Source organism: Coffea arabica, chromosome 8e (genome assembly GCF_036785885.1).
Source record: "Coffea arabica cultivar ET-39 chromosome 8e, Coffea Arabica ET-39 HiFi, whole genome shotgun sequence".
Classification (NCBI taxonomy): Eukaryota; Viridiplantae; Streptophyta; class Magnoliopsida; order Gentianales; family Rubiaceae; genus Coffea; species Coffea arabica.
Genome location: NC_092324.1, coordinates 39,321,988 through 39,393,089, shown reverse-complemented (window position 1 = coordinate 39,393,089; position 71,102 = coordinate 39,321,988). Strand labels below are relative to the sequence as shown.

Sequence of the window (71,102 nt, the reverse complement as noted above, 5' to 3'; positions counted from 1 at the left end):
AAGTTATTCTAGATTTAATAGCCAACAATTTCTTTGACTCACGTATCCTTTTTCCTACTATGATTGATTGCATATTATTAATCTAGCAAATTCATATGATCAAGTTTGAGCATGCCTTTCAAGAGACAAATAGAGTTGTGACTGTTTGGTAGGATGGGAGCATTACAATCGAAAGTTTTGGGTTGCATCCTCAACCTCTCTCTAACCTCTAAGATTTTTTTTTGTTTATATGATCTGAGAGGAGTTAGATTTCTCTTTTTTTTTGGGCAAAATGGCAATTGTTTACAATGACTCATTTACTAGGGAGAAGGAGCTAGACATACCCAACTAGATCATTGGGAATCTAAAACGGAGTAAGCGACCTCCAAATTATATCAGTGCACCATTGTATGAGAGAATAGTTGTTAGAAGTCTTGCATTGTAATACACCCCATCCTACACTAAACTTCCCTACCTATACTGAAGGAAGAAGGAACTTGAAGTCCCAACCTACACTAAACTCCCCAACCTATATTGCATTGTATGAAAGTCCCTTCTTTGTAGTCACTGGACCAAAGGCTTGTGGTTGGAAGGAGTAAGTTTTCTCAGCGGAATGCAAAAGATATTTTTGACTAATTATTAATACCAAAAAAAAGAACTTGATGAATTACCAAAACTTCAAATCAGTATTAGTGGCAAATGAGATTAGCACTCTAGAAAAAAAAACTCTACGCACTCTGCTTTTTTTCGCTTAATGAATTGACACAAAAACCTACAAAATATTTTAGGAGATGAATATACCCCTCTATATACTTATTTAGTAAATTTGGCTACTTTATCTCCTGAATTTACTTAGTTTTTCCTACTCCTAAATTAGTCTTAAATTGTTATATAAATAATGATGTAGGAAATTCCTAACGGCAATGATCAATTGTTTAATAGTCCTTGAGTAAAAGACTATAATTTTTGTGTTGGAGTGGCTTACTGCTTTTGGGTTTGTTTAGTATCTTTTAGGTGGATTTTTACAACATTAAACTTGTTGGAGGGTTTTTTTTAATTAAGACTTTGCAGTCGATAATGTGGTCATCTCCATAAAGACAATGCAAAAAGGTCATTAAGCTAGGCTTATTCTCAGTTAATTATTTTAGCAGACTATAGATTCTAATTTTGAATAATCAATTTTTAATACATTTTTGTTTGCTTTTATAATTAGAATATATATTTTTTAATAATAAAAAGTTAAATCCTATAATCACTCGAAAACTAGTTTTTGTTAATTTTGATTATTCTTTATAATCACTTTCCATAAAAAAATTTGTAAAATCTAAAACAAACAAGAATAAGGCCTATGCCTTGAGGGTAATTTTTTTGATATTTAAGTGGCGTTTGGTTCGCTCCTTGGAATCGGATTCGCATTTAGGATCATTCATCCTGGGTTTGGAATGGAGTCAATCATTCCACTATACCTATTTGGTTCAGTACCAGGAATGCATATCATTACTACAATTAATGTTTGGTTCGTTGGCTCTTTCGAAATGGGATATAAGAAATTTTCACTAATTAAATATATTAGTAAATTTAGTATAACTAATTAATAATTTCTATTAGTAAACATATATAATTAATAGTATAATTAATAATATCAATTATATTACATATACTAATATACATTATATAATACATATAACTAATAAAATCATTATTATAAGTTTGTAACTAATTAAATTAAATATTATATATAATTAAATATAATTATACTAATATTATTATATAAATATATATGATTATAATTATACTATAATTATAAAAATAATTATTATATATACTATAATTATAATAATAATTATTATACTATAATTATAATAATAATTATTATACTATAATAACAATAATAACAATAATAATAATAATAATTATAATTATATTATACACATATACTATAATTATAATAATAATTATTATATATTAATATATTAATAATAATAAATATAAATATAAATATATATTTATATAATGTATTATTATATACACATAATATATATTTATAAATAATATAAATATATTATTATATAATATTATAATTATATTTAATTAAATAATTATAATATATTTATATAATATATTATATATGTATATAATGATATATTATAATTATAATTATATTGACTATATATATGTGTATTATAATAATTATAATATATATTTATATAATATATTATATATGCATATAATGATATATTATAGTTATAATTATATTGACAATATATATGTGTATGTAATAATTATAAATATAATTATATTTATTATTATAAATATATTATATAATTAATTATTATAACTATAATATATATTATGTATATAATTATATATTAATTTTTTAATGGGTGGAGGGGTGGGCCCCGTTTCTAAGCGGGCAAAAAAATTCCTTCTCCCTCCCCCCGCGACCCTATTAACCCCCCGCGAGACGGGTGCTCCAATTGCAGCCCTAGTTTTTGATAAATTAGTTAGGAATCAGACTTGGGTTTTGTCCGAAACCCACAAGGTCACTAGGGAATTGGGAAACTCCAAATTTTTAGATATGATTCCGAAATTTCAATTCCGATAGTAGTAATCAAAACAACAATTATGGGGTTTATTCCAATTTTCCATTCCGAAACCCTCTTACCAAACGCCACCTTAAATTGTTAAAGAGTTCAGGTTATAGACTTTAACATTGTTTTGAGAAACAATGAGAAATGATGAACTGTTTGGAGCATTTTTTTGAGTACCAATGTCATCATTTGTAGGAATGGCAACGGGCAGGCAGGCCACTACTTTCTCTTCCCCCCCCCCAAGCGCTGCAGCCAAGTTAATAAAAATTTGTCATAAAATTTCATTGTAATCAAATTTTAACAAATAATTAAGGACTAAAATATCACCATATCACCAAGTTATTATCTATTATAATTTCACAATTGAAATCCATAAAAACAATCAAACAAAAACTATTTGAATACAATCCAACATGATGAAACAAATACAGATAAAGTAATCAAGTTTTCATTTTTGAAATAAATACAATCACTAAGTCAGTATTGTTTTTTTTTTAGAAAAAAAGTGTTATTATACTAAGTGTAATTAGAAAATTTTTATAAATATATTAATAAATTTAATATAACTAATTGATAATTTTTATTAATAGACATGTATAATTAATAATATTAATTATATTATATATACTAATCTATATTATATAATACTTATAACTAACGAGAAAAAGTTTCCCCAACCCACAGGTCCGAGTCAAATAGCAATGATTCGAAGCACTTCTTTTTATACTATTTCGAAAACCTAAGGACTCAATCGTATGGATATGAAAAATACAGGATTTCTAATCCTAGCAGGAAAAGAATACTCACTTTAAAGGAAAGGAATACTCAATTTAAAGTGAGTAAACAGAATTCCATACTCGATCTCATAAATACATATAGAATTTTACGAAAAGCCGTATTCGATGAAAGTCATATGTACGGCTTGGAGGGAGATCTTTCGTATCTTTCGAGATTCACCCTACAATATGGGGTAAAAAAGCCCCCAAGTGCCTTCATTTGCCGCATTAATAAGGTATATCTGAAATCCATCTTGATAGTGGTACATCTTACATACATTAAACCTCCGAGCCCCATGATTGTAATTACATCTAAAGTACCCCAAGCGTTCCCTTCTGGCCTTTAGCCTTCATTGGACCCTTCTTCGCATCCCTGCTTCCTTCCCCATTCAGGTTCTGATTAGATGTTTTACAGTGCCAAGAATTCTCGCAAACCTCACTGAGTCATCCCTAATAGGTCGCCGTCGAGATCTTTCTCGTGGTAACTTCTTTCACTATGTGTTATTTCTGCATTTCTTTGGCTATATATCTAGATTTTTCCCAAATTTGAATTAGCTGTGAAGGAGAAATTGCAGAAAAGTACAAGGGTTTTTCGAGAGGGACTGAAACACTTAAGTTACGTATAAAGACCTTTAAATTGGGGTTTTATCTTTGTCTAAAAAGGAAGGTTTTGCATTTTGAGGTGTTGTTGGAGGTGTAGAGTTTATAGAACCAAAACGAAAAAGAAAGGGAAAAGAAGAAGCCCATGTTTTGGAATTGCAATCCTGGGTTTTGGTCTTAGTATTTGTAGGTGTCACTTTTTGTCACTTTTAGGGTTTTAGGTGGTGTAATTTTTTTTTTTATTCTTGTTTTGAGGATTTAACTTTTCTGTTACTTGGAATTAATGGGCTGGGCACTGACTCTATGTTCCTGTTAGTTACTGTAGTTGTGGGTTTCCATTTTTTGGCCTTTTTCCCCTTGGGGTGGTTGTAAGTGTCTAATCTGTGCGCTGCATTGTTGTCTAAAGCAGCTAGTGAATTGGGGAAGAAGCATGAGTGCACGGAAGAAGACTCCGTTTCAGAAACATAGAGAAGAAGAAGAAGCAAAGAAAAAAGTATTAGTCTTTACATTGATTACTTTTATTTTACTGTGTATGTTGTATTCCACTTATATAAGAAAGATATGTGCATCTTATAGCGAGCAGAGGATGAAACGGCTCGTTTATATCAAGAGTTTGTGGAATCATTTCAAGCAGATAATACGCCTGGTTCTAAGGCATTTGTTAGAGGAGGCTTGATCAATCCCAATGAGAGGATGAAGCCTGATACTGAAGGTCCGTTGCAAAGACAATTTTGTATTAATTTCTTAGTACTTTCTTTGTTTATATAAACTGTAGTTCTTTTACTCGCTATGGAATAAATGAATCTTTTCCTTTTATATGGATGTGTTAATAAAAATATGGGCCTTTTTTATTCATTCACGGATGGCAGGTGGAAATTCCAAAGATGAGGTTTCTGGTTTAAAGAAGGGGAGTAGGTAAACAAATGCTTTTGATCACCTATATTGCAATGCTCTTAGATAAGGCATGCTGAATACAAAATTCTTTTGGTGATGATATCATCGGATGCAGATTTTACTGCTTTGAGCTTGTAAAATGTAACTCCTGATTTGCAATTAATAAGTTTACTTCTTTTTTGCATTTGTAGCCTATTAGTTGGAAATAGTGAAACAATGACTTTTATGTATAGGCGTGTAAAGAAGTTAAAATTTTGCATTTAGCTTAATCGGGAGGCGAGGTTTTGCTGAACTTAGGTTAACTTTTATATTGTTTTATGATGCAAAATTTGAAATTTTAAATCTTATAACACCTTTCTTGGCCTGTTAAAATTCCAGAGTTAGTTGTTTCAGTTTTAAATAGTTCCTTCTACTTCAACCTTTGTTCAATTGAACCTGTTTAGGGTATTTGTTCTCGTCCAATGTCTCTAGTGCTGTTCAAGAGATTCTTTTGCTTGCTGATGAGTTTTTGATTGAACTAATATAGTTATTCTGGTTTGCCTGTCTTTTTGTTTGGCTAAGTAGTCTAAGTGTAGCAACCCTTCTCCAAATTGGATGCCTTCTTGCTGCAAGTAAAATTCTTACAATGTCATATTATTCTGTGTACCCTGCCCAGGCAATGTCAACCTAGTCTAAGATGATGTCCTACTGTCCGTTATTGTATGCTAATTTATCTTTGTCAGAAATTTACTTGAAATTAACACTTTCTTTACATGCTAAGAAGGGTATGGTCCATGTGCAGATTCTCCAAATTTTCCTTTAGATATATCTTAGCTGATATCTTGTATTGTACGTCCCCTTTATTCCCATTTAACTGTAGTATATCTAGAAGTTTTTTGCACATAAACTAAGAATTGCTACTTTATATATATATATATATATATATAGAGAGAGAGAGAGAGAGAGAGAGAGAGAGGTAGTTGATCCGTTCTCTATGAAATTGGAATCCACTAGCAGAACAACATACCTATTTTCTTTATATTCGGCCATTTTATCCTTTAAAAGCCTGTAGATCAGCCAAATGTCAACATTAATACTGAGAGAATATGTTAAAAGGAGATATTGGACAGCCTAAGTAGAGTTGTGCTTATTCCGCATAATAATGATCATGTTAGAGAGGATTAAACTATATGACACGTTAGTATCTACCTCAAATACAGTGAATAAGTTATCAAACAAGAGTGTGTAAATGTAGTTTTTTTGTATCTTAGAGGAATTTTGGTTATTTTGTTAGCAGTTTTTACTTTTTCCCAAGCAAAATTTACTGTTCATTTTGCGGTCTGAGTTGTTAAGCTCTTTATTTGGTTCTATGGCTTCATTTCTTACTAATGGATGCATTTCATTAAATTGAAGTGGGGTTTCTCAGTCTTTTTTGCCAGAGCCTTATAATAAGTTTTTAGCAAAGTGGAAGTTGCATATCATTACTTGAGCTTTTGCTTTACTGATTGTTAGATTACATCAATTGAGCTTCCACTGCTGAGACTCCTAAAAGGCCTTATAGACATTCCAAGTTTTCTAATCTCTTGAAATCTATTTTTTTTTATGTTCTTACTTCTTTCCATGTTTCCAAGCTTCTTTGCTATGCTTTGATGAATGTTCAAATCCAATGGTAAAGTTTCATAACAGGGTTGCTTTAGAAAACCATGTTAAGATACTTATATGCTTACCTGCATTTTGAAGACACCCTCTTTACTCTTATGATAATACCTCTTTGATGACTCACCTTATCTACCCTCTCTTTACTTTGCACAAGGTGATGTTATGGAGACACCCTAGTAGAATGGCACCTTTATATGAGATCGTCTTGCTGCGTTTAACGTCTTTATTTAAGATTGAAAAGCTACTCGCTAAATATTTCACTGGGTTAACCAAAAAATTTTAAAAAAATTTCTGGTGGAACATGTTACTTGTACGTATTTGCTTTTGTAGTTGACTAGGTTTATGTGTTCATTGTGCTGAAATATTTATAGCCATGGGAATGTGTTTCTGCTTTATTGAATTATAACATGCTGAAAGATGAGTTGTTAGATCTGATTTTTGGCTTCATTCACATTTTTTCAATGATTATTTGAGAACAAGGTTATTTGTAGCATAGTGTTGGACTCTGCTTCATCTTTCTGCAGGTATGTCCCATCTTTCATACCACCTCCTTTGGTTACCAAGGGTAAAGAATTTGACAAGAAGGTCAGTGCTTAAGGAGGATGCTTTTCCTTGGGAAGCAGTGCCTGTATGCTTTTATATGACTTTTTTTTGTTTGCTTTTAATATTGCAGAAGGAGGAGAAGCCAAGGGAAAAAGAAAAGGGGAAGTCAAGGAACATTGACCATTTTATGGAGGAGCTGAAGCATGAGCAGGAAATGAGGGAAAGGCGAAACCAAGAGCGTGAACACTGGCGTGATGCTCGCCATGGTGATAATTCTGCAGTAAGGAGCTTTACAGATACTGTTCATGAAGTGGAAATTTTAGGTCTTACGGTCAAACTTTCAGGTCTTTTTATGAAGTGAGAAATGGAGTTCCTGTTGGCAAAGTTTTATCAATTAGTTTGATGAACCATTTGATGTCTAATTTTGGATTTTGTTTTCTGTGGCACTCTTATCTTGATTGAATTCCTTTACTGTTTCATGTTGCCTTATTTGTGGAAGCCGAGGAGAATGCATGTGTCAAAGCTAGTGAATTGCTGACTGTGGCCTTATTTAACTGTACTTTTTTATTGGATAGATTTTTTTCTTGGATGTTGTGCAAACACAGGAAGATTATCATACTTTACTTTGTAACTAATCTGAAGGGAAGATCATAAATGAATTGGGATTCTTGCTATAACTATTTTTCCCCCTATATCTATTTGAATGACTTTTACCCTGACTTTACTCAAAACTTGTGTTTTCATTAATCAAGGCTTAGGAAGTGTTGATAATTACTTGAAATCTCTAGGTTGTTTGCATTATTTTATTCAGTCAACTTTATCTGAGTGAAAGTGGCATATGTGCCACTTTTTTTTTAATTAATTTATTTAGATGCGTACTAGGTGTTTGTAAAACTGTTAGTATATTCTCTGCAATCACCATATGAGATGAACTTCAAAATTTAAATATCTATTATTAAGAAGTGATAGGACTGGACCAAACTATAGCTGTTGAAAAGGTGAACTAAAATTACCACTTAAAGAACCAGGACATGTCCTGAGGCAATGAGCAGCATATAATTGATTAATTATTTGGGAAGAGAGGCTGAAAGTACTGTGGATAAAGAAAGGATGTGAAAACTGCCTTTGTTGATGGTTTTCCTATGTAATTCGACATCCAATGGATGATTTGCATCAGAAGCTTTTATCTTATCTATCAGGTGTCATCATCCACGCAATTTTGTAAAACAGTTTGAGTTAGGAGTTTCGTAGAACAGTTGAATATGGATAATATGGAATGTTTTGCTGCCAGTGTTGAAGAGGGAGCAACAGTGGAATGCCATCTGACTTCAAAGATGATGGAGATGAACTGTTATATGTTAATGTCTCAGAACCTCTTAATAGTTGGGCGTGAAGAAATAATGTCAACTTGTTAAGACAGTTGAAAACAAAATGTGAGGCTTGTTTTTTTGAAAAATTTATGGAAGCCTCCATGTCTCAGAGGTGGTTATCATGATATGTGCTATGTAAAAATCATTTTTGTCTGTGAGTTGGTGCGGGGTACTGATTTGATTAGCTTTTCTGCTTGTGAGATTTTTTGGGATTTAATTGTGCATGTATAGAATGTCTCGCTTGGAATAGAAATCAACAAGTCATAGCCCAAATATTCTTTTGACAGCCATCTAGCCGGTTCGATGAGCTGCCAGATGACTTTGATCCAAGTGGAAGGCCTGGATCATTTGATGATGGAGACCCACAGACCACAAATCTTTATGTTGGAAATTTGTCACCTCAGGTAAATTTTTTGTTATCAAGTTGGCTTTTTCGATACTATAATTTTAGTATGGTGGTTTGTGATCCTACTGTTTAAAGAAAATATGATCCTTAATGATGTTAGGTTGATGAAAATTTCCTTTTGCGGACTTTTGGAAGATTTGGACCTATTGCCAGTGTGAAAATAATGTGGCCTAGGACAGAGGAGGAGCGTAGACGCCAAAGGAACTGTGGTTTTGTAGCTTTCATGAATAGGCTTGATGCACAAGCTGCAAAGGATGAAATGCAAGGTTTGCTTGGTTTATTTATAATGTTTTTCGAATTTTACTTTATATTGCATCTCTTGTTAAAGAAGTTGGCTCTGCAGAAGAGCATTTTTTTACTTTCGCCATTTGAAATTTGTACGCAATTTCAGACCTTCTTTTAAGAGGTTAATTGACGAGGATCATTTCCATTCTGTTTAAAACTGTAAACCCTGACACGTAGAATATCTGGCTATGTAAATGAAAGGGTTTGGTTGGTTAAGGTGTTGTCCATTGTATAACCCATTTGGTCGTGGTATTCGATTGCCAAAAAGGCAACTTGCCTTTGGAGTCCAAATACCCAAAACTGGATGTAAAAAGATTTGTGTTGTTTTGCTAATAGTTTTGCCAATTATTTATGCACGGATATTTGTTTATTGTTCATGTAATCTTTTTATTCTCATGGTCATCATATTTAAGTAATATAGACTAGTAAGTAAAGTGAATATTGAGGACATAACTGCGAGTGTTTCATGGCTCTTGAAGGTGAACATCCATTAATTTCATGCATCTTGTTGAATTCAACTTTTGTTAATTGACTTATAAAATGTATTTATACTGCCAGCTGCGTTTGGGGTGCCTTGCAGAACCTTTTAATAATCAGGTGTGGGGTTTAGAGAAGAAAATAGAAATTTAGTTAGCTTAAGCTAGCTTGTATACGGAGCTGCCATGATTGTGAAATTTCATTCTAGGCTTCTACTAGGCTGTGAAGAGGTACAATCAGGTGGAATGCCGCCACTCTGCCTGGGATAATTTACACATTCCACAATCTTCCTAAAATGTAAATTTTCTTTTAGGGATCCCCAATTCTGTGCTGCCTCTGTTACTGATTGATTTGATAGACCTCAGGTTAGAAGTTAATGGTTCTCATGTTACAACAATTGGAGTATAAAACCAACAACCCACTCCAAGTGGGATAAATTCTAATTTACTCTAATGTACCTTGAGTTTTTACTTTGTTGCACAATTTACCGGACTCAGTTCTTGCATGAGCTGCCTAGTATGCTGTTTATTCATACCTTTTTCAGAGGAAGAGAAAGAGACTGAATCGTCTCTTTATGGCTCAGGTGTGGTAGTTTATGAATACGAGTTAAAGATTGGCTGGGGTAAATCTGTGGCTCTTCCATCACAAGCACTTCCTGCTCCCCCTCCAGGTCAAATGGCCATCAGGAGTAAGGAGGTTTGGCTTTGTTTCCCATCCCTCCCCAGTTTATGCACAACATAGTATTTCCTTTTCTTGCCGGGCTGAAAAACAGTTGCTGAGATGGCATTTTCTATGTTTTACAGGGTGCCACTGTTATCTTGTCTGGCCCTTCAGGTCCTCCAGTTACTACAGTGCCTAGTCAAAATTCTGAGTTGGTAGGTTAACATAATACTCTGTTGTTTGTCCCTTTTTTGTAAGTATTTACTGATTTTCTTCCCCTCATTTGGAAAGCAAGGAAATTAAGCTTGTTATCAAGTGGAGAAAAGGTGATTTTATGGTAAAAGAGAAGGTGTAGGTCTTATGGCTGAGAAAATTTTCTTGTCAAAGGAATGTTAAAAATTGCAACTGGTTCTTTGGAGTCTCTTGTATACTGTGTTGTGGAATTCAATTTGTTCAGTGTGAAAGCAGTTTTTTCTGGCATAATTCATTCTTGATACTTGATGCAGCTGTTGACAGTTAGAAGTCTACTGTTATTTAATCCATTTTAAGGTACTTATAAAGGTGTTGCCAAACTTTTGTTAACGGGACGCAAGCTTGAATTTTTTTATCTGTACACCTATGATTTTCATGAATATTTATAATCCACCATTGTAGCTTGGTTTTTTGGTTTGTTGAAATCATCTTTACTATGTTTAATCTTTGTGAACCTTCATCCATCTTGTTAGTTTCTATACTTTTATGTGTTTGATTGTGCCTCAATATGTCAGTTACTAATGTTGTCCATCCTAGCAGGAATACTTCTTAACTTTTTATTGGTTTTTTGGTTTGTTCAACTCTTTATTGATCCTTGATTGTCTAGTCTTCATGAACCTTCATCCATCTTCTTAGTCTCTTTAATTTTATATTTTTAAACATTTCAGTTAATAATGTTGCTCATTTTAGCTGGGATACTTTTTAAATGTTGGTCTCTCCTATTGGTTGAATTAGTGTAACTTAACATTTCCATGATTTTAAAGCTATAATTGCCATTGGTTTTGAGCTGCTCATATTGTTCTGATGAGTGCAGAAATTTGAGTTTATTTTCATATTTCTATCATGCAGCCTAAGTGCTAATATGAGGTTGCCCTGATTAACCCTTTATTATTATCGGGCTAAACATGTAATGGTTTCTACTTCCTCGAGGAAAACAGCTACTGGACTTTGCTTTGTGTAAGCATGATTTCTTTGAACTTCTTAGATAAGTTAAAAGAGTATTAGTCTAGCATAATAGGTAACCTAATATATGTATGCGTTGGTGGATAAATTTGATACTGATTTTATTTAAGAACTGATGAAATGTTTAGCATATTGATCTGTTAAATTACTTCAGGAGGCAAATGTGTCATCACCTTTTTGTATGTATCACTGATGATTTGACTTACTGTGCAGGTTCTTACACCAAATGTGCCTGACATTAATGTTATCCCACCAGAGGATGATCACCTTCGCCATGTCATAGATACCATGGCTCTCTATGTTCTTGATGGTGGTTGTGCTTTTGAACAAGCAATAATGGAGCGTGGTCGTGGAAATCCCCTATTTGGGTTCTTGTTTGAACTTGGGTCTCAGGAGCATACTTATTATGTCTGGAGGCTGTATTCTTTTGCCCAGGTGAATCGTTTTAGTTGTTTACATGGATGTTGGTTTCAATTCCATCTTCATGAGTTTCTTGTTGCTGGTATTTTTAGCTGTTGTGTTGTTTTTGTTATAGCTTTTCGTAAGTTGCTTATAACATATAACTAGGATATGGTAGTTGAAAATCAAAGGTATATTTAATTCTCTGAATACCTTGATTATGGTACATGGGATGTGATGATTATAGAGCTTAATGAGATTTCTCAGTTGCTGTACAAACTTAGTAATGATAAATGAATTTGTATGTCATGATTATGCATGTTAACATATGGTATTCTTTTGAAGTTGTAAATCTGACCTGCTTACGTGATATTCATATGATCTAGGCATGCTTTTGATACAAAAAGTATTAGCTAATCATGAATTCTAAATTGGATTAGCAAAGTAGTCATGCTACTCATATGCGATTGTGTCAGTGATGGATTACGCTTTAAACTTTTAGCACAAGTCATTTTGGTTTAATAACATGTATCATTGTGTTAGACATGTTAAAAGTGTGGTGGTCCATATGACCCATTTCCATTGACTACATGCATCTAGTTGGCACGATGAGTGATCCAATAATTTAAACTGTTCAACAGCCCTTCTAATATATGGTTTGACATCTGCAAATTTTGATCTACTTATTACAGATAAGTAATGCATCATATTTTTTCTTCAATAATCAATCAAATGAGCAAGGTAAACTAGTGGACATCAACCAATCGTGGAAACTGGGCTCCATTGCTTTGACATAGTCATAATGTAAAAGGGGAAACAGATTGAGACATTTTTTTTTTCAAAAATAATAATCTATCAATTAAGAGCTAAACTTTTAGACATCAACTGATCAATTAAACTGGTTCTTGGCTTACTGTCTTTGACGTGTCATAGTCAAAAGGGGAGACAATAGCAACTATTTAGTTGTTGTTTTTTATCTATAAAAATCGATTAACACTGTAAAGATCATAAATAATATAGCTAAACACAATAAATACTTGGTTTTTCTAACACATGCCATAGAACATGGTGGAACAAGTTTGACCTTTTCTGAGCAGACTCATATGTAAATGCGCTTGTTGAGTAATAGGAAATCATCTTTATGTACAATGTCTCATGCACCTAGGTCTCTTGTGTAAACTTTCTTTTACTTAATTTTTGGAAAGATTGATCCATCTAGTTATGGCCTGAAAGATTATGCTGCGACCTTGAGAAGTTAATTTTGTCTTTTTAGCTGTCTATCCCGTTCCATATTTGCTGGCAGAACATAGCAAGAGTCTGGGATGTTTTCAGGACGGGAAAGACATGATATTCGCCATCCTGGCTGTTGAAATTTAAATTTTCTCTCGTGTTACCATGATGGATCCTAAGGAATTACTGAAGATTCTTGCTTGCTTGTTTTCAATTAGGGGGATACTTTGCAACGATGGCGAACAGAACCCTTCATCATGATTACTGGTAGCGGCAGGTTTGTGCCTTTCTTCATCTGCTTTTGGTACACTTCTCCAAATTGCTCTATGGGTTGAAGGCTTTGTCTTGTTTTCTATGATATTGAACTACTTCTATTGAAGAAAAATTGAATTTTTAGCTTGTGTTGCATTTAATCTTCGAGAGGTTTGCTGCTTAAGCTCTTAAACTAGGGTCTGTTTAGATCGGTGTTCTTTAGGGTGTTCTTGGAAAACTTTGCTGTAGAAAAAGTTTATCAAAAGCTTTTTGGATGAGTGCTTTTTGAGGTGTTGACCCTTTTGACCCTCTCCTTCTTCCCCTCCTCTCCTCCCAATCCACCACCCTGCCCCATCTTTTGACCACGACCCCCGCAGCCTCCCTCCCCTCCCTGCAGCCACTCTCCTACCCCTAGCCCCTGCCTTCCAGATCATTAGGGGGAGGGAGGCTCCAGCTGGGGGAGGGTTGGTTGGAGGGGTAGGGGTATGTGGAAGTGGGAGGTGGCGGTGGATGGAGAAGGGGTGATAATATGGTAGAATCCCACTGTCTTTTTTTTTTGGGTTGTTTTTTGGTGTGTTCTTGGGTGCTTTTTATGGTGTTATTGCAATTTCGTGTCTAAAATCTTGTCTTTTAAGAAACAATGGATTCAAACAGACCGGAGATTGTGACTTTTTCTATTATATATTAAAAAGTCTTGCTTATGATGTTGGGTTTTCTGAAATCTATGAAACCTTAGCACACCAGTTCATTTTCTTGCAGGTGGATACCACCTTCTCTTCCTACTGTAAAAGGCCCAGAACATGAAAAGGATGGTGGAAGTACATATGCTGCTGGGAAAAGCAGGGTGCGTTTTTAATGTGGGATTTTAATTGAAAAATCATTCTAGCATAATTATAAAATAAATCTTTCTTAAATTGTTTACTGCTGATTTTTACAGCGTGTAGAGGTGGAAAGAACACTAACTGATGCACAGAGAGATGAGTTTGAGGATATGCTGCGTGCATTGACTTTGGAAAGGAGTCAAATAAAGGAAGCAATGGGTTTCGCTCTAGATAATGCTGATGCTGCTGGAGAGGTATTCCCAGTGATCCCATTGAACACATATTAATCAACGCAAGAACTTAAACCTTGTGATGAAGCTTTTTTTTCGAGTGTGACTTTCAAATTGAGTTCCACTCTTCCAGATGATGGTATCTGGTTCTGCAATACTTGAACTTAAACTTGTATTAAGCTCAAGCATGCATTTCTGAGAATGAGAAGTGAAATATTTTCGTCTTGGAAAGCAGAGAACATATAGAATTTTTAAGCTTTTTATTTCCCGTGGGCCTTGGAGGGCGTATGGTGGACTTTTATCAAATTTATTTGTATGGAACTGTTGTCTGCAGGTTGTTGAAGTTTTAACCGAGTCGCTGACTCTTAAAGAAACACCCATACCAACAAAAGTTGCAAGGCTTATGCTTGTCTCAGATATCCTTCACAATAGTAGTGCCCCGGTGAAAAATGCCTCTGCTTATCGCACCAAATTTGAGGCAACTTTGCCTGACATAATGGAAAGCTTCAATGACTTGTATCGTTCTGTAACTGGGAGAATCACAGCTGAGGCACTTAAGGTAAGACTTATGTGTTAAAAGATAGTGGCTGCTATGTATGACAGAATATTACTGGCTACTTGTTTTGTTCACACTTTTCATTGACATTCTGCAGGAGCGAGTTCTGAAAGTTCTTCAAGTATGGGCCGATTGGTTTCTGTTTTCCGATGCATATGTGAATGGATTAAGAGCTACTTTCCTTCGATCAGGAAATTCTGGTGTGACTCCATTTCATTCTATATGTGGTGATGCTCCTGAGCTAGAACAGAATACTGGCTCAGATGACCGTGGGGAAGGTGAAAAGATTAACCAAGATGCTGCTTTGGCAATTGGGAAAGGAGCTGCAATGAAGGAGCTCTTGAACCTTCCACTTAGTGAGCTTGAACGACGATGTAGGCACAATGGGTTATCTCTTGTAGGTGGCAGAGAAATGATGGTTGCACGGTTACTTTATTTGGAAGAGGCAGAAAGACAACGAGTCTATGAAGTTGATGATGAGTTGAAGTATCAACAAAGTCAGTCAAGTTCAGCTAGATATCCTAGTGGCAAGAAAGAGAAATCTGTTGATACAGATCCAATGGGATTCTCGGGATGGAATAGTCATGAGGATGAGATGCAGTTGAAAGGAAAAGGAGCAGTGCCTTTGCTCCCAACAAATCCTGTTGGACATGAACTAAGTTCCTATTCTAATGAAGGGAAAAATGATTCCATTTTGCCTGCCTCGAAGTGGGCCAGAGAGGATGATGAGAGTGATGATGAGCAAAACGGAAGTGCTAGGGATCTGGGATTGACCTATTCTTCCTCTGGAAGCGAAAATGCTGCTGATGGACTTGGTAAGAATGAGGAGCCAGATTTTACAACTGATGTGAGCAATTCATCACATTCTGAAAGTGGCTTGAATGAAGAACAGAGGTCACTCCTTTAAGCTACTATTATATAGTTTCTGAAATACCTTTTAATTAGATGTTCTTGTGGATGCCCCAAAGACAGTATGGTTGACATTTTAATTCCTCTAGGGTTGCAGATGATATATGCTGATGTGGTGCTTTACTATTTTATAATTTGTAGACAAAAGCTGAGGCGGGTGGAAGTTGAACTCATAAAATATCGTGAATATTTGGAAGAGCAAGGCACAAAAAGTTCAGAGGAAATTGAGAGAGAAGTTGAAAGCCGTCGAAGACGATTACTATCTGATTGTGGATTGTTGGATATGAATGAAGATGCTTCTGGAAGAAGTAAGTAGCTTTTTGATAACTTTGTTCCTGCTGAGTATTTAGAAGAATTAGTGCCTTTTCAGTTCAGCCTGTTTGATGACAATATCCATTCACCGCTTCATGCGCTATGCACAACTGTGTATTTACAATTGTTAGTAAAAATCCCTATGGCTTAATCTTGTAGGGAGTTTTAAGCATTTAATGATTTCTTTGATTGAAGCTTTATTTGATCTTTTAGTCTAATTTCTGTGTGTGCAGCTCTATGAACAGGAGAAATTACAATTTGTCCTATAAACAGATGAAATTGTCTGCATACCAAATGACACATGCATTCTTATAGTTCGGTTACAAGTGAATCCTATGGTATGGTCTTGTAGAATCAATTGAATGTGCACATATGAACTATGCTAAAGGATGATTGATTGCATTCTGATAGATTAAAGAGTTGCTCAGATTTGAATGCAGCATGAGGCTCAAGATAAGATCAACTTCAATGAGTATGTTATTTTGAATGTATGCCAAATATATTACATGTGAACATGTTTTAAGAAACTCTTTCTTGTGTCTCTTTTTAACTTATCAATGCTGTTATGAACACAGCCCACCAGGAGGGAAAAAGAAATGGAAATGGCAAAAAATTTCGAGAAAGTATATATCTGCTGGCACTCTCGAATTGTGAAAGTTAGTTGTCATGATTGTTTGTAGATGTGGAGGTTTAAGATGAAAAATAAATAGGGTAAACATTTTAAGTGTCCCTTTGGATGGTGTGTTTTATAGGGGTTTGTCTAAAACATTATTGTAGCTTACTGTTGTTGTCTTGGGAAAAATCTTGGTATATGTTCAAGACACTAGTTTCCCAAAACACCCCTCTTCCCCCCTCCCCCACCACCACCATTACTGCCACCCACCACCAGCAGCCACCCCCACCTTCTCTCTCCTCTCCTCCCATTTCTCCCGCTAACCACACCCACACCGGTAACCCCTCTGTCCTTCCCCCTTGACCCACCCCTCCTCCCTCCCCGTCATTTTCCCCCTTTTTCCACCACCTTGTCCCTCCACCCTTTTTTCTGGGGCCCCAGCCTACCCTCCCCTGTCCAATCTGGAGCAGATGTGGTTGCTGGGAGGGAGGGAAGGGGTTGGGATGAAACGGGGGGAGGCGGGAGGGTGGTAGGAGGGGGAGACGAGGAGGGAGGGGAGGAGGAGGAGGATGAGGAAGTGGGGAGAGGAGTTGGTTGGGGGGAGGGAGGAGAGAAGGGGGAAGAAGAGGTAGGGAGGGTGGCAGGGGGGTGGTGGCAAGGGGTGGAGAAGGAAGAACGAGATCGTGATTTTTTATTTTATATTACATTATTATTATTTTTTTTAGTGTATTTGGGGTGTGTTACTGTAGAGTTGTATTTCAAATACAAGATTTTGGGAAAAACTTGAATCCAAACAGACCCGGATTTTTGGCTTTTGATTTTGCTGGTGCCTTTCCAATAATTTCAAGGATATACCGCTGTAATCAGAACAATGTTTGACTTTTAAAGGGAGCTTTTGATGCTGGAGAAGATAGGGGTGTTCTTGCCGACCAGTGCTAGCAGAAAAAAGAAGGGAAAGGCCCCGTGCCGGGGGGGGGGGAACAATCTATCTCCCAACTTTTATTGTTTAATATGTGCTACGAATATCCTGATATTCTAAAAGATAGAATGTTGTAAATTATTAGAATTCCTATCTCCAGTTAGCTTCCTTATATAATCAAATAACTATACAAGATTCAATGACACATTTGGTGGGAATTCCTGCTGACCAGTAAAAGACCAATGTACCCCTTGAGACCTAAAATTCTATCAAGTCTTTAAGCTCGGAGAGTTTAATTCTGTATCACTTGAACCATCTTTAGTCCCTGGAACTGCCATGGACAAAGTCCTTTAAACCAGAACTTGCTTGGAAGTGATCCCTTAGTTTATTCTTAAACTTCCAGCATGCGGCTGCATCATCAGCTTCTGCTCTCTTTTTCATCTTAAATGTTTTTCATTCAGTGGCAAATGCCAGTTCATTTATGAGGAAACAAGAAGGAAGAGGGAACTCTATGACTTGTCAAGATAGGTAGCAAAGATAATCCAGCACGATTAGGGTCCTTGTATTTTCCCAAGCTCTAGAATTCCAGTACGATGACAACTCAATTCATTGTTTGTGCTATTGCTCAAGATTATCTAAAATAATCCTTAACAATATAGAAGCAAAATGCTTCAATGACACACCCGAGTTAGTGCTTCCATTTTATATATAAAATAATCCTTAAAAACATTGATGCAAAATGCTCTAATGACACCCGAGTTAGTACTTTCGTTTTATATGTAACAATCACTCTGTATGATCTTTTATTATAAGAGTAAGAATTTTGAAAAATATGATTCCTAACACATTGATTATGTTGTATTATATATGCCTAGATAATGTTTTGATAGAAGGTAAAATCTTGTTTGGTGTGGCTGATTACCAGATGATTGTCTGCTTTATGTATGCATTTTTGGATTCCTAAAAACTGGATTTCTAGACAGAGAATACTGATCGTGGATTAATTGTACTTTCCTAGCTCTTTGCCTTTTGTCTTCTGATTGGACCTTGCTGCTTTTTCTAATATCTTCTCTCTCCACATAAATGCATGAACATGTAGGGAGGTCATCTTTGGAGAGAAAAGACAAGAGAGATAATTTGCATGAACCTGTAAGGAAGCGTCGCCGCAGCCGAAGTCGAAGTAATAGTCCTCCACGAAAATCATCTATGAAAGACAGGGATAGGGACAGTGAAATTAACAGAGAAAGAGAGAGACGTCGAGAAAGGGAAAGACATGGTTCAGAAAGTGAAAGGGGAAGGGATTGTGAAAGGGACCGGGAAAAAAGTGGAAGCAGGGAGAGGGATGATCATGACAGAGAAAAAAGCAGGGAAAGGAGAAGGGTGAAATGAGTTGGTAGGTGTGATACTGGAAATGATTGTTGGTTGCAATGAAGAGGGGCTTGGTTTGCCTTGGGTTGAAATAGGTTCCTAACATTTGTTTGAACTTGCAGTGCTGCATAATGGTTCTGATCCCAAGATTGAGCTCTCCGATTTCCAGGCACAAACGGGCTTTTTTTTTTTTTCCAGAAATCTGCCTGAATCATTATGTTAGTCATTTTGGAAACTTTTATAGCCTCAGATTTTCAGTGAAAGATGTTATATCAGTTGCGAGCCCTTTTATATATTAATTATATAAAATATGCCTTAGAATTTTCTCCCGGTCTAGTAGAGCATGACACAAGTACTTAGCTCAGTAATTCTGTTTCTATATTGTTTCAGGCATTAGCCTCATCTGTCTTTCTGTCAAAAGTTTATGGCACTATCAATCACTTTGAACGGGAGAGTGAGTTCGTCAGGCATGATTTATAGTTCAATTGAGCTCATGATTGCTTGAATCTGTTTGATCACTTCAAGGGAACAGGAGTTTGATTGAATTAGCGTGGAAGTAGGTTCGAAATTTTTGCAAATGCTATGCAAAATGATATTCTTTCCACCAGGTGTCAGTTATCTCAAGTAAGCTAAACATGGGTCAAGCATTAATCTGATCTGTATGGGGCAGAACTGAACCTGCACAAGCAACTTGAACTGCTCGAAGTACTTGTTGTAGATATTTGAGGCTCTATTCCGGTGTCCTGATTTCGGCCTTATTTAAAGAAACAAAATTGGTGTAAAATACCATCAGCAGTGATAATCTAAAAACCTCCAGGTTATTGAGAAACACCAAAATGAAAGTGCATGACATAGGATATCGGTGGCGGAGAAAAATAGAGGATGTTTGAGTATTTTTGGACAAATGTCAGCATTTTTTTTAAACAACTATTATGAGTTATGGTAAAGTTTTAAGACAAACCATCTAAAAATCATACCATCCAAACGGAGCGTGAAGTGTGAACATCTCGTTATAGATTAATTATTGACGTCACAATGTTGGGGTAAAATTTGATGCTGTGAATTGGCCGACTAAAATTAGTGCAAGTATATGTTTTCAAATTTTTAAAGAGTATATTATGACACTTTTCGGATTATAGGGTAACGCTGAAATTTGGATGCATAAAAAGAATGAAAATGAAGTTATTACAGGATATATTGTTACTTCATTAGGACATGCATATGGTCCAAGTTTTTTTGTTTTTTTTTAATACAATATTATTACAATTGGTTCTATACTCGGAGAAAGGGGATGGAGATAGACCTATCTAATCTATTGAAAAGTTCAAAGGAGTTAAATAACATTCGTCCATATTCCAAGAGATTCTGGAGAGAAAACGCAATCAGGAGGGTTCAACCCCCTAACCTATGCCTAGGGAGAGACTTAGTCCATCCTCTGGTGGCCAACTGAGCTAATTAAGTTGCTTATGGTCTAAACTAACCCTTGAAATATATGTCTTTTGTTTGACTTTTGTATGTAGTTAGGTATTGCTTTTACTTGTAGAAGAGTGTGTGGGTTTTGTCGTAATTGCTGGTACTTCACCCAAGTTTGAGCTTTCTGACTCATCAAATTTGCAACTTTGGAAAAAATAAAAAATAAAATATTATTGCAATGCGCAAGGCAAAAAGGATCACAATACTGTCAGAAAGATGATTATCATACCATGGTTGTAAAGATAGACCTTGAGGTTGAACGTACATGTAGTCAACCAAATGCCAAGATCTGTAGATATTACCAATCAAATGCATGCCTTACTTTGTTTACAGTGATTGGTTTGTCAAATCAGGGGATGGATCATGGATCATGTATGGTTGCCAGCAAGCGAAGATTGTTTGCTCTTGATGCAGTCATTACAACAGTCTCTGTCATGTCTAAATCGTGAGAAACAAGGCCATTTGGAAGTCTCCAGTCAAAATGGTAAAGCAAAAGAGCTAAAGGAAGCTCAACATTGGCCAAACCAAATGCAATTCCTGCACAAATTCTCCTTCCTGCACCAAATGGTAGATACTCAAAGTGACTTCCATTGAAATCAATGGAGCTGTTTTCAAATCTCTCTGGCCTGAAAGATTCTGCATCATCCCAATACTCGGGGTCTCTTCCGATTGCCCAAGCATTAACCAAGACTCTTGTTTTGACAGGGATAATATATCCATCGATTTCACATTCCTCCCTACACTCTCTTGGAATCAACAAAGGGATTGGAGGGTGTAGCCTCAAAGTTTCTTTGATCACTGACCTTAGGTATCCCAGTTGCTGAATATCAGTTTCTTCAATCGTGTTTTTTCCTCTAAAAGCATTCCTTATTTCACTCCGTGCCTTAGCCATCACACCTGGATTTCTAATCAACTCGGACATCGCCCACTCCACTGTTGCGGATGAAGTTTCAGTTCCCCCTGTAAACACATCCTGCATCAAAGTCAATGCCAAAATTATTTGTAAGAGACTAAAAGATGTAATGGTAGTAAGCAAAAAATTGGTTAAACACTTACAGAAAGAACAGCTTTGATGTTGTCCTTGGTAAGTGGGATTTGAAGCTCACCACTTTCTTTAACTCTTAGCAGGACGTCAATTATGTCTTCATTGTCCGATACACCTGTAGCTATTTTTGTTCTTGCTAAGTTGTCCATATGCTTATCAATTATTTTGTCCAGAACTTTATCTAGCTTATAGTGGATATTTAGCATTTTAGTCTTCACCGAAAGGAAGGGATGAAGAATCTTGAACGATGGTAACAGATCAGAAACATCGAAGGCACTTGCTATGGAAGATGATTCCTTGATTAGCTGAAAGAATGCAAAATGATCGTCATTGCTTACTTTGCCGAATGCTGCTCTGTAGAGAACCGCACTTGTGTATGAAGACATCTTTTCCGTTACATCAATTGAATTTCCAGCATTAGCCAGAGCCTTAATCGATGAGACAAGATGCAAAGCCTCATCTTGCCGAATAGATCCAAATGATCGGACACTTTCAGAACTAAGGAGTTCCAAGGTGCATATTTTGCGCATTTGTCTCCAGTAGTCACCATATGGACAGCAAGCGATGTCCGAACAATTATACAACATGATCTTTCCCGCTAGAGTTTCTCCACGATTTGCAAAGGCAAGATCATGAGTTTCATAATCTCTTTTGCTAAGCGGGGCGATGTTACCACAATCGAAGAAATTTCACCTAGCTGAATGTGCATCAGAGGTCCATATTTTTGAGCTAATTTTCTGAGAGCATGATGCGGTGGAGAACCTGACAAATGATGCATATGTCCTATAATAGGTAGTTTCCATGGAGATGGTGGTAGTTTCTGGGCTGTTTTTGATCTCTTCAATACCTTGATCAAAGTTAAAACAAAGGCTATGAACAGAAAGAAAGCAGTGAAGTTGAGGGGTAGATCCATTCTTTGGCTCTCTTGCTCTCTTTGCAGTTTGCACTACTTTACGACCTTTTCTACTCACAAAAACACATATTAATACAGTAGGTATATGGATTACTATAGAAACTTACAACATATATTCATGAGGGTACAAGTTACTTTCTTAAGAGTTAGTTCTTAATTAGTTATCTTAATTATCCAGCACAACTTCTATGTCATATAGTCTTTGTCAAGTTGTACTGGTCAAATATTGTTGGTCAAACGTCAACATCTGACAGATTGATAAATAGTACAAGTATGATAGACTTAAATAATTACTGAGAATCAAATATCAGATCATGCAAGTATGATAATCACTGAGAATTAAATAAAGTAGTTTGGCTATCAGCTGAAGTGTCTCACAAATAATGAATTCCAAAGTGTTGATAGCATTGAACTGTTTCGAATCTCTTGCCGTTTTGTTGACATAAGCTATAAACGAGGAATAGGACAAAAAACAAAGCAATGAAGTTGAAGGGATGTTGCATTATTGCTGCCTGTATTTTTCATTTTGGCATCGTTGATTCTAAAGCCTTTGTTGACAAAACATGCACATATCATTTTCACCGGGGAAATCATAAGGTGTGTATTGGCCACATTTAGAATATAGAATAGGAACAAAATTGTTGACACTGAATTAATTACTCGAATATCATATTGGTTAATCCAAACTTACATCGTACCGCCTGTGAGTCACATTACATTCAAACCACTATTTTTAAAAAGTTGGATTCTCGAAACATTACAAAATAATCTTAGAAATAGGAGGGAATAACATTTAACTGATCTTAGAAGTCAATTATTTTGCCATTCTCATTCTTATGGGGATCTTTTTTTTAAATTGGTTGGTGTTGGTGTTACTAATGCCAGGGCAATTTTCTTTTCAAATGATGGATTTACCCTTTATAATTGGACATTTTTTATTTTTACCATTGAAGGTTATATTTGACATTTTTGGAAGATAATTGTTATGACCAAAATGATTAATGACGTATTTTCTGAATGTCGCGCACCATTTTTGAAATAAAAGGAAAGGTGTTTAAACATGAGTTTTTTATTTTGGAAAATAAAGAAAAATGGCTTAAAATGGGATGCAATGGTTTGGGCCCAAAATAATAGCCTAAAAAATGGTTTTTAAAAAAAAAGAGTCGTCACTTGGTATCGAGTTTAGATTTACTAAATTACCCAAAAAAATGTTTTAAAAAAATTAAAATATATAAACCCTTTTAAACGACTCCAAATCTTTGAAAACGAGAGAAAAAGGTTCGGGAGTTGTGGTTGAAGAAAGGAAAGACAAAGATTTGATCGATTCAAATCTAAAGCACCCTTTCAACCTAACCAAGGTTAATTGCGAAATTTAGTAAAAAATTTTCGTAATCCAACCTCTAAACTTATCACATTTGGATCTATATAGATACAAACCTAAATCTAGAGGATATCGGGAGAAATGAAATGTTTCTTCAAAATTTAATTGGTACCAATCACATTAATTGTGAAACCCAAGAATAATCCCTTGAAAAAGTCACAAAAATGCAAAAGATGAGATTCGAAGAAAAGAAAATTATGATATATAGATAAATATACATGACCTAAAAAAGAGGAATGCAACATAACGGATACGAAAAACTAAAATTCATGAAACAATTTTCCTTCTTATAGAGGGATAATAGCGTGCTAAGGCTAAGAAGTCATACTCGCCTATTCCCATATTCGAAGGGTGACTCTTCTAATTTAGACAAGCAAATGGACTAACCTAACTTTCTAATTAGCTAAATGAAATGCAAGTTAAAATGATATGGTTTGCGTATATAGGGATAAGGGAATACTATAAGAGAACATATCATGCAAATGAAAATAAACTAAAATAGAAAAAATGCATTAGATGCAATAAATGTCACACCAAAGTATAAATCTAGCATGTAGATGGTCTAAGGGTCTAGTATTAGATTAACCCATTTCTATAAGTTCTTACTAGCGTGGACTAGTGAGAAATTGGGAAAAAAAGTCATAATTAGCATTGGACTAGTGTGGTGACATCATGAACTCATTATAAACACATAACACATAAAGTATATAGAGCACGTAAAGTACATAATCAAAACAAATAAACACATAAAGTACATAGAGCACGTAGAGTACATAGCACATAGACATAATATTTATATGCAAAACCCTAGGAAAAGTAAATAAAACACATAAGCACATAAACACACAAGTACACAAGCACATAAAAGCTAACTATTTCATTGGGAGCCCTAACTATAATTTAAAAGGGGAAATATAAGATAATAAACATATCTAACTTATCTATTATATTTATCTAACTAATTACAATTCTTGCAAAAATAAAACCTATCTATTACATTATCTATCTTATTATATTTCTTGCACAAGAGGATATAACCTATCTATTACAATATGGGCATTTAAATACCCTTCAAACAATCATAAGACTTAAATTAAACATATATAAAATGAATAAAAGTTTAAAATAAATAAATAAAAGAAAAACATGTAACACATACAAACATATAGGAGCGCATAAAAAGAATTTAAAGGATTATAGGGGTATCTCCCATTTAAATTAGCAGCTAAGTGAGGGGAAAGGAGAGTTGTCTATTTTTTCAAAATCAACAAACGGGTCAATGAACCAATTTAATTGACAATTAATTATTAAAGATAAATAAAATTAATTTAATAAATTAACACTCCAAACAATGCATAAAGAATCAAAAAGCCATGGGGAATCTTAATAATAAAATCAACAAAGATTCTTAGGGACTAAAATGAGAAAATCAAAAGTTATTGGGGGAAAAATATGAATTTATTAAAAATTAGGGGCTAAAATGAAAATTCTGCCAAAATAATTTTTACTACCCTATTATTCATAATATAATCAGATTTGAACTAATCAACCACCAAAAAATGATTTTGAGCCATCGAACCAAAAACTATTTGCATTAATTTCTAAAGTTGCCAAATTGAAAATCTAAATTTAGCAAATTTATTTAAACCCCAATTATGCTTAAAAAAATCAGAATTAATTCACCCAAAATATGCATAAAACATATAAATAGAGATCAAGATTTTAAAAGGAAGAACTTTATTCATTTTCACAATTTTTGGGCCATATCATAATTATGCAAATATTAAGGACCAAAAATGCAAATTTCTTATGACCTATTCGAAATCAAAACCTACTAAAATCCTACAACAGCATGAACGAACAGTGTCCTCTTTCTTTGCTCTTTTTTTTTTTAACAAAATTTTTCAGAAAACAAGATTCTTACACTTGATAAACGTGTCCCTTACCTTTGTATAAACCCAAAAGGAAAAATGGTCAAATTCGTCTCTAAACTTTTTTTTAATGTCAATTTAATTCTTAGTTTTTGTTTCCGGCCAATTTGATCCATAAACTTATATTATGGTTTCAATTAAGGATTTTTACGGCGGCGCAACCAAAAAAATCGATCAAACTCCTTATTAACCAATTAAACATGAGTATTTTAGGGACTTTAGATATCTCCTCCTTCTATTATCAACCTCCACCGTCTGCCACCCATCTCCTCCTTCTTCTCTCACCCCACCTTTCTTTTCCCTCCCACATTCTTCTCTTTTCCCTCCCTCTATTGTTTGCCTGTTCTTAGCCTGGTGGTTACTGACATGATAGAGGGAGGGGAAAGAGAGGTGGACTGAGAGAATGAGGAGACGGGTGGCATGCAGGCGAGGGAAAAAAACCATTCCTAGTGTTTGCCGGGTCTTAGCGAGGGAAAAAGACAAAAAGAAAAAAATCATAACAAAGAGAAACAACTCAGCTTCTTGGTTGGATCCAATGCCTAAATAGCGGGCCAGGCAATTAATTTCAAAAAATCTTGCGATAAGAAAGTCACCAGTATCACTCTCCTGGATCTGATGCTTAGCTGATTTTTCAGGCCCTTTTGCTACTGGTAAGTGGAGCAGCAGCTGCTACTTTACTTTTACTCTCATTTTTTCCCCCATTTTTTCTTTTGGTTGGTAATATTTTTGGAGGAGTAATTGGAATTGGGAGTTTTTGGTTTTTTTTGTGTGTTGGGGGGGTAGTTTGTTCCGGCAGGTGCACTCTGTCCCAAAACTGTACGCAAGTGTTTTGCGGCAATTTCTTCTTTTGCCGAAGTAATAAACAAAAAAAAATGCAGAACTCTTATTTGAGTTCTGTGTTTCCAATTAACTCGTTCATTAGATCTTTCCTTCAAATCCTGTTATCTAAATGGACACATGGTTGGATTACATTTATCCATTCTTTTCCTTAATCATCATTTGTTTCCCTGTTTGATCATTCTGAGATGAGAAAAACTAGTTATTGCGATTGGATTCCTTCAAGATGGAATTTTGCTGCTTAACCAACGACTTAAGCTAACTTGATGGCAAATGGTTCCCACTTCCCACAATCCCCAATCCCCCGAAGAGAAGGTCGGTAAATGGGATTTCAAAACTTTTAATTGTTTGGTGATGAATAAAGCGGGAAGAAGTCATGCCGCAATGGATTGAATATGAACCAGGCAAATTGTTCGGTAGGACCAGGCAAACACTAGGAATGGCAGGCATAATTACTGACATGATAGAGGGAGGGGAAAGAGAGGTGGGATGAAAAAGAGGAGATGGGTGGCAAGCGGTGGAGATTAATGATAGAGGGAGGAGATATCTAAAGTTCCTAAAATACCCCTATTTAATTGGTTAATAAGGAGTTTGATCGATTTTTTTGGTTGCGCCGCCGTAAAATTCTTAATTGAAACCATAACATAAGTTTAGGGATCGAATTGGCCGAAAACAAAAATTATGGATTAAATCGATATTAGAAAAAAGTTTAGGGACGAATTTGGCCATTTTCCCCAAATTTTTTGTAACTTTTTTCAAATTTACCCTCTCATTTAATTTTTTGGGATAATTTCAGATACCTCCCCTGAGGTTTCTGACAGTCTCACTCCCCTCCCCTGTGGTTTCAAAAATACCACAAACTTCCCCTAAAACTAAATAGGCAATGTCAAAGTAGACCCAATTTAAAAATACAAACAATAAAAAATGGGGAGCTGGAGAGAGAAACAACTGTATACCACAAATGCCCTTATTATCTTGCATTAATGAGCTAATCTCATATGAAGAAAAAGCAGGGAATTTAACAAGAATGAAACTTGAAGGGGTGTAAGTGAAACTAATGCATATTCATTAAGGTCTGAACATCAGTAGAATGCAATGGAAGGCAACGGCTCTTAACAATGCCTAGCCATTTTTAGCAACTATGCAATAAATGTTCTGCAAAACCTATATACAGAACAATTCACAAAGCAAATCAATCCAGCTTTTAATAGAAATATGCCTCCAGCTATTGTTCTCACAATTTTTTTTTTCAATCCAGAGCATCCGATCCAAAAGATTAAACCAATAGCATGTAAGCTAAGCTAGAAAAAATAGTAACAACAACCTTTCTTCCTGGGACATGCCAGAATGAATGCAGATAGATGGGAAATTACATTCCACAAGCAATTTGTTCAGCTCAGCAGCTCGGTTCACGCTTTTGACAAATATGACAACTTGGTTAAAGTCCAACGCATTAAGCAGGTCATTCAACTTCCGGTTTTTCTTGAGTTCACTCAACTTGATGTAATGCTGCCAATAGATATCATTGTGTAAAAGAACAGTTTCATACCAAGAGACACAAACTAATGACTAAGTTGATACACACACCTGTACAAGACCATGAAGGGTCAACTTGGCTTCGTCGTCCACATAGATTTCCATCGGCTGAAAGGAACAAATGTCACAGTAAAGCATATTAGGAGCCTTCTTGAAGGCTAATCGAATCCAGTACGTAATGAATGATGGATGAGTATCCCCTGAATTGATGTTCTTGTCCGTCATCGCCTCCTTGGAGATACTTTTATCAATCATACCAACTAGAAGTCACTGTCCCTTGACACGCAACTATGCAACTACAAAACTCTCCAGAGAAGCAACATTCCTACCCAAACCTCCTCCCCTTCTCCTGTACTAGAATTAACGAAAAGCTACCCCAGCCCAAATTTAAAAAAATATAAAATTTAATGACATGAAGGAAAAGCATACAACCCAACTGGAAAAGGATGGCTCCTAACTTATACTCCTTTAGACCTCAAAGAACCTATGGCATTTGCAACCCACCCACTCATGCCAAGGTAGTATCTGCAGTAGAGGATTGACAAACACAATACACATGGTAGTGCTTCAAATACTGCATTCTTGACTAGCTTGCAGAAAGCTCAAATAATGAAAAAGGAGACGTCAAAATTCAAGTAGAGCTAGCCACAGGACATTACATCTGGCATAAACTTCTTGCAAACTGGGCGGATCTCCTTGCTGGGTGTTGCTGAGAACATCATAACTTGCTTGTCATGAGGAGTCATCTTGAAAATTTCCTGCACATCTTGGTATGAGTGGGTGGGTTGAAGTTACTGAAGTTACAATATCAGTTATTGAAGTTACAGAAAATATTAGTTACAATATTAACCATCTTGCAACATTGGTTGCTGAAGTTACAGAGCAAGCATAAGCTTTCTAAGTACTGAGGTTTGGCATCTAACTATATCAAACAACCCAAGTCAGACGAGAAATATAGAATCAAGTAAGCATAATCTGGTAGAGGCTTAGCAAACCAAGTCACATGACAAACCAGAAAATCATATTAAACATGTATCAAGCTTACACAAACAACAACCAAATCATCATAAGCTGCCAAGGAAAATTGAAACAGTAAACAAAATCTTAAACACTGACCTGGTACAAGTTTAACGAGCTAAGAGACTCTTCATCAAAGGTTAGAATCAAGAGCTTTGTTTGCCAACCATCATCTTTTTTGCTATATCTCAACAATGGCTGGAACAGAGTAAGTTTACTGATCTATATGTACCGCAACTTTGAAGCTGTTATGTCAATCACCACATGGCGCCTAAGTTTGGCGCCATTTTGCTGAAGGCCCTTTCCTATATTGGTTGTTAGGATTCTAATTTATCGTTAATTACATTAATTGTGTTTATAACTAACTTAACTAAATTTTTCTAGATAATCATGAAATATTAGCAAACTTGTGAGGGTATTTAAGTCTTTTTGGCAATGATGATGTAAGAAATGGGACCCAATATTTTGACAAGGGAGGTTTGTAATATTTTTGAAACCACAGGAAAGGGGAGTGAGACTGTCAAAAACCTCAGGGGAGGTATCTGAAATTATTCCTAATTTTTTTCGATAACGTAAGTACCGTGCATAGCATGAATATTCACACTCGTTTATAATTATGCAAAAACTTGTGTAGATTTGATCTACAATCTCACACGTAGACCACTTGGTCTACATTAAGCCACATCATCAATCATAATTCTTTGTCCACATATATCATCTTCCCTCATAAAAGCTAACCATGGTTAAAATTGTTGCAACACTAAAACTCCCAAGCTCACGTTCCGGACACGGTCTTCCCATCATAGCGAAGTGTCGAATATTTATTTAATCTAGGCGCCTCTGTCATCAAAACCACAGCCATTTTCACAATCAAATTTTGGGATCCACGAACTATAAGCTTCTCATATTAGTCTTACAAGTTCTATTAAAATCCTTTTCTTTTTTTTTTGTTTTTTGCCTTCCTCTGATGATTTGACCAGCATTTAACGGCTCTGGTGAGTTGTGGCCAAGCTCCGAAAAATCCAACTATTTTCAACATCACTGGAAAAGCAGGAATGGAAGTTGCTGTGAAAAGTGAAAACAAACAAATTTCACCTACTCAAAAAATAATAATCATCTATACAATAATAAAGCCTTTGCAAGTAGTTAATTTGGTGTTAACTTTATGTGTTTCCAAATTTATCTTTATCTCTATTATCCATCAACTCTTATCTATACAATATATAAAGGGAGAATTTCAAAATTTACCTTTATCTCTATTATTCATTAACTCTTATCTATACAATACATAAAGAGAGAGCATCACTGTGTGGTATAACACACAGTGTCATTCTTTAAAATTTATAATATACCCTTAATTATAAAGACAAATTTGTCTCAACAACAGACAGTTATTTGAATCAACAGATAATTATCTATTCAATTGTCAACTACCTACAATTTTCTCGGGCTAATTCGAGAATCTTCTTTACTTCTAGAATATTCATTTCGCGTATGATTATCTACATTATAATGAATTTGATCCATAAAATTCATAAAAAGTTTTTTAAATAGATAATTGTGATAAATATTTTTTTTTTGTTAATTGCACACATGTTAAAGTGTGCGTCAAGTACTAGTAATAATAAAACCACTATTTACCTCCCTAGATCCAATCACAAAATGTCAATGACAAAATCAAACAAACATGGTAGCTTAAAAAATAGAAAATTAGCCCACTAAACTAACAAATTTACACAAAAAACAAAAAATAACCAATATATATCTTGATGTAAAAAAAAAGAATAATAGAGCAAGGATTGACAGAGAAGGAGTTGCAGAAATGAGACAAAGAACAAAGGCAAAAGGCGGGGTTTGTCGAAATGGAAGAAGAAAAGAGAGATGATTCCTAATTGTTGTCCATGAAAAATGTGTTTGGGGAAATCAATGGATTTGGTTATGTGTGGGCAAAAAAATAGGAGGTATAGGAACTGTTTCATTGGCGAGGGGAAGACAGAAGAGATGAGAGGCAGCAGAGTGAGAGGGTTCATGAAGGGAGAGCTCATTTAAACAGGAAATGAAGGCCTTGTTCAATGAAAAAGTCAGATCTGAACTTTTGAGACACTGTAGAAATTTTGGCGATGATGGAAGACAAGAGGAATACTCTTTAATTCTGATTGGACTTTACCGTTTAGAATGGACTTTACCATTTTGAATGGATCAAAATTTGGTGAATTCTTTAGAGGGCGAAAAACCTCAGCGGCCACTAAATTATTGTCTGGATCATGTTTTGGCCATCGAACTATTTTTCGTCAATAATTGGCTATTAAACAACTTAATCAGTAAATCGCAGACCATTTCGTCAGTAATTGCTCTTAATTTCTAAAATTAGCATTACACGTGACAAAGCGCAGGGGCAATTTTGTCCGGCAATTTACTGACCGTTTATTTACATAAACCCATCAACTGAAAAGAAAAAAGAAGTGCAAGCCAATTAAACTAACTTTCATTCTCAAAATTGTTGTAAATAATCTGGGAGCTCAAGCTTAGGGTTTTGAAGATCGAAGAGAAGGGAAAATCGTGGTGAATCTATGGATTGGATCATCAGGAGAAGATACATCGACATTGATCCATATGAAATTTACATTAAGTTTTTTTTTGTGAAAAATCATGTAAATGAACTGAAATTATAGTTTAACCTAAAAGTAATGGGTGTACTACTCAAGTTTATCTCTGACATCGAAGGTGCTTACTTGTGGGTTGTGAATATGTAGCAGTATTATGGGGTTTAAATGTTAGGGTTTTCATCCAACTGTTAGTTGTAAAAGTGACAAATTTTGAACTATATTACATCAACAAGTGTTTTTTCAGCCTTGTTTTTTCAAATGAAGTGATTCCTTTTTTTCCCATTTCATTGCAGTGCCTAATTCTAAACTATTCAGTATTAGAATGTTTCACTGTGGTAGATTTAGTGGGCATCGGTATAAAACATACGTTGGTGGTGAAATAGATTATGTTGATGTGTGTAATGCGGAGAGAATGTCTGTCCATGAGACAAATGCCATGGTTGAGGAATTAGGACATCATGGTTCAATGCTCTACTATTACTTTGAACCTGGGAGTGATTTGAATAAGGGATTAAGAGAGTTACAAGGAGATGCAAATATAAATGTAATGTTCAAATGGGTGTATGAGCACAAACTGATAGATGTTTACTGTGACCATAGGTCAATACATGAAATTCTTGAAATCCAGTCAAATTCCCCACTGTTAGGTAGTAAAAAAAAACAAGGGTTGTAATTGAAGAAATTGATGAACATGACAGTGGAGTTGTAGATGAACATGGCAGTGGAGTTGTAGAACTTGATCAATAATTGGTCGTTAGAAAAAATCTTTTTGGTAGCTCTTTTGTTAGTGCAAATATGACTGCCCCTGGACCAACAATAGGAGGTGCAAGTAGAGGTAAAGGTGTAAGAGTAAGTGTTGTCATTGAGGAAGAAGCTAATGGGATTGGTGTAAAGAGTGGGAGTATGGGAGATAAAGCTGATGTGAATGCAAGGGAAGTTGAAGAAGATGATAAAGATGACAGCAGCTCGAAAGGGAAGCATTTCATTGATGACGAAGAGTTTTGCAAATATGATCAGATGCTTGGGAGTGAGAAACCAACTCCTACAGTTGAAATTCCCCCTCCTATTACGAGGAGAACTATTGTATCTATACTCCATGAGAGCTAGGATATAAATGGCTTGGAAAGTGGTACACATGGAAGTGGTCAACATGATGCCCAAGCTGAAAAACAATCACAGGCAACTGATGGAGCATCTGGTGGTAGCAAGAGAGCCAAGAAAAAGTATGCTAGAAAAACAACAAGAGGGAAAAGAAAGTGGACAGCAAGAAGGGAGATGACATTATCAGCATAGGCTGACCATAACACATCTTCACAGGCTGCTCAGAATACATCACAGGCAGCTGCTAAAGAAATGCAAGAAACTGATGATAAAGATGTGTTGCATGACAACATGATGGAAGATGACCTGCATGGCACTGATGGTTCTTCTGATGAAGATGATGAAGTGCTGAAGGGAATATAATATGTTGACTTCAATGTTGAAAAGGACATGAGAAATCCACATTTCCAGGTTGGGATGCGATTTGTATCATCAACTGAGTTCAAGGCCGCAATCTAGAATTATTCTATTACTAATAGCAGACCTGTTTAGTACTACACTAATGAAGAACTCAGAGTAAGGGTAAGGTGCAAGGATCCAAGCAACTGGGAGTGTTATGCTTCTCAAGAGAAGGCACTTGGGTCGAATGATTTGGTCATTAAGACCCTTTATGATGTACATGAAAACTGCAATCATGCTTGGAAAATAAAATGGTGACTGCTAAATGGGTTGCTGAGAGATACAAGGACAGAATTAGGGCCAATATGAACATTCCAGTCCATTCTTTGAGGCAGACAGTGTATGAGGAGTACAAGATATAAATATAAAAAATAATAGCTAGAAATGCTAGAGGTATAGCTGTTGACAAAATCAAAGGTTGTGCAGTTGAATAGTATAAGCATATTTGGGAATATTGTGAGGAGATTAAGAAGACTCACACTAATTCTGCCATGGTAGTCGAGTTCACCCCATTTAGAGATCCAGGTTCGAATCCTAGGTTCATGAGGTTGTACTGTTGTTTGGGTGCATTAAAGAAAGATTCAAAATGTGTAGACCTGTGATTGGACTTGATGGTTGCCACATAAAAGGCCCTTACCCTGGTCAACTTTTATCAGCAGTGGCAGTTGATTCCAACAATGGTTGGTAACCTATTGCTTGGACCATAGTGGAGAAGGAAGCTACAGTCCAGTGGAAATGGTTCTTACAACTTCTCCAAGCAGATCTGGAAATAGATAAACAGTATCACTACACTTTCATCTCTGATCAACAAAAGGTAAGGATCTTATTATCCATCATTTGGTGTGAGGCTTGTGGCTACTTGAAGCAATAATTCATTTCTTTTTGGTACAGGGATTGGACAGAGCATTATCCGATGTGCTACCCAACTCTGAGCATGAATACTGTGTGTAGCACATGTATCGAAATTTCAAGAAGAAACATCCCGGAAAGGCACTTAAAGGGATGCTACAGTCAACAGTTAGGAGCAGCACAATTGAGATGTATAAGAAAGCTGCTGAGGACTTGAAAGAGTATGATAGTGAAGCATACAAGTGGATGGAGAAGGCTCCTCATCCGATGCATTGGTGTAAGGCTTACTTTTCTCCTCACACTAAATGTGACATGATTGTCAATAATCTATGCGAGTCTTTCAATTCACATATACTAGAGGCCAGAGATAAACCAATTATATCTTTATTGCAGAAGGCTAGAGAACTGATGATGGAAAGAATTCAAAAAAGAAAGGCTGCCATGACTAGATATCCACACTCAACTGGTCCTTTGATTAGAAAAATTATTGAGGACAGAATTGAAGAGTCTTTCCAGTGGTTCCCACAATTCAACGGGATTGATGGTTATCAAGTAAAGTGCCCAAGGAATTCCCAGTTTGCTGTGAATTTGAAAAAGAAGAGTTGCACTTGTCGAATTTGGGAATTATCTGGTTTACCTTGTACCCATGCCATTGCAGCAATTAAGCAAACTGAGAATGATCCACATGAAATGATTGCGGAATGTCACTACAAAAGGTTATTTTTACAGGTTTATAATAATGTCTTGCAACCCATCAGTAGCCAACTACTGTGACCTGAGTCTAGCACTCTTCAACTCGATCTTCCAATTTCCACTGTCCAACCTGGGAGGCCAAAAAAGGCAAGGAAATGAGATGAGACAGAGGGAAAGAACCATGGAAGAAATCTTAGAAAAAAATGTCACTATGCATTGCAGAAAATGTGTTAAAACAGGGCACAATGCTGCAACATGCAAAAAGGTGACTGAGCACCAAAAATCTGGTCAGCCAAAAAAGAACAAACAACCTGTAAGGATACATACAGCTTGTATTCTAAATGTTTTACATGTAGTCTCTAATCAATTCAACTTCTATTTGTACAAGGTTTCAATAAGAAAACAGCAAGCAAAAGTAGTCTAGTCATATGGTTTAGAGACCCAACGACAACAGCAATAGCAACAGCAAACTCCATTAGCTAACCAACCAATCGCATCTGCGACTCAGCAATCAGATCTAATGTCCCAACACCCAACTCCACCACTTCAGCAGTCAATACCAGTAGCCACCTATTTCAACAGCCAATACCAGTAGTTCAACAACCAAATCCAGCAGCTACAAGTTCTAGATCTGGCATGAAATTCAACAGAAATGGTAAACAGCCCTTGACTGATGCTGACACACTAAACCAAGATTTCCCCTTTCTTTCTCTTTGATGGTTTAATGAAAATTGAGGTAAACGGTCAGTAAATTATTAAACAAAATTGCCCTTGCACTTTGCCACGTGTAATGCTAATTTCAGAAATTAAGAGCCATTACTGACGAAATGGTCACATGTTTTCTGATAAATTGTTTAGTGGCCAATTATTGATAAACAATAGTTCGATGGTCAAAATATGATCCGGACAATAGTTCAGTGGCCGCTGAAATTTTTTACCCTTCTTTAGAATATAGCTCCTTTAAAAAAAAATCCATCAAATATTACTCCTTAGAATGCGTGTATCCACCTGTACCCGTTGTGCCACGAGAAATATTTAATAGATTTTTTTTGAAAGCAGCCATGGTTTAAGGAATTCGCCAAGAGCCATTTAGAATTGGAATTCAGCAATAGAAACCATGATGTAGCTTAAATTAGACCACAAGGTCTATATGTGGGGTCATAGTCCGGGTTTATCCAAATATTTGCCCTACAATTGTAGTCCAAGAAGTGCACCCAAGCAAATTATTTCCGTCGTACTTTCTATTTTATAATGTCTTAAAATATTTATTCGATTGAAAAAATTAAAGTATCTTTTAGATTCTCACTTTGATACAGTCCCTTCATCTAATCATATGCATGTTATCATTTAAATTTAAAATTTAAATTTACGAGAATAAAATTAAAAAAAGAAACACAAATATCAGAATCAAATTACTATTTTTAAAAGATTGGATTCCTGAAACTAAATAATTAGAATTCGTACCGTACCGATCACGTTAAAGTTATCTCAATAATGGTTGTCATACTCATAGTGTACCTGCCACGTGAAAGTTAATAAAATATCAGATGAGAGTCATGAGACAAGTCTTCTTGTCAACAAACTCTTATTCATCCCGTCGGCGGAGAAATAGAGTGATGATGGAGTGAGAGTAGGGTTGCAAATGAGCCGAGTCGAGTCGAGTTTTGAGCTAATCGAGCTGAGTCTCGACTGAATTTTACCAAGCTCGAGCTCGAGCTCGACGAGCCGGCAATTTTCAAGCTTGAGCTCGACTCGAATCAAGTCGAGCCGAACTCGAAAAAAATTAAAAATAATTATTTTATTTTTAAAAAAATAAATAAAATAATTTTTTTCTTAATAAATAAAAAATATTAAGGATATATACGTAATTTTACTATGAAAATAAAAAATAAAAAATATATATATAATATACGTATTTTTATTATTAAATAAAAATAAAAAAAATAAAAAATATATATATATATATACTCAAGCTCGCGAGCCGGCTCGCGAGTTAACGAGCTTAATATTCTGAGCTCGAGTTCGACTCGAGCCGGCTCGAGCTCGATATTAATCGAGCTTGACTCGACCGCTCGCGAGCGACTCGATTCGTTTGCAGCCATAAGTGAGAGACGCGCACTAACACGAGCAAAGTGCTGCAGTTTGTGGTTAAAAAATTAACTGGCTCATCAAAGATGCACAACGCGCCTGGCAAGGAGTGTGGCCCTTAAACATGTAAACTAAACAAACTAATAACCATTAGATAACATTAATTAAAATTAATTCAAAATCCTGGAGATAAAAAGGTTTGTTAGAAATTGTATTTGTGATGTAAGCAAATAATTTTTGACTAAATAATGGCTATTCAAACAAACTTAATACCCTTGTTTTATGCAAAACACTATTCACTTCCTCATGATTATTAACTCGTATTGATCTACAACTGGCAGCTCATTCTGGAAGATCTAAGTTGATTGTCAAGTACTTTTTTTTTACTATAACGATAACATTTATATAACATAATCTATTCTACTCTACATAGAGGGGGAGTCTAAAGAGATTGTATAAAGAGTTAACAGGTTTACGGATTCGACTAGATCAAAGGGGTGAACTGACATCTTTTTTGAATTTTTTTCATTATAGGTGAGTTTCGAAATCTCGACTTCCAATCCAGAGAGGGACTTAATCCCTTTTTTTTTGGTGGTTGATTGTCAAGTTCTTGCTGGAGTAAATTATCTCAATTTCGATCTTGAGATCCAAGAATTCAGCTGAATGATTACTCATTAATAATAAAATAAAGACAGCCGATAATGGTCAAACCAGGCCATATTAATGCTTAGTGACAACTCATGATCATTCTGAAATGTAAATGCGTCCGATCAAGCACTAAGACAATTAGAATTCGAGCTTCTTAATAACAATTTAACAGAAAGAATACACTCTAAATGACACTGCATAGCACGTGATAAGCAGCACTTTTATCAAGAAGATCTTATTAAAATTATTTTCCAGCATGCCTGCGTTCACATCTTACTCTTACAAACCAGCAATTAGAATACTTTGAGGACTAACTCCATTTGACGTCTCTAAACTTGTATTACTTTTTTACTTTATATTCTAAACTTCAATTTTAAACACTTTACATCCTAAATTTTTAATTTTAGATACTTTATACTCAAAACTCTCAAGTTTGTCCCATTTAAATTTAATTAATAATTACATTAAAATTAAAATTAAAATTAATGGAAACATACTATTTTGTTCTAACTGCAAGTTCTTAACTTTTTTGACCACTTTCAACATATTGTCATTGATTTATATGATTTTAATCACTATCATTAACAAAATTAACGAGATAAAAGATGATAGGAATTAATGAAAAAGTACTATTTTATTTTTGTTATGATACTTTGACACCTTTTGATCATTTTTTGCGCATTACCATTGATACGTTCGTTCTTTATGTCATTAATTTTGCTAAATTTATCATCAATTGGATTTAATTGAAGAAACTTGAAAGTTTAAGGTACAAAGTGTCCAAAATTGAGAATTTTGGACTTAAAGTATTCAAAATTGAAGTTTAGAATGCAAAGTGAAAAAATGATACAAGTTAAAAGAAATTCAAACCGAAATTAGTCCACATTTTGAAGATGCAAAAGACAATAAAAAAGAAAAAAATATCTTCACTGTTATATATTAGGCGAGAAACTTAAGCTGAGAGCTACACTACAATATTTAATCCTCCGTGAGTATCTTCTTCTTCCGGAAACGAAATTTGACTAACTAAACCTATTCCCAGAAGTCAACCCAAAAACCGGCAACTCTTGAATTGCTCCCAGGGATTTAACTACCCAAATCTCAACCCTCCGTGAGTATCATTCTTGGTTTATTTTTAGTGTGGTACAGAGCTGAAGTAGAATATTTACAATAAATCCATCAAACTCAACCTGGGGCCACCACCGCATTACAAGATTATCTATATGATTTTTTTTTTTAAAGTAAAACTAGCCATAAAGTCTACGGCGACCAAGTAGTTGAAATAGGATAAAACAAGAAGATGCAGAAAGTCTAATGGCGACCAAGTAGTTGCTGAAAATACTGCAAAGATAGCATCCAACAAGAAAGCAATACAATGGAACTGCCTTTCAACTTCATTGCTTTCTCTCTGTTCTTAGCCTTTGTTTTAACTTTGATCAAGGGAATCAAGAGATCAAAAGAACCCCAGAAACTACCACCATCTCCTTGGAAACTACCTATTATTGGTCATATGCATCATTTAATAGGCTCCCCACCACATCATGCTCTCAGAAAATTAGCTCAAAATTGTGGACCCCTAATGCACATTCAGCTAGGTGAAATATCTTCGATTGTGGTAACTTCACCGCGTTTGGCGAAGGAGATCATGAAAACTCACGATCTTGCCTTTGCAGACCGCGGAGAATTTCTATCTGGAAAGATCATATGCTACAATTGTTCAGACATCGCTTGCTGTCGATATGGTGACTACTGGAGACAAATGCGTAAAATATGCACCTTGGAGCTCCTTAGTGCTAAAAGTGTCCGATCATTTGCTTCTGTTCGCCAAGATGAGGCTTTGCATCTGATATCATCGATTAGGGTTCTAGCTGGTGCTCAAGAACCAATCGATTTAACAGAAAAAGTGTCCTCATACACCAGTTCCGTGGTTTGCAGAGCAGCATTTGGGAAAGTAAGCAAAGATGATCATGTTGCATTCTTGCAGCTACTCAAAGAAGTAACTCGCCTAACAAGTGCCTTCGATATTTCTGATCTGTTTCCATCATTCAAGATTCTTCATTTTCTCCTTTCAGCGGAAACTAAACTTCTTAACATCCACCACAAGGTAGATAAAGTTTTGGATAAGATAATCAATCAGCATCTTGAAAACCTATCAGAAAGAAAAACATCCACAGGTGAATACGGCCATGAAGATTTAATTGACGTCCTATTACGAGTTCAAGGAAGTGATGAACTCCAATTTCCAATTACCAACAACAATATCAAAGCTGTTATTGTTGTAAGTATTCGACCAATTTTTGTCCGGTTATCACTACATCTTTTAGTCTCTAACCAAGAATTTATGCATTGAATTTGGTGCAGAATATATTTGCAGCAGGAAATGAGACTTCATCCGTAACAGTGGACTGGGCGATGTCCGAAATGATTAGAAATCCAGGTGTGATGGCTAAGGCACAGAGTGAAATAAGGAATGCTTTCAGAGGAAAAAACTCAATTGAAGAAACTGATATTCAACAACTGCAATACCTAAAGTTAGTGATTAAAGAAACTCTGAGGCTACACCCTCCTGCCCCTTTGTTGCTTCCAAGAGAGTGTAGGGTGGAATGTGAAATTGATGGATACATCATCCCTGCCAGAACAAGAGTGTTGGTCAATGCCTGGGCAATTGGAAGAGACCCTGAGTATTGGGATGATCCAGAATGTTTCAAACCAGAGAGATTTGCAAACAGTTCCATTGATTTCAATGGAGCTCACTTTGAGTATCTCCCATTTGGTGCAGGAAGGAGAATTTGTGCAGGGATTTCATTTGGTTTGGCCAATGTTGAGCTTCCTTTAGCTCTTTTGCTCTATCATTTCGATTGGAATCTCCCAAGTGGCCTCAATTCCAGTGATTTAGACATGAAAGAGACTGTTGGAATAGCTACATCAAGATCAGACAATCTTTGCTTGAAGGCCACTTTATATGATCCATGATATATCCTTGGTTCCACAAACCAAATTTTGTGTACAAACTAAAGCTTGAATTGGTAATGTCTGCAGATGCTGCCGTCCTCTTTGACAACAAGCAAGTTCAACTTGATGGTTTTGTGACTATATTATGGTAATCATCTTTTGATGATATTCTTAGCCTCTTTTTTGAGCAAACTTCTTTATGATTACATATAAAACAAATACCAAGTATATGATCGGGTTGTTCACTCTTTTATTTATATATCTCAAATTGAGTAATCATTAAAATGTTTCTTTTCAACTACAATGGAATTCGTTACATTTTGTGAATGAGTATAATTGTGGGAAGTGAGTTCAAGTTTGAAGGGAATTTTGAAAGAGCGGTCGCTAAAAATCAAGGTTGAGTTTGATGAAGCTTAAACTTGACCTGCATCCAGGCTCGATGCATTGTCATGTTGGATCCTTAATCCAACATTGGACTTATATGTGAATAATTATGTGTTGCAAACTGTCAATTAAGGTTAAGCCCAATTTAAGTGATCAAATATAGTTTGAGTTTAATGTATCTAATAGGGTGTGAGCCTTTAATGTGTAGAAATTTAAGGGTTCCTATTTCATAGATCAGCTGAAATAGGGTTCCAAAGGGTAACAGGAATGCTACCTATAAATAGGGTCATGGTCCACATGTCACACGAATTCTTATTTTGTCGTATTTTCTAGTACCACAAAATATAGCTCTTCCCTGATATCCCATCGTCAGGAAAGATACCAAAGAGATACCAATGGCTCTCTAAAAGGATTGGCAAGTACGTGTTGACCTGGAAGGTCACCCCAATATCTTTGGAGATTCAAATATCAGATTGTCGAAATGAATCCAGGTACGCTTCCGCAATTTTTACTGTTGTTTTATTTCTTAATAATCGGCATATAGATTTTGGGTTTAATAGGTGATGATTTTCACCAAAGATTAAATATAAATAACCACCCTAACATATCAAGCTTACCCAAATTAAGCTTCAGAAATAAAAATTACTATGCAGTCAGGCTTGAACTCTATTCTGATTAACTTGAGTGGAATGAACTGTCCGATATGAAAATAACTCAACTATACTCCTAATTAAAATAAAGATTAACTGTGGCTTAGAAGGAAACATTGGCGTAATGCACTTAAGAAAATATACAATCATGTAAAGAATGTAAAATCAACCCCAACTCAATAGCAATTTTATTAAAAAAAAAAAAAGGTTTATACTTATGACTTGTATATGCACAATCGTTCATGGGTGCACTCTATCAAATTAAGTGGAATATATAGGCTGTCTTTTTTTTTTTTTTTGAAGGAAAATATGTGGGCAGTCTAACATCATCCATTCTCTCTAGGTAAAGAATACTCTTATAAAATTATATGTGGCATTTGTGAATAAGATACAAAATTCGGGTTCAAAAGTTTGATAGGAGTGTTAATTTCTTAATTACATCGACGACGACAAATCTGGTTGGTTTGACAAAATCTGGTTGGACAGCTTAGTAGGACCCTTTTTCCAATTTGAGGATGCCAAAATGGTTTCTTATAAAGTAAATAATCTTAATATCAATTACTCCAATGACGGTAAAACAGCTAGAGTGCTAGACTATGCATAGGCTTCAGTGTAGACACTAAATTCTTGTTCATCTCCAGTTTACTAATATTTATTTATTAATTTCTTATTGTTATTTTTACTTATTTGCAATAAAAATTGGTTAAATAATCGTTTTAATTTTGTTTTGTAGGTTTTTGCAAAAAAAAAAAAAAAAGAGAAAAAAGAATAAATTTAAATTTAAAAATTAAAAGAAATAGTAGAGGTTTGTTTTCTTTTCTTTTCTTTTGCTTCTAACCCAATAAAAATCCCAACAATGAACCCAACACTAAATCCACTCAAAACCCAATTGCTAAACCCCAAAATCAACCCACACAAAACACAACAAAAGCCCATCTGAAGCCCAGTAAAAACCAGGAAAGAAAGAAAAATAAGAAGAGGCCCATTGGCCCGTTTCTTTTCCTTCCCTAAAAAAAAAAAAGTGCAGCTCCTCATACGCGTGTGCAATGCGTGCTGTTATTTCTTCATCGTCGCAACTAGGCATATCGATGGGTCGAATCTTACTCAAATCTAACCCAAACCCAATATATTTGGGTAGGGTTTGGATTTAATTTCTCAAATTCAGACCCTATCTAAACCCAGACCCTGTGAGAGAGGCATGGATCTGGGTAGGGTCTGATTTTTTAGAATCCATATTCAAATTCAGATCCATACCAAATTTTACCCAGACCCCTATATATTTAATTAAATAATATATATTAGTAAATTTATAAAATAATATAATATTTTATGGCTATTGGATCGAATATAGTAAGATTTTATGGCATCAGAATCTGCATTTAATGTTGGTAGTTAGGTGATTGATGAAACTCGTGCCAAATTGCTTTTAGATATGGTTGAAACATTAATGATTACTGATAATTGAATTGAATCAAAAAAATGAGTAAGTGTTTATAAATTTTCTTATTCTATTATTTATTTGTCATCGGTCTTTAGTCAAATGACTTTATCTCATTCACTATTTTAGTGCTGGATTGCTAGACATTTACCAACATTGAGGTTTAAATAAGAAAAGAGGTACAATATTACATTTCTTCAATAAGACTAAATATTTATATATGTTATGGTTGTTTTCTTTTTTAAAAACTAATCTTAGTTGTCATTGTAATTGGTACAAACTTTTTCAAGAAAAGGAGAAAAGGTAAAGGCAAATAAATAAAATATTGGATGTGGATGCAGTTGAATCTTTGAAAATATATAAAAGTAGTTAATAATAATTCTTTCTTTCAGTTCACAATATTGCATTCAACTTGTTGAATGTTAATTTTATTATTTGAAAACAAAAATTGGATGGTATTTATATTATTTATGAACTCTATATATTTTAATTACATTTTTACTTTAGTATGTTCAGAAAATACCCATGGATACCCATTGGATACCCAGATCCATAAAGGTTTGGGTATGAACTTACTTTTTCAGACCCAAAAGGGTCGGGATCTGGGTCTGGGTCTAACTAAATTAAATGAGTTTGGATCTGGATCAAAGGGATCAAAGGGATCCAACCAGATCCTACTCATTGACATGCCTAGTCACAACAATGGACCAGTACAAGGCTTTGCGAACCTTCATGGCTTTATTTTTCTTTTCTTTATTTTTCTTTCTTTCTTTTCTCTTTCTTTCTCCCCAAGGCTTTGTTGGTACAAAGACATCTCACCATATTTCAAATCCTATCCTTTAAACACTAAACAAAAATTGATAAAGGGTAAGAAAAAAAAACACATCAACCCATTTCATCCTATCTCTCATTTCTAGGTTTTAGGGTTTTTGTTTCATATAAATACATCAATAAGGGACATTTTAGGGTAGAGGAGGTAGAGACTCACTAGTTTTCAGCCATTGGAGAGAGATTAAAAGCAAAAAGAGAGAGAAAGAAAAAAAAAATTTCAGCAAACCAGAAAAACAAGGTTGATCGGCCAACCTTGTTTGATGCGTTTTTCTCCTTCGTTATAGATCTATTTGGGGTGATTCTTTTTTCTGCATTTTCTAGGGATATACTTTTATGTTGAAGTCTTTTGCTGGTAATCATTAAAGCCCTTCAAAATCGTGCTTGAACTTGGCCCCTTCTCAACTCTTGAAGCTCCTGATTTCTTCAAGGAAAGGAAGAGCCGCCTTCATTCACCCTCCGCATCCGATTGCTTGCTTCTACAACATTCAAGAGACAGTTAGTTTCTGGTGTAAACGGACCAACACTTCTTTTGTAAGTTTTGTGAAATGATGAGTAAAAGAATAAGTTTGGGTTCACGACTATGGAGTTTTGTTTATGCAAATGTGATGATTTTGGGTTTATACAAAGGTAAGGGACATGCTTACCAAGTGTAAGAATCTTGTTTTCTGAGAAATTTTGCTAAAAAAAAAAAAATCAAAGAAAGAGGATACTGTTGGTTCATGCTGTTGTAAGATTTTAGTGGTTTTTTATTTCGAATAGGTCATAAGAAATTTTCATTTTTGGCCCTTAATATTTGCATAATTATGATATGCTCAAAAATTGTGAAAATGAATAAATTTCTTCCTTTTAAAATCTTGATCTCTATTTATATGTTTTATGCATCTTTTGGTGAATTAATTCTAATTTTGTTAAGTATAATTGGGGTTTAAATAAATTTGTTAAATTTAGATTTTCAATTTGGCAACTTTAGAAATTAATGCAAATAGTTTTTGGTTCGATGGCTCAAAATCATTTTTTGGTGGTTGATTAGTTCAAATCTGATTATATTATGAATAATAGGGTAGTAAAAATTATTTTGGCAGAATTTTCATTTTAGCCCCTAATTTTTAATGAATTCATGCTTGTCCCCCAATAACTTTTGATTTTGTCATTTTAGTCCCTAAGAATCTTTGTTGCTTTTATTATTAAGATTCCCCATGGCTCTTTGATTCTTTATGCATTGCTAGGAGTGTTAATTTATTAGATTAAGTTTTTTATCTTTAATAATTAATTGTCAATTAAATTGGTTTATTGACCCGTTTGTTGATTTTGAAAAAGTAAACAACTCTCCTTTCCCCTCAGTTAGCTGCTAATTTAAATGGGAAATATCCCTATTATCCTTTAAACTCTTTTTATGTGCTCCTATATGTTTATATGTGTTACGTGTTTTTCTTTTATTTATTTATTTTAAGTTTTTATTCATTTTAAGTTTGTTTAATTTAAGTCTTATGATTTTTTGGAGGGTATTTAAATGCTCAAATTGTAATAGATAGGTTATATCCTCTTGTGCAAGAAATGTAATTAGATAGACAATGTAATAGATAGGTTTTATTTTTGCAAGAAATGTAATTAGTTAGATAAATGTAATAAATAAGTTAGATAGGTTTATTATCTTACATTTTTCCTTTTAAATTGTAGTTAGGTCTCCCAATATAATAGTTAGGTCTTATGTGCTTGTATACTTGTGTGTTTATGTGCTTATGTCTTTTATTTACTTTTCCTAGTGTTTTGCATATAAATATTATGTCTATGTGCTATGTGCTCTACGTGCTCTATGTACTTTATATGTTTATTTGTTTTGATTATGTACTTTACATGCTCTATATACTTTACGTGCTATGTATTTATAATGAGTTCATAACGTCATCATACTAGTCTAACGCTAGTTGTGGCTTTTCTCCCCGATTTCTCACTAGTCCACGCTAGTGAGAACATATAGAAATAGATTAGTCTAATGCTAGACCCTTAGACTATCTACATGCTAGATTCATACTTTGGTGTGACATTTATTACATCTCATGCATTTTTTCTATTTTAGATTATTTTCATTTGCATGATATGTCCTCTTATAGTATTCTCTTATCCCTATATGCGTAAACCATATCATTTAGACTTGCATTTCATTTAGCTAATTAGAAAATTAGGTTAGTCTATTTGCTTGTCTAGATTAGAAGAGTCACCATTCGAATATGGGAAATAGGCGAGAATGACTTCTTAACCTTAGCATGCTATTACCCCTCTATAAAAAGAAAAATTATGTTATGAATTTTAGTTTTCCGTATCCGTTATGTTGCATTTTTCTCTTTTAGATCATATATATTTATCTATATATCATAATTTTCTTTTCTTCGAATCTCATCTTTTGCAATTTTATGACTTCTTCAAGGGATTATTCTTGGGTTTCACAATTAATGTGATTGGTACCAATTAAATTTTGAAGAATCATTTCGTTTCTCCCGATATCCTCTAGATCTAGATTTGCATCTATATATAGAAGCATCCAAATGTGATAAGTTAAGAGGTTGGATTACGAAAATTTTTGACTAAATCTCGCAACTAATCTTGGTTAGGTTGAAAGGGTGCTTTAGATTTGAGTCGATCAAATCTTTGCCTTTCCTTTCTTCAACCACAACTTCCGAACCCTTTTCTCTCGTTTTCAAACACTTGGAGTCGTTTAAAAGGGTTTTATATATTTTCATTTTTTGTAAATATTTTTTGGATGATTTAGTAAATCTAAACTCGATACCAAGTGGTGATTCTCCTTTTCTAAAAACCCTTTTTTAGACTGTTATTTTGGCCCCAAACGGTTGCATTTTCTAAGTCCCATTTAGGCCATTTTTCATTATTTTCTAAAATCAAAAACTCATTTTTAAACACCTTTCCTTTTATTTCAAAAATGCTGCGCGACATTCAGAAAATACATCATTAATCATTTTGGTCATAACAATTATCTTCCAAAAATGTCAAATATAACCTTCAATGGTAAAAATAAAAAAGGTCCAATTATAAAGGGTAAATCCATCATTTGAAAAGAAAATTGCCCTGGCATTAGTAACACCAACACGAGCCAATTGGAAAAAAGATCCCCCATAAGAATGAAAATGGTAAAACAATTGACTTCTAAGATCAGTTAAATGTTATTCCCTCCTATTTCTAAGATTATTTTGTAATGTTTCGAGAATCAAACTTTTTAAGAATAGTGGTTTGAATACATGTTGTGCTTTTCTTTCTAATCTTATCCACACAAATTCATAATTTGAATTTGAATGGTGATATGCACATAATTAAAAGGAGGGACTATATTGAAAAAAAAGATTAAAAAGTGTTTTAACATTCTTAACATGATAAATATTTTGAAACATTTCAAAATAGAAAGTATTACAGTTTTAATAGGTCAGAAGGGGTAGTTGGTACTCACAGGCGGTACTATGTAAGTTTGGATTAACCAATGTGATATTCGAATAATTAATTCAGTGTCAACAATTTTGTTCCTATTCTATATTCTAAATGTGGCCAATATACACCTTATGATTTCCCCGGTGAAAATGATATGTGCACGTTTTATCAACAAAGGCTTTAGAATCAACGATGCCAAAATGAAAAATACAGGCAGCAATAATGCAACATCCCTTCAACTTCATTGCTTTGTTTTTTGTCCTATTCCTCGTTTATAGCTTATGTCAACAAAACGGCAAGAGATTCGAAACAGTTCAATGCTATCAACACTTTGGAATTCATTATTTGTGAGACACTTCAGCTGATAGCCAAACTACTTTATTTAATTCTCAGTGATTATCATACTTGCATGATCTGATTATCCATTATCAATCATTATTATTATTCAATGAAGATGATATGTAAGTTGAAACCAATCGGCGAGATAATTAAATGAAGATTCAATTTTTAGCAAGTAAATTATATCCTTAAAAACATTTTAAGTTTATCATACTTGTACTATTTATCAATTTGTGCAGATGTTGACGTTTGACCTACAATATTGGACCAGTATAACTTGACAAAGATTATATGACATAGAAGTTGTGCTGGATAATTGAGATAACTAATTAAGAACTAACTCTTAGAAAGTAACTTGTACCCTCATGAATATATGTAGTAAGCTTCTATGGTAATCCATATACCTACTGTATTGATATGTAATTTTGCGAGCAGAAAAAGTCGTAAAAGTAGTGCAAACTGCAAAGAGAGCAAGAGAGCCAAAGAATGGATTTACCCTTCAACTTCACTGCTTTCTTTCTGTTCATAGCCTTTGTTTTAACTTTCATCAAGGTATTGAAGAGATCAAAAACAGCCCAGAAACTACCACCATCCCCATGGAAACTACCTATTATAGGACATATGCATCATTTGTTAGGTTCTCCACCGCATCATGCTCTCAGAAAATTAGCTCAAAAATATGGACCTCTGATGCACATTCAGCTAGGTGAAATTTCTTCGATTGTGGTAACATCGCCCCGCTTAGCAAAAGAGATTATGAAAACTCATGATCTTGCCTTTGCAAATCGTGGAGAAAGTCTAGCAGGAAAGATTTTGTTGTATAATTGTTCGGACATCGCATGCTGTCCATATGGTGACTACTGGAGACAAATGCGCAAAATATGCACCTTGGAACTCCTTAGTACTAAAAGTGTCCGATCATTTGGATCTATTCGGCAAGATGAGGCTTTGCATCTTGTCTCATCGATTAAGGCTCTGGCTAAAGCTGGAAAATCAATTGATTTAACGGAAAAGATGTCTTCATACACAAGTTCGGTTCTCTACAGAGCAGCATTCGGCAAAGTAAGCAAAGACGATCATTTTGCATTCTTTCAGCTAATCAAGGAATCATCTTCCATAGCAAGTGCCTTCGATGTTTCTGATCTGTTACCATCGTTCAAGATTCTTCATCCCTTCCTTTCGGTGAAGAATAAAATGATAAATATCCGCTATAAGCTAGATAAAGTTCTGGACAAAATAATTGATCAGCATATGGACAACTTAGCAAGAACAAAAATAGCAACAGGTGCATCGGACAATGAAGACATAATTGATGTCCTGCTAAGAGTTAAAGATAGCGGTGAGCTTCAAATCCCACTTACCAAGGACAATATCAAAGCTGTTCTTTCTGTAAGTGTTTAACCAATTTTTTGCTTACTACCATTACATCTTTTAGTCTCTTACAAATAATTTTGGCATTGACTTTGATGCAGGATGTGTTTACAGGGGGAACTGAAACTTCATCCGCAACAGTGGAGTGGGCGATGTCCGAGATGATCAGAAATCCAGGTGTGATGACTAAGGCACAGAGTGAAATAAGGAAAGTTTTCAGAGGAAAAAACACAATTGAAGAAATTGATGTTCAACAACAACTGCAATACCTGAAGTTAGTGATTAAAGAAACTCTAAGGTTACACCCTCCAGTCCCTTTGTTGGTTCCAAGAGAGTGTAGGGAGGAATGTGAAATCGATGGATATATTATCCCTTTCAAAACAAGAGTCTTGGTTAATGCTTGGGCAATCGGAAGAGACCCCGAGTATTGGGATGATGCAGAATCTTTCAAACCAGAGAGATTTGAAAACAGCTCCATTGATTTCAATGGAAGTCACTTTGAGTATCTACCATTTGGTGCAGGAAGGAGAATTTGCCCAGGAATTGCATTTGGTTTGGCCAATGTTGAGCTTCCTTTAGCTCTTTTGCTTTACCATTTTGACTGGAGACTTCCAAATGGCCTTGATTCTAACGATTTAGACATGACAGAGACTGTTGTAATAACTGCATCAAGAGCAAACAGTCTTCGCTTGCTGGCAACCATGTATGATCCATGATCCATCGCCTGATTTGAAAAACCAATCACTGTAAACAAAGTAAGGCTTGCATTTGATTGGTAATATCTACAGATCTTGGCATATGGTTGACTTCTTGTAAGTTCAACCTCAAGTTGTATCTTTACAACCATGGCATGACAATCATCTTTCTGATAGTATTCTGATCCTTTTAATTAACTAGTTAGGAGCATGTGCCTTGCGCATTGCAATAATATTTTATTTTTTATTTTTTCCAAAGTAGCAAATTTGATGAGTCAAAAGGTCAAACTTGGGTAAAGTACCTCCAACTACGACAAAATCCGCATACTCTTCTACAAGTAAAAGCAATACCTAACTACATACAAAAGTCAAACAAAAGATACATACAGGGGTTAATTTAGACCATAACCAACTTAGCTAGCTCATTCGGCCACCAGAGGAGGGACTAAGTCCCTCCCTAGGCATTCCCTGACTAAGGATGGCAATTAGGGTGGGTGCTCGCGGGAGTTAATGGGACGGAGCCCTTTAGAAACGGGGTGAGAGAGTAAACCCCCGTCCCATCCCTTGCCCCGTCACTCCTTAAAAAAATAATGTGTAAATATATATGTGTATGTATCTAATTATATATCTATAATATTTAATTTAATTAGTTATAAACTTATAATAATGATATTATTAGTTATATGTATTATATAATGTATATTAGTATATGTAATATAATTAATATTATCAATTATACTAATAATTATGCATGTATACTAATAGAAATTATTAATTAGTTATATTAAATTTACTAATACATTTATACTAAATTTCTAATTACGCTTAACACAATAATACTTTTTCCTCAAAAAAAAAAAGCACAATAATGACTTAGTGATTGTATTTGTGTTAAAAGTGAAAAATTGACTACTTTAGTTGTATTTGTTTCATCATGTTAGATTGTATTCAAATAACTTTTGTTTGATTATTTTTATGAGTTTCAATTGTAAAATTACAATGAATAATAACTTGGTGATATATTGATATTTTAATATTTGATTATTTGCTACAATTTGACTATAATAAAATTATATAACACATTTTTATTAGCCTCGCGAGTGCCCCTGTGGGGGAAGCAGGGTTAGGCGGGGGCCAGGGTGAGGGGAATTAATGGGCAACGGGGCGGGGGGACCCCTCCCTGTTGCCATCCCTACCCCTGACTGTGTTTCCTTTCCAGAATCTCTTCCAATTGTAATAATGTTGTACTAAAAAAAAAAAACTTAGACCATATGCATGTCTCAATGAAGTAACAATATATCATGTAATAACTTCATTTTTATTTTTTTTATGCATCCAAATTTCAGCGTTACCCTATAATCCGAAAAGTAGCGGTGTACAAAATTGAAAAATTCCGATTTACCGACCGATTTCGAAATTGAATTCGAAATTTCAAATTCGATAATTCGAAATGGAATTCGGTAATTTCGATTTCAAATTGGTCGAATTTGAAAACATAGTTTTTGAAATCGACAATTCCGATTTCGAAATAGGAAATCGAAATCGGAAATATAATTTCGAATTTGTTTTATATATATAATATAATATTTTTTTACAATATATGTAATATAAAATTTATATTATATACATAATAACAATAATACATCTAACAATTAACAAAAATTACAAAACAACCTCCAAAAAGGACAAAAATGCAAAAGTGCAAAACCTAATCTATTAAGCTCTTTCGCCTCTTCGTCAATTCGTCTCTCACCTTTCTTCCTCCTCCGCCACCGCCAGTCTGCCAGTCTTCAGTCGAGAAGGAGCTCAACTAAGAGCAGCTTTCCTACTTTCTCAGCTTTCATCTTCACTGTCTCTCACTCTCATTCTTCATCTTCAAGCCATCAAGCTAGCCATCTTCAAGCCCGACAGTCTTCATCTTCAAGCCATCATTAGCTAGCCATCATCAGCCTTCATCTTCAAGGACAAATTGAGGTATGCGGGTGATTTTACTTAATATGGGCTATGCTATAATTGCTATTAATCTGTGTTTCTGGTTTATTTTTCTTAGGCATTTCATCAAACAGCTTCTGAGTATGCTCTATTTTACTAGCACTATGGCAAGAGCCCTGAAGATCAAAAGCTAGTCTTGTCAATTTATGAGAACAAGTTATATGTAGTTTTAACCAACTACTGCTTTGAGTATGTTGTGTATAAGAATGATCACGTTTTACTTTGTGGATAACATATCTATTTTCTGCGCTCTCCCTAACTGCATTGCGCCATTGCGGATGTTACTAATTTCACTGACACAGAACAAGCTCATCTGCCAATCATCCCAGTGATTTCTCTTTCAAATGCTTTGATAGTTTCCACTTTCGTCAAGAAAAAGAAAAAATCCAAGGATTCACCACTATAGGATATGCTAAGAGCTTGTTTTCTTTTCTTTATTCTTTTTCTGATTTTGGGAATTAAGGAGGAAAGAGGGTCTCAAAAAGTACTTGAAACTGTAGAATATTTTTTTCAGGTCATTCTTGGAAGTTGCAAATTTGAAATGTTGTTTTACACTTATGATTTATTTGAAATAGTTGCTGCTTTATTTGTGTGAAATTTGGACTGGAATTGTTGCTTACATTTGTATTATTTGACAATTTTGATGTTTTGTATTTCATCTTTAGATTGTAACGAATGGTTGTATAAGTATTGTGATGAATGGTTGTATTCTCGTATGAAGTGGTAGACTTGTGATGAGTCATTAAAAAAAAGAAAAAAAAAAAGGGAAAACAGGTTTTTGAATTCGGTCCAAATTCCGAATTGAATTCGAAATTGATCGGTAATTTCTATGTCAAAATTTCAAAAAATTTTGATTTCAAACTTTCGATTTACTGATTTCGAATTCGTTGCACACCCCTACCGAAAAGTGTCATTATCATATATCTACACTAATTTTAGCCGGCCAATTCACATTGTCAAATTTTACCACGGCATTGTGATGTCACTAATTAGTCTATAATGAGATATTCACACTTCGTGGTCCGTTTGGATGGTATGATTTTTAGATTGTTTGTCTTAAAACTTTACGATAACTCATAATAGCTGTCTTAAAAAAATGCTGACATTTATTTTCTCCGCCACCGATATCCTATTTAATGCACTTTCATTTTGGTGTTTCTCAATAACTTAGAGGTTTTTATCACTGTAGATGGTATTTTACACAAATTTTGTTTCTTTAAATAAGGCCACAAACAGGACACCGGTATAGAGCCTCAAATATCTATAATAAGTACTTCGAGCGGTTCAAGTTGCTTATCTGAAAGTTTGGGGATGAAATGTGTCCCCATCTCAAAATTTATGGATGAAAAGTGGATTTTTCTCCAAAAACACTACTAAACCACATGTTTCCTATCCTTGCATAGAAGGACTCCAATCAACTTCCATCTCTATCTTTTGATGATTCAACTAACTCATAATTTTGACTTCAATTCCCCAATATATGGGGCCATTATGCTCTCTTTTATCCCTAATCTTTTCGTCATAATTTTAAAACTTCTATTTTTCATTCTACCCCTTTCAAAACGAAAATTGGGAATGCCTACAAAACCGAGTGAAAATATTGTGTTCTAAATTGCTAATCGATATAGGAAAATACATGAACAGGGAAAATAATAAAATGCTCAAAACCAAATTATCTTTCTAAAAACTATTTGCTAGGTTTAATTACAAGTTATGCTTTCTCACAAATTAATTTCTTTCCAACTTATCAAATCACACATTTAACTTTTCATCACTCTTCTCATATAGAACTAGTGATTTTAGTTAGCGTCATATGATTGCACACTATCTTTTTCAAGTTTTCAATACAAGTGAAAATCAAAAGAATAAAGAAACTTCAAATTAAATGGATCAACTTTTACGAGATAAAAAAATTTGCTCATCATTTCATTTGATTTTTACTAATTCATAAAAGTCCCATCCCGAATTGGTATGTTAGAGCATATTTTGTTTATTAAGATCACGATTTCACACTTAATATTCTTTAGGGGAGAATAAAAATATTTGTCATAAGAAAAAAGAAAGAAAGATGATAACTTGGAGGTTCAAAACAAAAATGATTGAAATTGTCATGACAAGATGACAAGAAGCTTAGTGTAATTGGACCGCTAATTTTAGCATCCTTTATTAAACTGTGTTAAAATATCTTTTATTAAAATCCCTGTGTTCTTTTCAAAAAAAAGAAAAAGAAAAAGAAACAAATTGACTGCAATAAAAGTCCTTTATATCGCAATACCTAAGCCGGAAACGTCAGAACTCTATCGACAATCTATTTCTTCATTACGGTTATTAAGCACGTAGTCTAAACTAGCGTTTTTAGTTGTCGATTACTTTATCGTGGTAGACATCCACCTATGTCAGATTTGGTGAAGTGGAAGAAACATATATGTTTAGATTTTCTTTTATTTTATTTTATTTGTATACTTGGTGGTAACGTATCAAAAAGTCGCTATGTTGGAATATTTTATTTGTCTCTCCTAGAAAATAGGTATCACCAAAAAAAAGATTTTAAATTCAATTCCTCTTCTGTTTTTGTAATTTAGTTCTATGGGTCTGTTATAAAAATTTTAGATTTGTTTAGGGTTAACACTTTGCTCGTCTAGACTTTGGAGATAATCATATTTTACCACTCTCAATCTTCAAAATATACACTTTACACCCCATAAAAACTAGTCAAAGTTAGAAATGCATAGAAAGTGTGTACAATGATGTTGTTGCCTTTTAATATATGATTATTTATAACTTAATATTATTTCCTTTCTATTGCTAACAACATACATTTTTCTCCATGCTATCTACTATACAAAAATCTCCAATTGATGAAAGGTAAAAAAAAAAAACAAATGTTTTCATTTTGTTTATTATCCTTAAAATTTTTTTCTATTGGATTAACAGTCACTTTAATATATACTTTGTTTAATTTACTAGACTTTGAATCAAGCAATAAGGATAATGACAAAGTAATAACAACAAAATGATATAGCAAAATTTTCAAAAAATCAACTAATATTAAACTTGTATTCTTAAAAAATAGTTTTTATTACACTACCGTTACTCTTGTATGTCAAATTGTTAAATATGAAATACTTAACCAAAATTGTTAAGAAAAAGGTTGATGTGCCTTGTTTTTAAACTTAGAAGAGAAAAATAGAGATTATATAAGGTCATTAAATTTTGAACCCACCATAAAACCTTCGGAATAAAAATTGGGAAGCTAAGTAGATAACCAATTGGTTAAATGAATTCGTCCTAATAGTTTAGGCTATCACTTGGGGGTATTAATACATTTAAAACACACACCACACAGGAACCACAGAAAATGAACATGATGCTTTTAAAGGGAAGGTTAGGTGAATAGGTCGAAACTTGCATCTTAAGAATTTTTTTTTTATATGGTCCTGGTGGTATCAGTATCAAAACGTCACTGTCACGATATTTTAACTGTCTCTCCTGGAAAATGGGTATCTCTACAAAAGATTTAATTTCAATTCTTTTTTTTTTTTTCGCAATGTAATTCTATAGATCCATTATAAGAATTGGAGAACTATTTAGGGGTAACACCTTGCCTCTCTAGACCTTGGGATAATCACACTTTACCACTCTCAATTTTAAAAATATGCACTTTATCCACAAGGAAAAAAACAGGTTTACATTTGATTTACTATTATCTTTAAAACTTTTCCTATTGGATTAGTGTTCACTTTAATGTATAATTTGTTCAATTTATTGGACTTTAAATCAAACAATATGTATAATAGCAACATAATTATAATAAATTGCTTCAAATCCCCCTTCTCCTGCACTTTTAAAATTCCACCCTTTCCCTACTGGAAAAAAATAACATTAAATTTAGTTAGACAAATTTTCAAAAGATAAGGTAATATTAAACTTATTATTCTTTAAAAAAATAATTATATTATATTATTATTATTATTATTCTTAGTTGTTAAATTGGTAAAATATTAAATACTTAACCAAAATTATTTAAAAAAAAGGCTGTTATGCCTTATTTTTAAACTTAGAAGAGAAAAATACGACAATGAAGTAAAATTTAGTTGGAATGACGCTTCACCTGTAACTGATAGGTCAACATTCCAGTCGTTAAAAGGGTAAATAGGGAATGACTATTGATCATCTTTAAGAAAAAAAGGAAAAAAATAAGAGAAAAAGGAGATTAAATCAAATTTCACTTGTTTTTTGGGAAAAGGCAGTAATTATAAATTATAAATAATTTCGACAAGAAAAGGACAATGTTTTCATAACTCTCATGTGTTTTTAATCGCTGTTAAGATTTCCAATGTTGACTAGCGTTTCATAACACTCATATTTTTAAAGTTGAAGGTGGTAAAATGTAACCATCCTCAAAGTTCAAGGGGATAAAGTATATTATACACCAAGTTCATGCACAAAAAGTGACTCTAAAAGAACAATATCTCTATGCAATAAATTCAAAGATGGGACTCCTAAAAATAAAAAATTAGGCATCTTTTAATTTGTGTCTGTCAGACAAGTCCTACGTCGCTTAAAGTAGGATTTTTCTTATTAACCATATGCATTTATGAGCATGTTATTCACTTGGTAGTGGTAGAATATTTGTCAATTATTTGACCGATTGGTTGCAACTTACGTATGATTATCATTGAGTCATATCGAGGGAAGGTTAGACTGGGTGATAAGTTAAAGAGGAATTGTAAATAAGAAATTTTGAGTTCAAATCTTTTTTTTTTTAAAAAAAAAAAAGAGGATTGGATTGGACGGTAAGGAGGAATTGTAAATTGTAAATTTTGGATTAAATCCATTAAAAAAAAGCACAATTGAATCCATTAGAGCAAGTTTTTTATGAGAAACTTCCACAAGCGTCAGAAATCTGAATCCCTTTTTACTATAATTTTAGATTTATTTTAATTCAATAACTCTTGTCGTCTCCTTATCCCTTTCCAGTCTTCAATTTACATGACCCACTAACCCACAAAATTAAAACTCCTAAATTTTAACTAATAGATAATAACCACCCCTCCAAAATGGTATCTACAAATTCCAATTCACGTCTCACAATTACTACTGACACTCACCACATCATTAATAGCAATACTCACACTTATTACATCACTGATAGCAATAACTAAATGTTAATTTAAGAAACTTACAACTACGAAAATCACATATCCAAAATTTTAGGAGCATGTTTGAATTACAATTTTTACAATTCTACGTATCCTATTGGGGTTAAAAACAAAAAAATCCCCCGTGATATATCTAATACACAGAAAAATCTCGCATGGTTTCAAAACATACAAAACAACATCTCATATTTTGAACTAAATTGTAAACTAACAGAATTCGTTAAACTTAATGAAAATGACGGTCTCATCTGTTAAACTTATCGGATTTCGTTAAGTTTACCGTTGACTTTACCGGATTCCATTAAATTTTTCGTTAAATTTACCAGATTCCGTTAAGTTTAACGAATTCTGTTAATTTACAATTTAGTTCAAAACATGAGGTGTCGTTTTGTATGTTTTGAAACCATAGGGGAATTTTCTGTGTATTAGGTATACCACGGGGGGCTTTTTTGTTTTTAACCCATCTTAGTGTCATAATGTATTTTACTCTCATAAGCATTCACAAAACTGATGATCACTAACCCCTTTTACCCATTTCATTTGTCATCACACAAATTAAATACACTAAAAAAAAAAGATTATGTATCACATTCTTACCATGGATGAATCCCACTTACAAGCATTTTAATCAGTGACGAAACCAAGATTTTTTTTTTCTAAAGGGGCTAAAATTTTTTGGAACATAATTATTTTTATATGTTATGTTCAAAATAATTTTCATCTATTTAAATATATGACATCTAAAAATATCAACTATTAATTTTAATTATAAAGGGATATAAAAAGTAAATAACTTTTTAAGAAAAAATTAATTCAAAGGTAGTTAATTCACACACACACACACACACACACATATACATATATATATATATATATTCTCATAATATAAACTAAAATTATAAAAAATTAGGAGGGCTAACTTTGTTTTACACAAATATTTACAAAATATGAATTAAAATTTTTAAAACTTGGGGGGGGGCTATGGCCTCATTGGTTCCATCATTGATTTCAATGGCGTCTTAATTCCAAACCCGCAAGATTAAAAGGAGAAAACAACTGATCACAAAATGAATGTTACATTATAGTGATCCCACTGAAATATTTTAAAAAGGTTCATCAAATTCACTTCCAAGAAATACAAGTCTCACTGAACATTTTTTTGTAGTATGAACTCCACAAAATTCACCAGAATTAATTAAACCACCAATATTGGTTTCATATTAAAAGTTGATTGATGTAAAAAGTGTTCCCATCTTTGTACAAAATTATCAAGTTGAATGCATAATGTTTGTAAGTATTTCATTTTGAAATAAGTTTCATCTATTTAAATATATGACATCTAAAAATATCAAATATTAACTTTAATTATAAAGGGATGTAAAAAGTAAATAACTTTTTTAAGAAAAAAATTAATTCAAATGTAGTTAATTCACACACACGCACACACACACACACACATATATTCTCATAATATAAACTAAAATTGAAAAAAAAAAATAGAAGGGCCAACTTTGTTTTGCACAAATATTTATACAATATGAATTAAAATTTTTAAAACTTTGGAGGGGGGGGTATGACCCCATTAGTTTTAAATATTTATTTATAATGCTCAATAAACCTAATTATCAATTTTTTTTCCATCTGTACTCTATGTCGCAAAATTACATATTATTTAATAATTAAACAATAAGAATATAAAATTTTGAATTAAGTACTATAAAAGTTAACATAAAAACTTAATCCAAAAAATTTGAACCTCTAGCATTTTTTCGAGTGTAAATTTAAAATTTCATTTTGGAAAAGTAAGAAAATAGGTTAAAACTTATCATAAATTGGTAATGCTGAAAAATGAACAAGTTAATAAACTAAGATAAAATAAAATGATAAGATAAAACTAACAAATAATAATAATAATGATGAAACAAAAGTAGTTAATATCATGACAAAATAAAAAATTTGAAAAAAAAAATGAGTGGGGGAAGAGAGGAGATTTAGAGGAAGACAATTCTAAATGAGTTAATTGGGTTTGATGGGTTACCCAATAATACCCATTTATTAAATGGGTATTATTGGGTAACCCATTTATACCCATATACAAAAATTTAAGATACTCATACCCATCTATTCATGAATGGGTATGGGTAAATTTAGTTAAATGGATTTGTTTGATAGCTATACTCATACCCATCTTTCTTTCCTGGTTTTTGCTGGGCCTCAGGTGGGCTTTTGTTGTTTTTTGAGTGGGTTCATTTAGGGGTTTAGGAATTGGGTTTTGAGTGGATCTAGTGTTGGGTTCATTGTTGGGATTTTTATTGGGTTAGAAGCAAAAGAAAAGAAAAGAAAACAAACCTCTACTATTTCTTTTAATTTTTTTATTTTTCCTCCTTTTTTTTGCTCTTTTTTTTTTGGCACAAACCTACAAAACAATTTTAAAATGATTATTTAAGCAATTTTTATTGCAAATAATTAAAAATAACAATAAGAAATTAATAAATAAATAATAGTAAACTTGAGATGAAGAAGAACTTAATGTCTGCACTGAAGCCTATGCATAGTCTTAGTACTCTGGCTGTTTTACCGTCATTGGAGTAATTGATATTAATTTTTTTGTGAGCAACGATAACTAGACCAAGGGAGTGTTATGACACAATCCTTAGATTTTTTTCGCTGCAGGTGAGATTCGAACCCTCACCTACAGCCCCTTCCCTAGTGGCCACTGAGCCATTGCCTAGTGGTTGAGTAATTGATATTAAGATTATTTACTTTATAAGAAACCATTTTGGCATCCTCAAATTGGAAAAAGGGTCCTACTAAGCTGTCCAACCAGATTTTGTCAAACCAACCAGATTTGTCGTCGTCGATGTAATTAAGAAATTAACACTCCTATCAAACTTTTGAACCCGAATTTTGTATCTTATTCACAAATGCCACATATAATTTTATAAGAGTATTCTTTACCTAGAGAGAATGGATGATGTTAGACTGCCCACATATTTTCCTTCAAAAAAAAAAAAAAAGACAGCCTATATATTCCACTTAATTTGATAGAGTGCACCCATGAACGATTGTGCATATACAAGTCATAAGTATAAACCTTTTTTTTTTTTTAATAAAATTGCTATTGAGTTGGGGTTGATTTTACATTCTTTACATGATTGTATATTTTCTTAAGTGCATTACGCCAATGTTTCCTTCTAAGCCACAGTTAATCTTTATTTTAATTAGGAGTATAGTTGAGTTATTTTCATATCGGACAGTTCATTCCACTCAAGTTAATCAGAATAGAGTTCAAGCCTGACTGCATAGTAATTTTTATTTCTGAAGCTTAATTTGGGTAAGCTTGATATGTTAGGGTGGTTATTTATATTTAATCTTTGGTGAAAATCATCACCTATTAAACCCAAAATCTATATGCCGATTATTAAGAAATAAAACAACAGTAAAAATTGCGGAAGCGTACCTGGATTCATTTCGACAATCTGATATTTGAATCTCCAAAGATATTGGGGTGACCTTCCAGGTCAACACGTACTTGCCAATCCTTTTAGAGAGCCATTGGTATCTCTTTGGTATCTTTCCTGACGATGGGATATCAGGGAAGAGCTATATTTTGTGGTACTAGAAAATACGACAAAATAAGAATTCGTGTGACATGTGGACCATGACCCTATTTATAGGTAGCATTCCTGTTACCCTTTGGAACCCTATTTCAGCTGATCTATGAAATAGGAACCCTTAAATTTCTACACATTAAAGGCTCACACCCTATTAGATACATTAAACTCAAACTATATTTGATCACTTAAATTGGGCTTAACCTTAATTGACAGTTTGCAACACATAATTATTCACATATAAGTCCAATGTTGGATTAAGGATCCAACATGACAATGCATCGAGCCTGGATGCAGGTCAAGTTTAAGCTTCATCAAACTCAACCTTGATTTTTAGCGACCGCTCTTTCAAAATTCCCTTCAAACTTGAACTCACTTCCCACAATTATACTCATTCACAAAATGTAACGAATTCCATTGTAGTTGAAAAGAAACATTTTAATGATTACTCAATTTGAGATATATAAATAAAAGAGTGAACAACCCGATCATATACTTGGTATTTGTTTTATATGTAATCATAAAGAAGTTTGCTCAAAAAAGAGGCTAAGAATATCATCAAAAGATGATTACCATAATATAGTCACAAAACCATCAAGTTGAACTTGCTTGTTGTCAAAGAGGACGGCAGCATCTGCAGACATTACCAATTCAAGCTTTAGTTTGTACACAAAATTTGGTTTGTGGAACCAAGGATATATCATGGATCATATAAAGTGGCCTTCAAGCAAAGATTGTCTGATCTTGATGTAGCTATTCCAACAGTCTCTTTCATGTCTAAATCACTGGAATTGAGGCCACTTGGGAGATTCCAATCGAAATGATAGAGCAAAAGAGCTAAAGGAAGCTCAACATTGGCCAAACCAAATGAAATCCCTGCACAAATTCTCCTTCCTGCACCAAATGGGAGATACTCAAAGTGAGCTCCATTGAAATCAATGGAACTGTTTGCAAATCTCTCTGGTTTGAAACATTCTGGATCATCCCAATACTCAGGGTCTCTTCCAATTGCCCAGGCATTGACCAACACTCTTGTTCTGGCAGGGATGATGTATCCATCAATTTCACATTCCACCCTACACTCTCTTGGAAGCAACAAAGGGGCAGGAGGGTGTAGCCTCAGAGTTTCTTTAATCACTAACTTTAGGTATTGCAGTTGTTGAATATCAGTTTCTTCAATTGAGTTTTTTCCTCTGAAAGCATTCCTTATTTCACTCTGTGCCTTAGCCATCACACCTGGATTTCTAATCATTTCGGACATCGCCCAGTCCACTGTTACGGATGAAGTCTCATTTCCTGCTGCAAATATATTCTGCACCAAATTCAATGCATAAATTCTTGGTTAGAGACTAAAAGATGTAGTGATAACCGGACAAAAATTGGTCGAATACTTACAACAATAACAGCTTTGATATTGTTGTTGGTAATTGGAAATTGGAGTTCATCACTTCCTTGAACTCGTAATAGGACGTCAATTAAATCTTCATGGCCGTATTCACCTGTGGATGTTTTTCTTTCTGATAGGTTTTCAAGATGCTGATTGATTATCTTATCCAAAACTTTATCTACCTTGTGGTGGATGTTAAGAAGTTTAGTTTCCGCTGAAAGGAGAAAATGAAGAATCTTGAATGATGGAAACAGATCAGAAATATCGAAGGCACTTGTTAGGCGAGTTACTTCTTTGAGTAGCTGCAAGAATGCAACATGATCATCTTTGCTTACTTTCCCAAATGCTGCTCTGCAAACCACGGAACTGGTGTATGAGGACACTTTTTCTGTTAAATCGATTGGTTCTTGAGCACCAGCTAGAACCCTAATCGATGATATCAGATGCAAAGCCTCATCTTGGCGAACAGAAGCAAATGATCGGACACTTTTAGCACTAAGGAGCTCCAAGGTGCATATTTTACGCATTTGTCTCCAGTAGTCACCATATCGACAGCAAGCGATGTCTGAACAATTGTAGCATATGATCTTTCCAGATAGAAATTCTCCGCGGTCTGCAAAGGCAAGATCGTGAGTTTTCATGATCTCCTTCGCCAAACGCGGTGAAGTTACCACAATCGAAGATATTTCACCTAGCTGAATGTGCATTAGGGGTCCACAATTTTGAGCTAATTTTCTGAGAGCATGATGTGGTGGGGAGCCTATTAAATGATGCATATGACCAATAATAGGTAGTTTCCAAGGAGATGGTGGTAGTTTCTGGGGTTCTTTTGATCTCTTGATTCCCTTGATCAAAGTTAAAACAAAGGCTAAGAACAGAGAGAAAGCAATGAAGTTGAAAGGCAGTTCCATTGTATTGCTTTCTTGTTGGATGCTATCTTTGCAGTATTTTCAGCAACTACTTGGTCGCCATTAGACTTTCTGCATCTTCTTGTTTTATCCTATTTCAACTACTTGGTCGCCGTAGACTTTATGGCTAGTTTTACTTTAAAAAAAAAAATCATATAGATAATCTTGTAATGCGGTGGTGGCCCCAGGTTGAGTTTGATGGATTTATTGTAAATATTCTACTTCAGCTCTGTACCACACTAAAAATAAACCAAGAATGATACTCACGGAGGATTAAATATTGTAGTGTAGCTCTCAGCTTAAGTTTCTCGCCTAATATATAACAGTGAAGATATTTTTTTCTTTTTTATTGTCTTTTGCATCTTCAAAATGTGGACTAATTTCGGTTTGAATTTCTTTTAACTTGTATCATTTTTTCACTTTGCATTCTAAACTTCAATTTTGAATACTTTAAGTCCAAAATTCTCAATTTTGGACACTTTGTACCTTAAACTTTCAAGTTTCTTCAATTAAATCCAATTGATGATAAATTTAGCAAAATTAATGACATAAAGAACGAACGTATCAATGGTAATGCGCAAAAAATGATCAAAAGGTGTCAAAGTATCATAACAAAAATAAAATAGTACTTTTTCATTAATTCGTATCATCTTTTATCTTGTTAATTTTGCTAATGATAGTGATTAAAACCATATAAATCAATGACAGTATGTTGAAATGGTCAAAAAGTTAAGAACTTGCAGTTAGAACAAAATAGTGTGTTTCCATTAATTTAAATCATCCTTTATCGCGTTAATTTTGCGAATGTAATTATTGATTAAATTTAAATTGAACAAACTTGAGAGTTTTGAGTGCAAAGTATCTAAAATTAAAAATTTAGGGTGTAAAGTGTCTAAAATTAAAGTTTAGAATATAAAGTAAAAAAATAATACAAGTTTAGAGACGTTAAGTGGAGTTAGTCCTCAAAATATTCTAATTGCTGGTTTGTAAGAGTAAGATGTGAACGCAAGCATGCTGGAACATAATTTTAATAAGATCTTCTTGATAAAAGTGCTGTTTATCACGTACTATGCGGTGTCATTTAGAGTGTATTCTTTCTGTTAAATTGTTATTAAGAAGATCGAATTCTAATTGTCTTAGTGCTTGATCGGACGCGTGTACATTTCATAATGATCATGAGTTGTCACTAAGCATTAATATGGCCTGCTTTGACCATTATCGGCTGTCTTTATTTTATTATTAATGAGTAATCATTCACCTGAATTCTTGGATCTTAAGATCGAAATTGAGATAATTTACTCCAGCAAGAACTTGACACCCCTGTGTTGACAAAAAAAAAAAAAAAAAAAAGAACTTGTCAATCAACCACCAAAAAGGATTAAATCCCTCTCTGGATTGTAGGTCGAAAATTCGAAACTCACCTGTAATGAAAAAAATACAATAAAGATATCAGTAAACCCCTTTGATTTAATTGAATCCGTAAACCTATTAACTCTTTATACAGTCTCTTTGGACTCCCTCTCTCTGTAAAGTAGAATATATTATGTTATATAAATGTTATCGTTATAGCAAAAAAAAAAAAAAGTACTTGACAATCAACTTAGATCTTCCAAAATGAGCTGTCAGTTGTAGATCAATACGAGTTAATAATCACGAGGAAGTGAATAGTATTTTGCATAAAACATGCATATTAAGTGTGTTTGAATAGCCATTATTTAGTTAAAAATTATTTGCTTATATTACAAACACAAATTTTCAACACAACTTTTTATCTCTAGGATTTTAAATTATTTTATTTTGAATTAATTTTAATTAATGTTATCTAATGGTTATTAGCATAGTTATTAAATCCGGCCCGGAAAGGAGACCGGCGAAGGAGGTGGGTCAACGGGTTACTGGTTCAACCGGTGGGTGAGTGGTTGAACCAGTGGGTCACTAAATATATTTAAATATTATATCTTATAATTTTTTATATAGGATATGTGATATAAATTTTAATAAATAATGTCATAACAAATGCTCATTTGATTTAATTTGCTATAGAATAATTAATTTATATAAGAATCATCAAAACATAAATTTAATTAGTGATCCACCAAATTTTAAGTGTAAAATTTTATCTATGTTTAGTGTAATTATCTAGGTTACTTACAAATTTTAAGTGCAAAAAATTATTAAAAACAATATTTGTCTTTAAAATAAATTATGTAATATGTTATTTTTGAAATCTATTTTATGATTTATAGAATTTGGTGGTCATAAGTTTGTATTAAAAGATTCCAAATAAATTTGTTTTGGAGAAATAAAAAAAGAATAAAGATAAAATTGATAAAACATTCATATAGCGTAAGAATGATAATTAATTAACATGCAGCGAAGTAGCCTGGTGGGGAGCTTGTCATAAACCTTACCTAAGGTCATAGGTTCGAATCCAGCCAACAACTTTGTAAAATTTTTTCCTCAAAACCGGTTTCTTCACAAAACCGGCCGGGTTTCCGGTTTAATCCGGTTAAACCACTGGATCGTTGACTAGTCAACGGTTCTAGTGCTTAACCGATCTAATTAGGAATCCGGCCCGGTCTACTGGCGGGTACACCGGGTTGACCGGTTCGACCGCCGGGCTGGGCCGGGTTTTATAACTATGGTTATTAGTTTGCTTAGTTGACACGTTTAAGGGCCACGCTCCTTGCCAGGCGCGTTGTGCGTCTTTGACGAGCCCATTAATTTTTTATCCACAAACTGCAGCTCTTTGCTCCTATTATTACGCGTCGCTCCCTCCATCACTCTATTTCTCCGCCGACGGGATGAATAAGAGTTTGTTGACTAGAAGACTCGTCTCTTGCCTATGTCGGTTTCCTCTGTGGTGGAAAGCTGACTCATCCGTGCAGGAAGAGTAAAGGAAATTTGGCGAAGACATCATTATGGGGCCGGGCAGGCGGCTTCAAATCCTCTGTCCTGAAATAGTCGTTGTTCCATCTGTTCCTTATTTGTATAGTTGTCACGTGTCTCTAACCTTTTATTAACCCAAACTCAAATAAAATCGATAATAATCGATTTATAAGTTTTGTTAACCCAAATTCAAACAAATCGATAATAGTCGATTGACAAGTTTACTCAAAATCAATTAAACAGATAACTCAAAACTATTAAGTAATTAATTTTAAATCATCGCATTTATATAATTACGAGATGTAAAAAAACTAGAAAGAGCTAAATAAGTTGATATAAACACACACATGGTTGATAAGAATGTTAGATATTGGAATTTGATTCTCATAAAATCATCTGCCGGATAAAAATAAGAGAATAGTAATAAAATTTTAACCACTCTTACTAAGTACACCTTAAAACCCTGCTAATACTTGAATAACCATGGTCTATCATGTTGGTTTGTAATATCAAACCCTTGCCTATTCATAATTCAAAACTTCTAAAGATTGTCGGATTTTCCATCAGTTGTGCATCTACAAACAAAACCACCAAGACATGGCATGGGGCAGCCGCAAATTTCATTACAAGCAACTAAACTTGAACTCGGTTGGCTGGAAATGACATTAAGGTCTATGTTGATTTAAGAAAAAGATTATTTGGGGTAAGAAAATAAAGAAGAGTTTTAGTTTATTTCTATGTTTATGATCAATAAGACTCTTTTTTGTTAAAAAATAAAATAAAAAAAAGTTTTGAGTTATCTATTTTAATTAATTTTAAATAAACCTGTCAATCAACTATTATCGATTTGTTTGAATTTGGGTTAACAAAACTTGTAAACCAATTATTATCGGTTTTGGCCCCATTTGGATGCATTAGATTTTTGGATGTTTGTTTCCTTCTTGGTAAAAGACTATGCGTACTGCTGACTTTTATTGAGCCTACCAGCCCAATCTAATGAATTAATTGACCAAAAAGTCCAAGACAAATTGTAGAAAATACCCACTCAATCAGCATCTTAAAGGGTAAAACAGTAAACTCATACATATACACTCCGCCCAATAGAAGCAAAAAGCACGACATGAGTGCAAGATCATATTTCAACTACTTTTGGCAGTAGATGATAGGAACATGCCATGCCAAAAAAAAAAAAGTCGAAAAGCATCAGATAAAATGACAAAATTAACCCTAGAAGTGGAGATGAAAAGGAGCGAGCAGCGGAAGCGTCACACTCTTCTTAGTTATATTAGGATATCTACCTATGGATGTTGGTACAGGTGAAAGGGGCTTGCATCCTTTAATTATGATGTTTCAAGTTCGAAATTCATGAAAATGAAAAAGACAACGTTGACAGAGTTTTTTTCTACAAGAGCTCCAACACGATTTGAACAAAATTAGTCATAAACTGTAAAACGGATACGAATACCTATAAATTATAGAAAAAAAAATTTTAAGTAGGCATATCCAAAGCTATAAACGATGGTAGGGGACACGATGGTGCAACACTCCCAGGGCAGTTTTGTCCATTTTGACAAAATGTGAATTTGTTTTTTTAGAATGTAAATCACCTTGAACATATTGTAAACATAAAATAATTATTTGTAAATCGTACACACAATTTTGAAAACGATGCACACCACATAACCCACAACTTACTCTTTTTTTTTTTTTTTTGAGAAAGCTAATCCTCAGTTCCTCACCAACGACCCTTTTTTATTTTAAAATGATCTGGCCCAAGCAAACTTTCCTTCTATTGACGGGCTAAGCAATTCTTGCCATGTCAGCTTAGTACTCTTTTGGACAGAATACACCATTATGGAGTACAATATTAAAATAATATGTGGCAGACTGTTGCACATACATGAATTGTGCAAAAAGTGAATCTTAGAACCAAGGTTTTGAAATCCAACCCATTTATTGACCAGAAAACTTATTGGGTCAAGAATTATTTGTTCGACCGTTGGACCAACCTGATCGACAATTAGGTAATGATTATTAATTATATTTAGTGAATATCTAAATTGCGAAAAAGCTACAAGAAAAATGAAAAAAAGACAAAGAAGTACTATAAATTAACCTTTTAAAAAGGGCACAAAGTAGTCCCTCCAAGGTAGTCGACCTGGTGGTGTAGTTTCTAGTTAGAGTATTCATCAGAGTTCGACCCCTGTAACGAAATTGGGGAATAATCCAACAACTCGAATAAGGGTTGAGGCCTGAAGTGGGACCAGGTCCTTTTTTTGGACAAAAAAAAAAAAGGACACAAAGTAATGTGCTTAGACTTTGATTAAAAGTTGAAAAGAGAAATATATGTATGTGTAATTTGTGGGAGGTAGAGAAAAATGAACAAAGAGTATATAAAAGACATAAATGCATGAGATTATTTACTACAAGTTCGTTGAAAGTAAGATTGTATTGGAAATTGGTTTGTATTTAATTGGAAGTTTGACCAAATTTGAAAACTTTGGTCTTAATTGCACCAGCGGCAGCAAACTAGCCGGTTCAACTGGGTCAAGGCAAATTTTCGCACGGTCTAGGTTTGTTGGCTTGATCAAACTGGATGGTAGATTGATCGAGGTCTAACCGGTTCAACCATCAAGGTCGGGCTGGTTTAAAACCATGGTTAGAACGAATATGGGCTAATCTCTCTTTTTATATACTCCCTCCCTTTTTTTATAACTGACGTTTAAGAAATTTACTCTAGTGTACTTTTATCTGTCGTTTTATTATCCCCATACAGTATTAATTATTTTTTCACAATTTTACCCTTTTATCACTCTTTTCCAATACAGGGTTCTTAATTACTACTCCTAGTAATTATTGCATTGCTTTTGGCCTAATAAAACAACACTATTTAGTACTCTAGTGAGAGAAAACATGGATGAATTGGACAATTAATGAGGGTACAAAAGGAAAGTAGTGTACAGATTTAAGCAATGAAAAACTTTTTTTAATTGGTGTGCAAAACTTTAAACATCAGTTATAAAAAAAGGGAGGGAGTATATATATATATTTATAATCTCTCTTTATATATATATATATATATATATATATATATATTGGGTAGGGAATCAATTTAGGAGACTGCTACTTTGCTAATAAAGTAGGCAACCAACATTCCTAGTATACAGTAGGCAACCAACATATTTTAAGTTGCTTACAATATAATTTTTAAAACCGCCAACCCCTGAGAGACTGCTAGTACCAACGAAACTATTTATTAGAGTAGTACGAATAACTAGTAAAGAAATTATTTGCAATAAGTGAAAAACCTGTCTAACTGCGACTTTGCTAATAATACTTCCATTTGTTAAATTATTTAAAATTTTTATAAATATATTTTTTAATCTCTTTTTTATCTCATATATATTAAGTGTTTGGATACCTCCATTATTTCAAATAATATTTTGCTTGCATCACAAACATATTTCCCAACCTACCTTTTTATATTTCCAATCACCTTTTTATCTCACATACATCACATCACAAAAAGCGCTACAGTAATTATTCCAAATAATATTTCAAATAATACACTATCCAAACAAACCCATTACAGTATTTTTTTCAAAAAAATTCTAAAAATAGCAGGATTGTCAAGGAATTACCTCTACAGTTATTGGCTCATTGCACCAAACACATCCATTAAATGTCTGTGGACTTTCGATGGCCTTTCAATTATATTTACTTTCTGATCAGTGCCCGTAGTGTTGGGCAAATTACACCAACAACGAAAGTAACGAGCAATCCATGCGATCCATCGGTCAGCAAGAATCTTATCAACAAGAATCCAGGGAATCCAAATTGACATTTCTGTCCAGATATTTTTATATATTTTAGGGGCAGAAAAGTCTTTCTAACCTAGATCTTGGTGAGATACTCTAAGGTGCGCGATAGCTATACAAAACATATTTTAATCTTTGCTTCAGCGCTTCTACCGTACCATGTCGACCGGAAGCTCATTAACCATATAGACTAAGGGCGGAAGCCCGGTGTCCACGTCGGACGTGGTCGTCCTCCTCCGTGTGGCGCCATTGGATTGGCTGGATGGTGACGTGGTGCACGGTGATTGGTGGCAAGTTTGGTTCCCTTGAACTGCACGTCACCTTTTTTGCTCTTTCTTTCATTCTTTCGTGCAATGGTCTTCAGACTCTTCACTAGAAAGCTCCATCAACCCCAACCACTCCAGACGTCTTCTCCCCTTGGTTTCTCCTTTTCCTTTCTTAATCAATCAATCATCTATGACTTTTGCTAGAAGCAATGGACTTGAGATGACCACTCAGTCCTATCCATTCTTTAGTCTTTCTCTTCTGTAGATTTCGCCTCCTCGTTGGATTGATAGGGTTGTTGAGAATTCATTTACGCCGCTCACTGTATCTCTTCTTCTCCGAGCCATTTTGTCTCTTGCCTCTCTGGTTCCTTTCTCTCCTCCATTCCTTCCATGGATTTCCTAAGAAAAGAAACAGAATAACGGCACACAGCTTCTATTCTCTCTTTCTTCTTCATTTTTCCCCTCTTCCCCTCTTTTAAAGATTATTCAAAAAAATGACACTTAAAACCCACATTTTTATTCTCTTTGTTTTTTTCCGTTTTGTCTCCTTCTTATCCTGAAATAGGAGAACCTTGAAGATTTGGTCGATCTTGTTTGCTCAACTGCTCACGTTTGATTTTTCTTTTTCCGTTTCTGATTTTTATCCATCCCTTTTCCTCATAAACTTATGATTTTTCCCTCTTTCTACGCAGAAAAGTTTAATATTTTCTCTCAGTTATTTTTCTCTTTATTTGTATATAATTACCTTGGAGATCTTTCTTATCTGATTTATTTTCTCACCGCTGATCTCGCCATTTTTTAGTTTTAAAATTTTCCTTTATTTTGACTGATTTTTTTCATGTTTGTTTCAGGGTGCAAGTTTAAGGTTTGCATGTTATTATCTGGTATCCTCAATCACTATAGAACCCGCCAAGTAAAAAAACTCACATGATGTTTATTTTTCTCGTGACTTTTTTGACTATGATTAGTTTGTTCTTATGGAATTTTTGTGTGATTATCTCAGGTAAAAAAACACAAGGAAGGCCACTGAAGGAGGAATTACAGTTAGTTTCTTGCCCTTTCATTTTTTTGGGTTATTTGGTTGTGATAATATGGTGTTTTTTTTTACTCGTTTCTTTCTTCAACTATAATATGAGAAAATCCAATATTGTTCATGCTGGTCTTGACTATGTTAATCTGTTTAGTGTAAATCCAAGGTTTTGTCTTCTTCGTTTTTGTCCCCCTAATAAATTTGCTCTTGCCAGCATTGCTTATTCTTAGTCTTTCTTAGATGAACGAAGAAAAGATAATGGATGCTACTTTTCTTCAATAAGCCTTGACGGTATGTTTTAATTTCCTTTTTTTTTGTGAACAGATTTTTTTTCATTGTAACTTACTGTAACTTTCTGCTCTCTTTATCTTGTTATTGGTC

The 71,102-nt window shown here is 34.1% G+C and overlaps 6 protein-coding genes, 2 long non-coding RNA genes and 1 pseudogene across 43 annotated transcripts in view; 6 read left to right on the top strand and 3 right to left on the bottom strand.

Moving 5' to 3' along the window:
* Positions 1-3,587: 3,587 nt before the first annotated feature.
* On the top strand, positions 3,588-19,372 carry LOC113704762 (protein RRC1-like). Of its 5 annotated transcripts, none has more exons than XM_072060667.1 (18): positions 3,588-3,824; positions 4,356-4,439; positions 4,523-4,658; positions 4,816-4,861; positions 7,003-7,063; positions 7,152-7,301; positions 8,679-8,795; positions 8,898-9,063; positions 10,143-10,255; positions 10,363-10,434; positions 11,648-11,869; positions 13,282-13,340; positions 14,075-14,159; positions 14,253-14,390; positions 14,701-14,925; positions 15,020-15,816; positions 15,973-16,139; positions 18,775-19,372. In XM_072060667.1, exons 2-18 carry the CDS (start codon positions 4,377-4,379, stop codon positions 19,062-19,064), a joined length of 2,907 nt encoding a protein of 968 aa, XP_071916768.1. In that variant the 5' UTR covers positions 3,588-3,824; positions 4,356-4,376; the 3' UTR covers positions 19,065-19,372. The 5 variants fall into 5 exon arrangements, with proteins under 5 accessions (XP_071916768.1, XP_071916769.1, XP_071916766.1 ...); XM_072060668.1 differs by having other exon boundaries at positions 4,353-4,439; XM_072060665.1 differs by having other exon boundaries at positions 3,589-3,827.
* Positions 19,373-20,661: 1,289 nt separating this feature from the next.
* Positions 20,662-22,575, bottom strand: LOC113703118 (premnaspirodiene oxygenase-like; annotated as a pseudogene).
* Positions 22,576-27,668: 5,093 nt separating this feature from the next.
* LOC113704292 (DEAD-box ATP-dependent RNA helicase 15-like) lies at positions 27,669-29,397 on the bottom strand. Its single transcript, XM_027226098.2, has 4 exons — positions 29,276-29,397; positions 28,819-28,917; positions 28,211-28,267; positions 27,669-28,132 (listed from the first exon to the last, which is right to left on the bottom strand). The coding sequence occupies exons 2-4, from the start codon at positions 28,903-28,905 to the stop codon at positions 27,920-27,922; spliced, it is 357 nt and encodes a 118-aa protein (XP_027081899.2). The 5' UTR covers positions 28,906-28,917; positions 29,276-29,397; the 3' UTR covers positions 27,669-27,919.
* Positions 29,398-33,868: 4,471 nt separating this feature from the next.
* Positions 33,869-34,905, top strand: LOC113704760 (uncharacterized). The gene is made up of 3 exons (XM_027226634.1): positions 33,869-33,962; positions 34,044-34,096; positions 34,234-34,905. The coding sequence occupies exons 1-3, from the start codon at positions 33,869-33,871 to the stop codon at positions 34,903-34,905; spliced, it is 819 nt and encodes a 272-aa protein (XP_027082435.1).
* Positions 34,906-38,840: 3,935 nt separating this feature from the next.
* On the top strand, positions 38,841-40,771 carry LOC113702700 (premnaspirodiene oxygenase-like). The gene is made up of 2 exons (XM_027223828.2): positions 38,841-39,838; positions 39,922-40,771. The coding sequence occupies exons 1-2, from the start codon at positions 38,936-38,938 to the stop codon at positions 40,531-40,533; spliced, it is 1,515 nt and encodes a 504-aa protein (XP_027079629.1). The 5' UTR covers positions 38,841-38,935; the 3' UTR covers positions 40,534-40,771.
* Positions 40,772-47,975: 7,204 nt separating this feature from the next.
* LOC113703369 (premnaspirodiene oxygenase-like) lies at positions 47,976-49,831 on the top strand. The gene is made up of 2 exons (XM_027224710.2): positions 47,976-48,978; positions 49,062-49,831. The coding sequence occupies exons 1-2, from the start codon at positions 48,076-48,078 to the stop codon at positions 49,674-49,676; spliced, it is 1,518 nt and encodes a 505-aa protein (XP_027080511.1). The 5' UTR covers positions 47,976-48,075; the 3' UTR covers positions 49,677-49,831.
* Positions 49,832-51,324: 1,493 nt separating this feature from the next.
* LOC140012619 (uncharacterized) lies at positions 51,325-51,906 on the top strand. Its single transcript, XR_011819802.1, has 2 exons — positions 51,325-51,629; positions 51,706-51,906. It is a non-coding gene; the product is annotated as an uncharacterized lncRNA (long non-coding RNA).
* Positions 51,907-60,885: 8,979 nt separating this feature from the next.
* LOC113705054 (premnaspirodiene oxygenase-like) lies at positions 60,886-62,819 on the bottom strand. Its single transcript, XM_027226922.2, has 2 exons — positions 61,819-62,819; positions 60,886-61,735 (listed from the first exon to the last, which is right to left on the bottom strand). Exons 1-2 carry the CDS (start codon positions 62,719-62,721, stop codon positions 61,124-61,126), a joined length of 1,515 nt encoding a protein of 504 aa, XP_027082723.1. The 5' UTR covers positions 62,722-62,819; the 3' UTR covers positions 60,886-61,123.
* A 6,944-nt stretch (positions 62,820-69,763) lies between these two features.
* Positions 69,764-71,102, top strand: part of LOC113704759 (uncharacterized) — a 4,669-nt gene continuing 3,330 nt past the window's right edge. For 3 of the 32 annotated variants that reach the window (XR_011819933.1, XR_011819926.1, XR_011819919.1), the window contains exons 1-3: positions 69,773-70,604; positions 70,695-70,734; positions 70,936-71,012. This is a non-coding gene — a long non-coding RNA (uncharacterized lncRNA). Of the gene's footprint in view, positions 70,605-70,694; positions 70,735-70,935; positions 71,013-71,102 lie in introns of all 32 variants that reach the window. The other 29 variants (XR_011819943.1, XR_011819934.1, XR_011819930.1 and 26 more) reach the window with 27 other exon arrangements.

Excerpts from the sequence above, each read along its gene's own strand:
- LOC113704762 (XM_072060667.1), top strand. The coding sequence starts at position 4,377 with ATGAGTGCACGGAAGAAGACTCCGTTTCAGAAACATAGAGAAGAAGAA. Across the intron at positions 4,659-4,815 it reads GATGAAGCCTGATACTGAAG|GTGGAAATTCCAAAGATGAG; the intron begins GTCCGTTGCAAA and ends CACGGATGGCAG. Across the intron at positions 7,064-7,151 it reads GTAAAGAATTTGACAAGAAG|AAGGAGGAGAAGCCAAGGGA; the intron begins GTCAGTGCTTAA and ends TTAATATTGCAG.
- LOC113702700 (XM_027223828.2), top strand. The coding sequence starts at position 38,936 with ATGGAACTGCCTTTCAACTTCATTGCTTTCTCTCTGTTCTTAGCCTTT. Across the intron at positions 39,839-39,921 it reads ATATCAAAGCTGTTATTGTT|AATATATTTGCAGCAGGAAA; the intron begins GTAAGTATTCGA and ends AATTTGGTGCAG.
- LOC113704760 (XM_027226634.1), top strand. The coding sequence starts at position 33,869 with ATGTGTAGACCTGTGATTGGACTTGATGGTTGCCACATAAAAGGCCCT. Across the intron at positions 33,963-34,043 it reads GGCAGTTGATTCCAACAATG|ATCTGGAAATAGATAAACAG; the intron begins GTTGGTAACCTA and ends TTCTCCAAGCAG. Across the intron at positions 34,097-34,233 it reads TCATCTCTGATCAACAAAAG|CACATGTATCGAAATTTCAA; the intron begins GTAAGGATCTTA and ends TACTGTGTGTAG.
- LOC113703369 (XM_027224710.2), top strand. The coding sequence starts at position 48,076 with ATGGATTTACCCTTCAACTTCACTGCTTTCTTTCTGTTCATAGCCTTT. Across the intron at positions 48,979-49,061 it reads ATATCAAAGCTGTTCTTTCT|GATGTGTTTACAGGGGGAAC; the intron begins GTAAGTGTTTAA and ends ACTTTGATGCAG.
- LOC113704292 (XM_027226098.2), bottom strand. The coding sequence starts at position 28,905 with ATGACTCCTCATGACAAGCAAGTTATGATGTTCTCAGCAACACCCAGC. Across the intron at positions 28,268-28,818 it reads GCAAGAAGTTTATGCCAGAT|CCGATGGAAATCTATGTGGA; the intron begins GTAATGTCCTGT and ends TGTTCCTTTCAG. Across the intron at positions 28,133-28,210 it reads CCCTTCATGGTCTTGTACAG|CATTACATCAAGTTGAGTGA; the intron begins GTGTGTGTATCA and ends ATCTATTGGCAG.
- LOC113705054 (XM_027226922.2), bottom strand. The coding sequence starts at position 62,721 with ATGGAACTGCCTTTCAACTTCATTGCTTTCTCTCTGTTCTTAGCCTTT. Across the intron at positions 61,736-61,818 it reads ATATCAAAGCTGTTATTGTT|AATATATTTGCAGCAGGAAA; the intron begins GTAAGTATTCGA and ends AATTTGGTGCAG.